Source organism: Leuciscus leuciscus (genome assembly GCF_965113295.1).
Source record: "Leuciscus leuciscus genome assembly, chromosome: 5".
Lineage (NCBI taxonomy): Eukaryota > Metazoa > Chordata > Actinopteri > Cypriniformes > Leuciscidae > Leuciscus > Leuciscus leuciscus.
In genome coordinates this window covers 34,385,494-34,449,319 of record NC_138729.1, presented here as the reverse complement: position 1 = coordinate 34,449,319, position 63,826 = coordinate 34,385,494, and the positions used below count along the sequence as shown (strand labels likewise).

The window sequence follows — 63,826 nt, the reverse complement described above, 5'->3', positions numbered from 1 at the left end:
CTGGACTGACTAAATGGAAAACAGTATTATCTGTCCTTTCAATACTGTTAAACAGCAATGTTACATTATCTTAACATCTATTAAGCTCACGACTAATTTTAAACCCTAGGAGTGAGCTTTGACTAATCAGGTCTATTTGTGTAAGTGATGACAAAATGTGCATTAACTGTAGCAAGTGTCTCAGTTTATCTTTGGAGGTCTGTGTTTGTGTATGTGCATTAAAAAAAAAAAAAAAAAAAAAAAATATATATATATATATATATATATATATATATATTATGGTTTCTGTGTCGGAGGGGTTGGGCTTGTTTGCATGTGTGTTCATGTGTAATATGCCATTAGAAGTGACGCTGAGGGAATGACACTGGTTTAGCTGGATGATTGACAAGCTCAAAATAGGCAGTGTCTTACAGGCATCAAATAGACAGATGCACACACTGAGACATAAATAGGATTGGTCTTATGGTTTGTTTCCTAACCCTAAACCATAAGGGACATAAGTGCTGAGGTTCATGTAGACTTGACGCTTCTTATTACACATCTGCACCAGGTTTTCAGTACCACTAAAGCAATAATCAATAAATGAACATTCCTGACTGTATCAAATTACATGATAAGCCTTGTACAGGTATAGCTCATGAAACTGCTTAACACACAATTAAGGACTTTGCTAATAACTGGTAATTTTTTTTTTTTACTTTGCTAATACCATGTTTCCCTTTCGTGGTCACTCCGAGTTACGTCGGATGACGACGATTGGGGTTCCAGTCTAATCACGCCACCTCGGCTGTCTTCCAGTGCCCTGCGTAAGTCTGAGCTCCCTGTTGTGAGACTAGCACGAACGAAGGAGTCCTACTTAACACAGGGATACCAAGGTACACTGGGAAGCATATCTCCAGAGAGAAATATGCAATTATGCCCAGCCATTGATGGGGGGGACTTAGAATACACATATGACCCAGAGGGCTGCATATGGAAAATCACTGGGGTGTCCAGCCGCAGGTGGAATTTTAAACCCCAGGGGTGGCAAGGTGGCTTGCCAAGGGAAAGACACACGCTCACAAGGAGACTTACAGTGGAATACACATGTGGGGGTCGCCCAGAGGGGGAACCATGCACATGGAGGCACTTAGTCAAGCGCAAAAGCTGCGTTATGGCAGATTGGCATAACTCAGGCGTTGACGTAACCAGTGCTGGAGGAAACTCAGAGCTTATCAGACTCACCTGAGAGAAATATCGCACGTATCCCGTCCGTGGAGAGGAATGGCGAGCAAGCGAAGACACCTGAGCAGAATCTAGCACCGGCTGGTTGAAGCGAGTACATGAGAAGAAACTGGCTCTACTCGGAGATTATAGAATCTCGCGAATGTGTTGGGTGTCGCCCAGCCTGCAGCTCTACAAATGTCTGTTAGCGAGGCGCCATGCGCTAGAGCCCAAGAGGAAGCCACACTACGTGTGGAGTGGGCTTTCACACCAAGGGGGCACGGACGACCTTGCTGCTGGTATGCCAAAGCAATGGTATCCACTATCCAGTGGGATAACCTTTGCTTTGAGAGAGCCTTTCCCTTCAGCTTCCCACCATGACAGACAAAGAGCTGGTCTGAGGTCCTGAAACACCGCGTTCTGTCTACGTAAGCACGGAGGGCGCGTACTGGACAGAGCAGTGCCAAGGCTGGGTCTGCCTCCTCCAAGGGCAGCGCTTGCAGGTTCACTACCTGGTCTCGAAAGGGTGTGGTAGGAACCTTGGGCACGTATCCAAGCCGGGGTCTCAGGATCACGTGAGAGTTAGCCGGCCCGAATTCCAGGCACGCTTCGTCAACCGAAAATGCCTGCAGGTCCCCTACCCTCTTGATGGAGGCCAATGCAACCAGGAGCGCTGTCTTCATAGACAGGAACTTAAGCTCCACTGATTGCAGAGGCTCAAAGGGAGCACTCTGCAGGGCAGTTAAAACCACTGAGAGGTCCCAAGAGGGAACGAGAGGAGGGCGAGGAGGATTCAGTCTCCTTGCTCCTCTCAGGAACCTGATGATCAGGTCGTGCTTTCCAACAGACTTACCTTCGACTGCGTCGTGATGTGCGGCAATGGCGGCAACATACACTTTCAGGGTGGAGGGAGACAGCCTTCGCTCCAACCCTTCTTGCAGGAAGGAAAGCACGACACTGATCGGGCATTTCGTGGGTTCTTGATGTTTAGAAGAACACCAGTTGACGAAGAGGTTCCACTTCAACGCATAGGCATGTCTCGTGGACGATGCTCTAGCGGAAGTGATGGTAGCCACCACCGCAGGTGGTAGGGTACTCAAACCTGCCTCGTCCCGTCCAGGAGCCACACATGGAGGTTCCAAAGATCGGGACGAGGGTGCCATAAGGTGCCCCGTCCCTGAGAAAGGAGGTCCTTCCTCAGAGGAATTGGCCAGGGAGGTGCTGTCGCGAGGAGTACTAGTTCGGAGAACCAGGTCCGGTTGGGCCAATACGGGGCAACCAAAATGACCTGCTCCTCGTCCTCCCTGATCTTGCGCAAGGTCTGCGCAAGAAGGCTCACTGGGGGAAACGCATACTTGCGTAGGCCCCGCGGCCAGCTGTGCGCCAGTGCATCCGTGCCGAGCGTGCCCTCGGTCAGGGAGTAAAACAGGTCGCAATGGGACGAGTCGTGGGAGGCAAACAGGTCTACCTGTGCGTCGCCGAACTGATCCCAAATCAGCTGGGCCGTCTGGGGATGGAGTCGCCATTCTCCAGCGAGAGGCCGAACTCGAGACAGCTCGTCGGCCGCCTGGTTCAGGTGTCCCGGGATATAAATGGCTCGAAGCGACCTCAGATGCTTCTGACTCCATATGAGGAGGTGGCGAGCGAGTTGCGACATACGGCGGGAGCGTAGACCACCCTGGTGGTTGATGTACGCTACTGTTGCGGTATTGTCTGATCGGACTAGTACGTGCTGGCCCCTGAGCAGCGCCTGGAAGCGGTGCAGGGCGAGACGTACAGCCAGCAACTCGAGGCAATTGACATGCCAAAGGCGCTGGGGTCCTGTCCAGGAGCCCGCGGCAGCATGACCATTGCACATGGCGCCCCAGCCCGTGTTGGAGGCATCTGTTGACACAACAACATGCCGGGAAACTCGTTCTAAGGGCACTCCGGCCCGTAGAAAATTGAGGTTCGCCCACGGGGTGAAGGTCTGACGGCAGGCTGGAGTCACTGGGACTCGGAGCGTGCCGTGTTGCCATGCCCACCTCGGGACTCGATCGCGAAGCCAAAGCTGAAGCGGTCTCATATGAAGCAATCCCAGCGGCGTTACTGCGGCTGCGGATGCCATATGCCCCAGGAGCCTCTGAAAAAGTTTCAGTGGAACCGCACTCTTGTCCTCGAACTGACGAAGACAAGTCAGCAGTGACTGCGCGCGCTCGCTCGTAAGCTGCGCGCACATGGCGACCGAGTCGATCTCCATACCGAGAAAAGAGATCCTCTGCACGGGGCAGAGTTTGCTCTTCTCCCAGTTGACCCGAAGGCCCAGACGGACTAGGTGCCGGAGCACAAGGTCCCTGTGTTCGCAAACCTGGTCTCGAGAGTGAGCTAGGATTAGCCAGTCGTCGAGATAGTTCAGGATGCGAACCCCGTGTTCCCGAAGGGGAACAAGGGCTGCCTCGACGACCTTCGTAAAGACGCGAGGAGACAGGGCTAGCCCGAAAGGGAGAACCGCGTACTGGTATGCCTGCCCCTCGAAAGCAAACCGTAGAAACGGTCTGTGTCGAGGTAAAATGGAGACATGGAAGTAGGCGTCCTTCAGGTCGATCGCTGCAAACCAATCCTGCGGCCGCACACACTGGAGGATGTGTTTGGCCGTTAGCATCTTGAACGGCAGCCTGTGAAGGGAGCGGTTCAAGACGCGCAGGTCGAGGATTGGCCGTAACCCACCGGACTTCTTGGGTACAATGAAGTAAGGGCTGTAGAAGCCGGACTTCATTTCGGCTGGAGGGACAACCTCGATCGCACCCTTCGCCAGCAGGGTAGCGACCTCCGCTCTCATGACAGGGGCATTGCCACCGACCATAGTGAAGCGGACTCCGCCGAAGCGGGGAGGAGATCGCGTGAACTGAATCGCGTAGCCGAGCCTGATGGTTCTCGCGACCCAGCGGGACAGTCTGGGAAGCTCTAGCCAGGCCTCCAGAAAGTGCACCAGCGGGGTCATACGAACCACAGACGTACCGTCGGTGGGGCAGCGAGGCGGAATGACCGGCACCGGCGAGGGTGGCATTGCGGCCCTGTGCGGGGGCACGGTCATTAACCGCGTCCTGCCAGAGGAGGCCAGGGGAGGGCGCGCGTCCCACGGGGGCGTGCTCTGGCAGGGGTCTGGCGACAGAGGGGGATGAGAGGAGCGTGGCTCGTGGGCGGCGCGTGCTGTCATCCCGCACCTCTGGGACAGAGGAGGGCGGCAGTGGCGGGACCCGAGGGTGGCGCGCACTGCGGCCCTCGGACTCTGTCGGCTCAGGATTGGGGAATTCAATTCTGTCTTCAACCACATCAGAGTACTGCTCGTCGTTGGACGAGCAGCGGGGAGTGGAGAACAAAAGATTCTCCCCCGGCCCTCCACCGGGGGAAGGAGTGGCCCTGCTACCAGCTCCTGGGACAGAATTGAAGCCAACCCTAAGCAGCCCGTCTCAGGAGCGCCGCTTAGCCTGGCGTTTAGCGGGCTGCGGGGCTGGAGAGGGCTGTGGCGCCTGCCTGCGGCTCCCTCCACAACGCGGCCCGGGTGAAGGTTGCTGCTGGGGCCGTGCGGGAGGGGCGGCCGCGGGAGGGCGCCCTCGGCGGCGAGCAGGCTGAGGATTCTGTGCCGACGGCTGAGCAGCGGAGCGTCGGGGCAGAATGTGCTTGATAGCCTCAGTCTGCTTCTGGGCGGTCGAGAACTGTTGGGCAAAATCCTCGACCGCACCGCCGAAAAGGCCGGCCTGGGATATGGGAGCGTCAAGCAGACGAGTCCGCTCGGGCTCACACATATCAACCAAGTTCAGCCAGAGATGTCTCTCCTGGACCACAGCTGTGGACATCACCAAACCCAGGGAGCGCGCGGTCACCTTCGTCGCTCGGAGAGCGAGGTCGGTGGCGGCGCGCAGCTCATCAACGAGCCCTGGGTCCGTCCTGCCCTCGTGCATGTCACGAAGCATCTGGGCCTGGTAGACCTGCAGGATGGCCATGGCATGCAAAGAGGCAGCTGCCTGTCCCGCCGCACTGTAAGACTTCGCCACGAGAGTGGACGAGAATCCACAGGCTTTGGACGGGTGCTTAGGATCACCACGTGATGAAGCGCCTGCCGGACACAGCTGCATCGCGACAGAACGTTCAACCGTGGGAATCCCAGTGTACCCACAAGCATCAGCTCTATCGAGGGGAGGAAAGGCGGAGAAAGCCGACGAACGATCGCGGGAAGACATGGGAGCCTTCCAGGACCGCGTGACTTCCTCATGCACTTCCGGGAAGAATGGTATTGGGGTTGGGCGGCGACGAATGTCAGCGGCCGCTCCCAAAAACCAATCATCCAGCCGCGAGCGCACTGGATCGGGCGGCGAGGACCACTCGAGCCCAATGGCCGCGGCTGCCCGGGAAAGCATGGCAGTCAGCTCGGGATCAGACTCGGGCAATGCTGGCACACCCGAGGGCGGCAACACAGCCGAATCCTCACTTCCCGAGGACTCATGCCCACCTTGTGATGCAGTGATCGACATTGCATCCTCCTGTGGAACGCCAAACGAAACGCGCGGGGCCTCCGTAGAGGGACCAGCGGTTTCGGTTTGCACGCTCGCGGGTACCAATGCTGAAGAGGGGTGTGTGGACCGTGGACGTGTCGGCGGTTTGTCCCACACAGATACCCTCAGGTCACCCTGGCCACCAGCCGAAGTACAGCCTCTCGGGGAGACCGTAGATCGGGGTGTGGATGAGGGGACTCTCGCTCTGATGAGCTCATTGAGTCTCGACCGCAGCATGGAGATGGTCATGTTCCCGCAATGAGAACATGAATCATCCACAAACGCTGCTTCAGCGTGATCAACGCCCAAACACGCTAAGCAGAGATTGTGCCCATCAGGAGAAAATACATCGCGACCACAACCAGAAGTGCACGGGCGAGACATCTTTAAAAAGACGTGCCACATGCAATGCTCTTTTTGTGAGAGGAAAACTCCGCGGATGTTGAAGCGAACAGGGAGAAATCACACTAACTGTCAGATCACTGACAAGATCAGCAGGGAAGTGTGCACTCGCTGAAATCGCCGTCACACCAACACCGGAGAGCTCGCTCGTCTCGAAGGAATGAGAAGAAATAACTCAGAATTTTGGCTTACAAGGAGTGGAGAAGTTCTCGGCTCCGAAGCGAAAACATATCTGCATTGTGCCAGCGTACTTCCTTATATACCCCCTGCGGCGGGCGGAGTTACGCTATGCAAATTCCGCAGACCCATGGCATTTCATTGCCATTGGCTCGTTTTATATACTCGAAGGTGATAGGCTTCTAAGCGAAACCCCAATCGTCATCATCCGACGTAACTCGGAGTGACCACGAAAGGGAACTGAAAATTGCTTAACTTATTTTGACGAGTTAAAGCAATGTAAAAACATATGTTGCCAAAACTTATTGATCATAAAATCATTCACAGTGCAAGTTAATAAGCACAAAAAAAACATTTAGCTGTAACCTACATTATTTTGTGTGCAAACCAGTTTACAAAATTACACGTTTTTTATTGTAAAAAAAATAAATAAAAAAAAATAAAATAATTGGCAACCCATTCTTTTAATATATTTTGCTCTTAAATTCTGATTTTTACTTAATATTTATTGGGTGTAAGTGGCTAAATCGAACAATTCAGGGTCTTAATTGGTACTTCGATATATCTTAAATTTTGATAACGGTTGAATAAAGGATTCATGGTTTGGCTTAGTAATACTCCATCTGTTCAGGTCATGAATGTTTTGCAGTCAGCAAGCGCTGGTGATTTAAACATGAGTATATTCTGCCACCTACTGTTACTTAAAGGTATGACAGAATTTATGGAAATTAAATTGCAGCCAAAACATAAAAATAAAAGCATATATATTTATTTAAAAGCTTTTTTTGTACAAAAAACAAAACAAAAAAAATTAAAAGTACAATAAAATAATGACATTTAAATAGCCTATTATTTTACTAAAAAATGTCCAGTCTCAGGACTATTTTGGCAAATACAGTATTTCAAGCTTTAAGTTTTAGTCCAGGAGGGGATGTTCTCTCCCCTTGTTCCCCTGAGGCTCTCATTAGTAGCACACAGCTGCTGAGAGAAGAAAGCAGGCCGAAAGCTTCTAATGACAAGTACATGGTATGCTGAGCTTTGTCTGTCAACATTATGTTTAGCATAAATGGGTGAAAACGGCATAAATCATAGCAGGCAGTTTAATTTCCCTTATGGAAAATATGTAAGCAAGACAATAAGTTACTCACACGTAGGTGTGAGTCATGACTAATTGAAAAATGTTTCAAATATAAAAAAAGCATCCTAATGTGTTTGTTTGTTTTTCTCAGTAAGATGCCAGTCCAGTGTTTTAGTGATGTAAACTTGTACATTACTCGTATCCTGTCACAACGCATGATCATTGTCATTTGAAAGTTTCTAAAATATGTCCATGTCTCATTTACAAGTGCTTGCTTGATGTAGCAAAGCTAATCCAAGGTCTTGGTCGGTGTGTAAAAGATCACAGTGACTCTGTGGATGTCTCTGGTGGTGCAGGAGCCTGTCCTGAATTGAAGACAGAAAGGAAAGAAAATTATTCACATACATGCATTTATGTACCGCTATGGAGTAACATCCAAAACCAGCTTCAAGATTGCATAAAATATGACAGCTTTTCTCATTTTAAAACAGGTTCTTTGGACTGTGATTTTATTAGAGTTCGGCCCTCAGTAAAACAGAAATATTGACAAGTACAGAAAGAGCTGCAGTAAACAGTATCTTCTGTTCTAAACAAAGATTGTGCCGATATGAACAGAGTGTTTAACAGATCTCTGGTTAATCTCACTTACATCCGTTTACTGCTAATAGTTTTACTTTCTTTATAGATACAAGAGAATACATGGTAATACTCAAAATCTTTAAATAAACAGAACATTTTATGATTTGTAAGCTTAAAACAAAGAATCAGTGCCATAAAATTATTAAGGAAAAGTTCAGATTATGCAAATGTATACCTTTTACACTACTGTTCAAAAGTTTGGGGTCCTTAAGATTCTTAAATGTTTTTTAAATAAGTTTGTCAAGATACTTTGAGAAAAAAAAAAAAAAGAAAAGAAAAGCCTTTGTCCTATACTCAACTTTGAGCCTTGTGTAAAAATCCAACACGTTTCGGCACAGATTTGGTCACGGTGTAATATTTTATACTTTATCTCTAGCTAGGATATCATATTATCTGTGCCAAGTGTTAGCTAATAGAGGCCATTAGGTGTGTTTAGAATAAACGTGCAATGGCAACAGCAAAGCTTGTGAACTAAAATTACAATTAAATTCACATTTACATAAACTTTTTATACATTTAATAGCTTGACATACCAGCTTTTGTTTTCAATTAATCAGTCGTTTTAATTGGGTATTTTAATGTCCCTTTTTTACTTAATATTGTTACTGTTGTTTTTTTATTATTATTATTTTTTTAATCTGCCAACTACTGGATGTGTCTTGCATTCATTAAACGCTTCAAATTTATTCATTTTTAAAATCGAATTGGCTGATCATGTCCACGAACATACAATCATTATCTGAAGGCACCAAGAAGACAGACAGTTTGGACAGTCTGTAATTACAATAGCCTGTTATTACCTGAGGTGAGCAGTTCTGCTGCTTTCCTGTCCTCTTTGATATACAGAGAGGTCATCAGGAAAAACAGGCCTCCCAAGACCCCAATGAAGGGGCACAGAAGAAAGCTATATTCCAGTCTATGGAATTTCCAGCTGAGAGAGTCTGGCTTATACTTAAGCAGAGCATCTGAGATCTGAACAAAACACACAAATAGATAAGTAATTTTGTCCTTTAAATAGTGCTGTTTGTTTATTATATATATATACACACACACACACACACACACACACACTATATGCTATGCAATTAATCGTGATTAATCGTTTCGATATAGCACTACTACACTGTAAAAAAGCCATTGTAATTATACCAAAATAATTATGGTTTCACAAGGTGCAATTTTGTATCCAGTAGTGCAATGTGTTCTATAGCACTTCTGGATAGTGACAGCATAGCCTTTGACCTACTGCTATTTAATGTGAAAGTATTGTGGATTAAAATATGCTTACCGCACCAATAAGGTATGGACTTCCCGCATCTCCAAAAAGATGACAGACCATAATCTGTAAGGCCTCAGCTGTAGCTCTTCTAGTAGGCACGACAACATACTAAAAATAATATGAATAACATTTAAAAGATGCCTTTTACACACAACATTTCAGCAATTTAATCGAATCACACACTGAAAACAATAATACAAATAATTCAACAATACATCCCTGTTCTCAACGTTTCTAAATTTAAGCGTAATGGCATTTTACTTTTATGCTATTAGCTTTATTGAATCACTTGGTTTTCACATGCTTGTCACCCTGTGCTAATTTAAAAGAGGGTTTTTTCCCCCACATTTCTGCACTTTTTTTTAATGTTGAATTGAGAAGTGTAAACCTCTCACCAGCAGAATGTCCGCCAGAAGAGCCCAGTTGAGGGAAAGCAACAACTCTCCAATTGCAATGAATGTCTGTAAAAATGGCACAAACATAAAAAACATACAGTATATTTAGAGAGCATATCGCAACCTGGTGGCCACACTGTGGCATAACAGCAAATAATCTGTGTTGTTCTGCCTGTACTCAATCTATGTCCAGGTTAGTTAATTTAAAAGATGCCCTTTTTACACACAACATTTTTCAGCAATTTAATCTAATAATCACACACTGGAAAAATATATAAAAAAAAGTGTTCACCCCAAAATTAGTTTTCTGTCATTTCCTAACCCACATGTTCCAAACCTGTATGACTTCTCACTCACACGCACGCACACACTTTTTTTATGTACAAGTCAGTGGGGTCCAGGATTATTTCTGGCCATACAACTTACATTTTAAGGATAAAACAGTTTAAACAATCTTTAAATGCTCTTCTGTTGTTTTCCCCACAAAAAAAGAAAGTCATACAGGTTTGAGACCTATTCCTTTAATATTGACACAAATACTGAATCACACAATAATCCAGCCAAACGCAGAAACGTGGCTGAGCTTTGCTTACATAAGAGGCTGGGATGCTGGTGCCTGCCAGGATGATGGCTATGAAAAAGCAGGGGGAGGAGCTGAGCATGCCAAAAGCACAGATGAGAGGGTCTGCATTCGGAAATCTGTCTCTCAGCTTCTTTGACATGTAGGTGCCCAGAAACACTCCCACGACCCCTGTCACCACTGTGATTGCTCCAAAAATGTAACTTTCACAAGAGAAGGGAGAAACCGTGTGATATTATAAAATTTTGGCCTCAGTTTCAGAACATTCTCTGTTTTATTCCTCATAGGACCTACCAGACCAGTCTGACTAGTCAAACTGACAAATACTCTCAACTCAGTTTGGAGGTACAAATGGCTGAGAAACATACTGAATCAGATACATTGACAGGATTGCGAGAGCAAAAACAGCTGCAGTAAACAGGATGTGCTATCTAAGCAAGGAACAAGCAGATATGAACACTATCACAGAGGAAGTCTCTGCCGTTTAATCAATCTTTGGCTAATCTCACTTTTACTAGTCTACTGCTAACCTCACCGTTTTCCTTTAAGATCTGTTCAATTATATCAAGTCAAAAAGCATCAAGAAACATGCTGTACCTGTCTAATGGATTACAGGGCTCTTCACTGCAAGGTGGTCTGAGACCCTGTGTAACCTGTGCACGAGACAGAAAGGTGGGGGTCCAGAAGGCCAGAGCCCCTGTGACAAAAGCCATGGCAGTCACGCCAAGAGAAGACCACACAAAACTCCGACTGTAAGGAAGGCACATAACCAAACACAATAAAAAATAAAGCCATGGCAGTCACGCCAAGAGAAGACCAGACAAAACTCCGACTGTAAGGAAGGCACATAACCAAACACAATAAAAAATAAAAAGTAATATTTGCAACAACCTTTACAGTTTTTTTCGATTGCTAAACGACAGTGGGCACAACTGGAGTCACATGTGCAAAACTCTAACTACAGTCTGCACAGCAGCAGTTCATGTGGACCAAACTCTAGTTCGTTTTTCATTGCTTGAACACAGTTTTCAAAACTCTACACACTTATCCCATGACTTTAACCACAACCTGCACAACACACTCCTGTCAAAACTGTGAACCACACATTCAAAACAGAATAGATTTCAGCCTTGTGCCTTTCAAACACTGCTGACTGCAGTTTCAGCTGAAAGGCTAAGCAGGGGTCTCTTTTTAGACTTGTTAGTGAACACACACACATATATATACAAATATATATATATATATATATGTAGAGCTCAGAAAGACTAATTTTGGAAATGGAACAAGGAAGACGGGTTGGTGGAGGGAGAAAGGGTGGCAGGGAGAGGGCGGATGCATGCCGGATGTGAGGACACGAGTCCAGAGGACGGCCAGGGATGGATAAGGCACTCCAGAAGGTTCTTCCCCAGGTGCATGGCAAGAGAGAACATTAGATGTGATGTTTATGAAAACCTGTGGCCTGATGCTAGAGAGAGGCAGGATTAGCCCCTCAATTATTTGTTCGAATTACAGTATGTACTTTTAGTTTCTACCTTTTTTTTCTCATTACTGTAATTCCGTAAATTACTACAGACTATTGAAGCAAACTGCTAATTTTCATTTACCTTAAATAATTGTTATGTTCTAAAAATGTAAATAAATCATGTGAAAGAATGTCACTCTTTTCTTTGAAGAAAATATTACTTTGTATGAAGTCACTGAAATTGTTCAAACTGTAAAGATGAAAAGTTAGTATTTTCTGTATTGGTGTTTGATGCTAGTGTTTTTCCTCTCAGTGTGTTCTGAGTGACAGTGTGTGTTATCTCACCAGTGAGGGTTGTGCATAGTGTTTGGCTGCACTGAGCCTGTTTTGAGCCATGTGTTAAGAGTTGTGTTGCTTGGAGTGAGTTTTGCCAGCCCGATCTCACGGGAAAACGTAAAAATTCTACGAGGTGGCTTATTCGTACGAATTCATACGACCTGACTCGTACGAATTAGTAAGATTTTTGCAAAATCGTACATATTTTACGAATTGGCCAATTCGTATGAATTCATACGAATGACCTACCCCTGACCCCGCCCCTAAACCTACCCATCACGTGGGTTTAGACAAATCGTACAAATTCGTACGAGTGAGGTCGTACGAATTAGTACGAATTAGCCAACTTTTTATCATTCGTACGAATTTGTACGAATTGGTCGTGAGATAGCGTTGGTTTTGCAGGTGATGTGAACTGTTTAGCTCAGGTGACTGTTGGTAGTGCAGACTGTAGTTAGAGTTTTGCACATGTAGCTCCAGTTGTGCTCACTGTCGTTTAGCAATCGAAAAAACTGTAATAAGCGAAAACCCTTAGAGCAGTGGTTCTCAACCTTTTTGACCTGAAAGGCCTCCATTGTTCAATACAATATTTGAAGCCGCTCCCCTTTTTTAAAATTAAAGTTAATTACTTTTTAAAAAATGTATACAATAAAAAAATAAAATAAAATAAAAAACCTTTGAAGATTGTTATGAGCACATGCCGATTTGAACAGCATGAAAATTTTATGTAACGTGGGTGTGATGTAATGTAATGTAATGTGACTTACTTCTTCCAGAGGTACTTGACATCCTCAACGTAAGAGGTACTTTCCAAAGTTGCTCCTCCCTGGGTGTCCGAGGCTCCACGAGGAGGATTGGGAATCAGAAACACAAGGAGCAGCAGACCCAGTCCTCCCAGAGCAGGACTGAACTATATCAGAAGAAACATTCAAACAATATGCTCAACTTTCTTTTATAAATGTGGAAGGTAATTGTCTTGATTATATTATAATCATATAATACATAGAAAAAGCCACTAAAATAATCATTACTGATGAACATAATCTTGTAAAAATTATATTTTTACTTAATGCATTTCAATGATGGAAAGACAACAAAACATCTTCAACTTTGGTTTAAGTTAACTTAATATTGCAATTTTGTTTAATACATTTAATTTTGTCCAGTTTGAGACCAAATAATTGCCAGACTCTCTGCAATACTGCTTTGGACCCCCTGTTTAAGACCCTTGTTTTACTGAGAACAGAGCATATAAACTGGTTAAAACTGTTCCACTTTAAAGTGGAAACTGGAAACTTTTTTAGCTTGAATATAGAACAGATATGCAATTTAGGAGTCCAAGGAAGAAAATCCAATTAGACCCTTAAAATATAATGCAATACAGAGCCTATTGTATAGCTGGCTACATTTCAGTTGACTGCATGATAACACGATTAACAGATTATTAAATCTAACAAGGTAAAATTAACATAGCTTCTGCGCTATATTTTCTCTCTCCATATATATTTACAAAATATATCTTACCCTCAGGGCCCAACGCCAATCCCCTGTTGCATTAGCTATAGTTGCTCCCATTATATATCCTAGACCACTAAATGACAATTCAAAAGAACACATTCCGTCAGAAAAAGTAAAAGGATTCAACAAAAGTCTTGTCAACATGTAGGAAACACACAAACATACAAGTTTACCCCCAAACATACAGGTGTTAGGGGTAAAGAATTACAAATATTGGAGTTATGTAATCAGAGTACTTTTCCAAGTAACGCGCAACACGTTTTTTTTCTTTTTTTTCTTGTTGTTGTTATTTATAAAAGAAAACACCAAGCAAGCCCGGTCCAGGTGACAAAAAGTAACTCAAAAGTTATTTAACACATTACTTAAAAGTAATTAAGTATTGCAATCAGTTCGTTTTTAAGGGAGTAACATAATATTGTAACGCATTACTTTTAAAAGTAACTTTCCACAATGCTGGCCATCTCTGCCGGAGTAGTGATTTTATACAACAGTTTGAGAAACAAGAGGCTTGTTCTAAACAAACCACAACAGAATTATCTCTGTGCCTCATGGCTGCGCCCTACAGAGTTCACATTTGTCTGCAACATACGTCAATGAGGATTGTCTTATTTCAGAAAAGTAACCATTATAAAATGTACTGTTTTTCCTTGTGAGGTGTAAATTACTGTAATTTCTTTCTTACTTTGCAGTGTAATGGTTATTTTTTCTTAAATGAGCCTCGACAGTTTCTGAATTAATCAGTACTTCAAACAAATTAGTTGACTGAACGACTCAATGAGACAGTTGTTTCGCTCCTGAATGAATCCGTTTTTGAATTAATCATTTGAATAAATGAGTCGATGTCACTCATAAAGACAGTCACTTGTCATCCCTACTGGCATAAATATGTAACCTGCAGAAAGAATCACTGCATCTCCACTACTAAAGGACAGACTGACGGTAAGTCTAGAACATGCAAACACAGACAAGCAAAGCATGATTATTTTTCCCAAAATAAATCCCATCCTGCACCCAATTTCTTTGGTGACAGTTAGGGTGTAGGGTAGGGTTAGGGGTTAGTATTTGTTTTAACAGTGTAGGCAAAAAGCACTGTGATTTACATGACCAATGATATCTTTAGAATCGGCTGAAGAGCAGAGTTTGCTCTGACCTGGGCTGTATCTTAAGCCTAAGTTTATCATAGGACCAATGCCATCAATGGTCTCTACGATCAACTTAGGCTGGCAATGCTTTTGGGAAACGCAGCCCTGGTCATACAAATGGTTAAAAGTCTGTATAGCAGGGGTGGGCAAACTTTTTGGCTCAAGGGCCACACTGGGTTTTAAAATTTGACAGAGGGCCGGCCCAGTAGCAGATTATGAAACACGATCTCATGAAAGCGCGTATCTATACCACAAATTTGATTTCTCGTGCCATTTACACACCAAGAATGTTTTTTTGCGTGCATATACGCACTGTAAACCCCTTGGTTAGGATTAGGGGTGCGGAGTGCATGCCTATTACACGACATAAAGTGCGTATCATATGCACGCGAAAACTGCGTATCATAAGCACTATACAATTCGTGGTATTCGCACTTTCATGAGATCGGGCTGAGCAAACACATTTACGTTGTGGGAACGTCTGCGCGAAAGTCAACAACTGAGAGACGACATTCTGACAACAATACATTTTTTATGCTAGATATCCCCCATTTAGGCATGTTATGTTTTGAGGTTAATTTTTAATTAGTTAGATGTTAGATAATTATAGCCTATACTTTTTAAATATTGTTTATCCTTATTATTATTTAATGGGCCTAACAGTAAATTAGAAACAAAACACCTGCAAGTGCACACTTAGAAGAGTAAAAATGACAGAAATTAATTCAACTTTATTAAAACTGCATATATGGCAATCAATTTGCACTTCCAAAAGTCATACATTTGTAGAAAAAAAACGAAATAAACGAATATACAAATTTATTTTTAAGTATAATAAAATAAAACAAAGAGCAAAGGCAGATTAGAACATTTCATGAACAAAACCGGGTTCTGTACATGGCAGACAGGGGAGCGCGGTCGAAAGCCGGGCAATAAAGGTCGGTAAATGGAATCAGTCAGGATACATCCACAAATCCAGAGGAGCAAAGAAACTAAATAGCAGAAAAATCAAAGGAAAAACTAAACAGGTGTGCAAGCGGTTACTAAAAAAAATTCTCTGTGAGTTTCCAAAAAAGGAAAAAACATTAACGTGCAACAAGTCTATGCGCTTAAGTCGCTGTCTGTTTGGTTTCCATGGTGACGCGTCATTGCTTGTTACGTGACACACCGCAGCCACAGCAGCGCTGAATGAATGATGATCTGCTTTTATGTCATTTTTCCTTTTTTACATTTGTTAGCTATGGCATGAAATATCTGATATTCCGATTGTCAAATATATGCAATGCAATATAGGCCTATATATATATATAACGCAAAGTATTGCAAGAAAAAGGCTAAATGAATGCGATCTTAATACAGTTTTTTAAATACTCGACGGGCTGGATTAAACAGCCTAACGGGCCGTAGTTTGCCCACCCCTGCTGTATAGGCTATATGCACTTTTAGACTGCCTCTCAGCCAATGAAATTCTAGGACCAAAACAACACCATTGTATAAATTGTGATATACATGATTATTATATAATTTCTCCAGATCAGAGTATATTTATCTTTCTTAAATATAGTTTAGTAAGACCTTCACCTTCCGACCGGTATGAAGATATAGAAGAAGGAGATCATGAGAGTTCTTTGGTTGCCAGTGAACAAGTCACCAATGATAGTAGGAGCTATGGTGGAGTAACTGGCCTCTCCTGTCCCAACCAAGGCCCTCGTCAGGACCAGAATCCAGAAGTGCTGTGGTGAGAATCAAGACAGATCTGTAACTTAAAATAAGATAAAATTCTGTTCTCTTCCATTTTAACTGTTAAAGCTGCAGTCCGTAGTTTTTCCTCTTTGTTGCCATCTCTTTTCGAAAACTAATTGCAGTTATTTGTGGAATTATCAACTTTACGTGGGTTGTGCCTCGGCACGGCACGGTGTGGATGAATCCAATGTTTTGAGGAGAATGTGCGGCTGTTCTGACCAACTAAGGGAAAAAAAGCATTGCAGTAAATCGCGCTGATTAAATCTAATGATCGATTATCATATCACGTCAAACCGTGCAAATTATACTTTGTTCTCAAATTGTTAATGTTAACAACATCAGCATAGCATGACAACATTTAATGTTGTTCCGATATTTATCCTTGTTTTCACATGGGCCCGGTTGCAGTCTCTTTTTTTCTGTAGCCACTCTGAAGTCTTTTGCATTTTACAACGGGTGAACCTCTTGTTGTCACTGGTGATTGTCGTTTGAACCTTTCTGGATCTGCCTTATCAAATTGATAAATTTAATTATATTAAGTGCTGTGAAAAAAAGGCATTTTTTGGGCTATAAATCTCCACCTCCAACATCCTCACACGCAATATAGCCTACTAGCCAAGACACCTTCTTTATGTGTACAGATGTGACGAAATGACGCAAAGACATGCTTGAATTTCCCGCAGAAATCCACCAGTACCACTGGAATTAAAAACATTATTACAAGCTTACCATTTTGAATCGAGCTAAGGCAAGCAGATAGTTTTGAACACGGCTAGTTATATATTTGCTCAATTTATTTTGGATAATTTTTAACCCAAAAAAAGTTACGGACTGCAGCTTTAAATATAGTAAAATAAAGACATTGGGCCCTATTTTAACGATCTGAAACGCAAGTGTCAAGCGCGAAGCGCAAGTAACTTTGTGGGCGGGTCTCGGTGCTGTTGCTATTTTCCCGGCGGGATAAATGACTCTTGCGCCAGGCGCAAATCTAAAATGGGTTGGTCTGAAGTAGCTTCATTATTCATAGGTGTGGTTTGGGCGTAACGTGAAATAAACCAATCAGAGCGTCATCTCACATTCCCATTAAGAGCAGACGCACTTTTTCCATAGCGGATTGCTATTGTAACGGCGGATTTGCCACGCACGCCAGGAGCGGTTCACAGCCAAGGAGAGCAACGCTCTCGTCACGGCCGTAAAAGAGAGAAGTTACATTGAAATGGAGAAACCCACCCAAATTAACTTCGGTTAAACAGGCGTATGATAATTTGGGTAAATGTGTAAGCTAGATGTATGCTTTTATAATAAATTGTCTATCTATCGTAATAATGTATGATTTGCAAAAATGAAAACTGCTGCTTCTGTGTAGATGAGAGAATCAAAGTGTATGCGCTTTGTGCACACGCTACATTGATTATGGCCAAGCATGCGCCCTTAAAATAGCATATGAATAACATGCGCAACGCACCACTGACTTTAAACAATTTTTTCCTGGTTAGTGGCACAATTGTTTTCTAAACCTGCAAAATAGCATGAAGGAACGTTTGCGCCGGAACACGCCTCCTTTTTTGCGCTGAACCGCCCAGGGAGCGCAGGTTCATTCCCTAGTTTAGCGACGTGCTTCTGTGGAGGGAAAAGCGCGCTTTGCGCGGGTGCAAAATAGGAATGATACATGTGTCGGTGTACAAAGTCAATTGCGCTGGGTGCAAGATAGGGCCCATTGTTCAAAAGTACACGTACACATTATTAGGGTTGTACGACTTCAAAGATTACACTGAAACCTTGGAATTCCCCAAAAAGACTTTGTACTGTACCGTATCTTTGACGAAAGAGCTGCCCAGTGTTGTGACAATCCACACAATCAACCCAGCAATCATGAGAAGCTTCCTGTCGTAGCGATCTCCAAGGTAACCAAAAACTGGCGCCAACAACATAAAGCTACAGATAAAAACTGTACATATGTTAACATAGGGTTGATGGCAAAGATACACTACCATTGAAAGTTTGGGATTTTCACAGTATGGCTGTAACAAGTAAAAAGCTGTAAAAAATGGCTGTAAAAAGCTGCTTTGAAACAATCTGTACTGTAAAAAGCACTAGGCCTACATAAATTAAGGTGACTTGACTAGTCAAAAGCAAAGACGCAGGAGAATAGGGTACAATGGGGCTAAAAGCATTTTGCATTTTGCTTTTGACTAGTCAAGTCACCTTAATTTATGTAGGCCTAGTGCTTTTTACAGTACAGATTGTTTCAAAGCAGCTTTACCGTGATATGAAAATAATGTAACAATGATTGTTTTGGCTGTACTGCAGCTCTAGAAGAAAGTCATTGTCCAGCTTAAGTAAGTTTTTAATTTATTAATTTCCATTGTAGAAATCATTAGTTTTTAACTTAAGGGCCGCTTACACAATATCGTTTTCAACTGAAAACAGAAAACTTAAAGGGATACTCCACTTTTTTTGGAAATAGGCTCATTTTACAACTCCCCCAGAGTTAAACAGTTGAGTTTTACCGTTTTCGAATCCATTCAGCCGATCTCCGGGTCTGGGGGTCCCACTTTTAGCATAGCTTAGCATAATGAATTGAACCGGACCCCCAGACCCGGAGACCGGAGATCATAATACATAATAAAAAAAGTGGAGTATCCCTTTAATGCGTTATGCCATTCATTTACACGACAACAGCGTTTGGTGACCTGAGAACGCAAACTTTGAAATAGGTTTCTATACCATAAAAAGTACTATAAAGTGCTAGTTTTTGAAAACTTTACCATTTTAACTATTTTCGTGAATCTGTGAAAACAGTGACGCATGCACATGCGTATTATGCGTTTAGTCTATATGCAGGCGCCTTTGAATGCGTATTTACGTGGGCGTGTAGTCTTTCTTTACAAAGTGGCATCGGCAATTACTTGTCTGGCACGCATAATACATAATAATAATTTTTAGTTGTTTCTGTGGGAATCATTTTGATAACGTTTTCATCTGTAAAAAAAAAAAAAAAAAACTGTTGTAGAGAAAAAAAAAATTTGTCCTGTCGATGAAGCCTTCGCAGGAGATAGTCTGGTTTGGTCTCTGATGACACTTCAGGGCTGCGTTGTGGTCGTGTCTAGGTGCAGGTCCTTCATCTGATCTTGATACGGCCCGGATCTGGCCGGATAATATTAGCGTAGATGCCATTCTTCTTATGATACAACACCTGATGTGCTTGTTACGGTAAGAGTTACCGGTTCCAGCTGTCATAATTTATGCAGCCTAACAATCATTTTACATGATTTGAATAATAGAAACTATACCTTTAAGGTCATAACAGACCACCAGAATCTGGAATAAAGGCTAAAAGTCTGAACCCTCACCAGGCCCATTGGGCATTATTCTTCACCCGATTTCAGTTTGTTACCTACTGTCCTGGCAAAAAGAATTTGAAAGCGGACACCCGCTCTCATATTCATGCACCTGATCAACCCAACAGTAATCCAGAGCTAATACTCCCTCCAGCCACCATCGTCGGTCCTATTCAGTGGGCCCTGGACGACCAGATCGCCGAAGCAAACCTGCTCTGAACCTGCTTTGCCAGAATGTCCTGAGAGATGGATTTAGATTTCATCTGCTTTATGATTGTCCCTCATGGACTCTGTGCACTCTTCCCAGGGGTCCGGTCAGCCAGGCAATCAACAAACACTTTAGCTCATCTGCAGCCATTATTAGTGGCCAGGCATGTCTCAGGAAGTCAACCTCTTTGTCCAAGGCTGTATCACGCCATCTCCAAGTTACCACGCAATCTTCCTGAAGGAAAGCTCCAACTACTGCCCATTCCTCTCAAACCCTGGTCACACATAGGAGTGGATTTCATCACTTCCTCTGAATCATTTACCTGTATCCTGGTGGTCGTGGATCGAATCTCCAAAGCCTGCTGCCTCATCCCCCTTACAGGATTACCATCGGCTATAGTAACTGTTGAGGCCCTGTTCACTTAAGTGTTTCACAATTACAGCTTACCTGCGGACATTGTCTTGATTTGGACCTCAGTTCATCTCCAGAGTAAGTAGGGCATTCTTCCATCTCCTAGGTGTGTCAGTGAGTTTAACATCCGGCTACCATCCACAATTGAATAGACAGACGGAGCGGAAAGAAACAGGAGATAGGATGCTCCCTGAGATCTTACTGCCATAGCCACCAACACAGCCAGAGCCGCCCAAAAATCTCCACAGCAATTGGACAACAGGTAAACGGAAAAATTCATTAAGGTAATAAACTGGCACATACTAGGAAAACTAGGTCACACAGACAAACAGGAACATAACTAAAATACAAATAAGCCAAAACAGAACATAACAGAATTTTTTTTTTTTTAAAGTCGTCTTTTATGCATAAAGATCAACAGTAATATTGTGGAATATTATTACAATTTCAAATAACCGATTTTATTTTAATATATTTTAAAATGTAATTTATTATTATGTGATGGCAAAGAAACATTTCGTATTATCAATGTTGAAAAACAGTTGTACTGCATAATATTTGTGGAAATCGTGATACTTTTATACTTACTCAAGATTCTTTGATGAACAAAGTAAAAAAAATAAAATAAAAATTATATATATATATATATATATATATATATATATATATATATATAACAGTATTTATTTGAAACAGAAATCTTTTTTTAACATTATACATTTCTTTACTGACACTTATGATTAATTTAATGCATTTTTGCTGAATAAAAGTATTAATTTCTTCCTAAAAATAAAATAAAAATAAATAAAGTCCAAACTTTTAAATAAAGTCCAATTCTTTTTTCACTGGATATTTCATTTTTTTCATCAGATTTTCAGAACTTTGTCAAGGCTACATCAACAGCTATAAAACATGATTCTATGTAACATGGTGTCGTGTATGGATTATGCAAATCCATTAAGTAAATTGTGTATTATTTTAATGACTGTCAGTACTCAGAATAATCAACCAACTAACAGTTTGGATATTAGAGCAGACAGAGATTGAGTAAGCATGAAACTGCAAACCAGATCAGCGTCAGATTAGATCATTAGAATTATTGGTGCTCTCAAGTAATGCAAACTCCATTGTTCTAGATTGAACGCATCTACTTGTGTTTTGCTTAATACTAGACTTGTCACTAGCTTGTTACTAACTTACAAAATGACATTAAAAGACCATAGTTCATCTCCAACAAGGATGTACTCTTGTAAAATCAAGTTCTGCAATGTTCTCTTCCTTTTTACGGTTTTGTCAGTGCAATGTGCTACAAATTCAAACTGATACCTGTCTGTAGGAGACCTGATGTGCTGTCAGAGATTCCGAAGTAATTCTGGATGCTAAGCAGCACACCTGGATCAGAATCAGAACAACATCTGTCGCTATTTCTAGTGACATTCTGCGAACCATCACACTTGCTGTGGCTTTGGTATAGTGTGCTCACCTGCTATAGTATAACGGTCCATATAGTTGAGGAGATTGATGTAGCAGAGCACTGCAACTGCAATGTAGGAGCGTCTCCGAGAAATGGAGGTTGTTTGAAAGGAGGATGCAGAAAGTTCCATGGTGACGGAAGGAGGGGGAAAAAAGAAAGAAAAAACCCCCCGCAAAAAAACGACTTTTCCGGTTCGGTGTTCTGTCACTTTGTGGCTGTAACAAGGAAGTGCACGACGCAGGAGAAAATAATACAAACTAACAAAATAATCCACAGGAACACTCAGGAGACAGATTTGACAACCACGTAACTTAGATGACACAGAACAAAGAACTGAATGAAGACAGGACTTAAATACAAAGAGGAACTAATGAGTTAAATTAACTGGACAACAGGTGAATGGAATAATTAATTAAGGGAACAAACTGGCACACACTAGGAAATTAGGTCACACAGACAAAGAGGAACATAACTAAAACACAAAGCCAAAACAGAACATAACAGATTATAGAAGTTATAGTACCACCAGTGGAGAAACAGGAGACTCAGGGCTGGGTGGAACCAGTGGTGAAGGGAGATTTAGGGGAATACAATCTACCAAATCCAATCCAATTTAAGTCAGAGGCCAGTCGAAGCTTACAGTCAGTAGCGGAAGTGTGGGCGGGACTCAATTCCATGCCCTCGAATTCCACAAGAACTCCCTTGGGGACTGATGTTGTTGGCAAAACTGACAGGACTTGGAGTTAAGGCTTTTTCTCTTTTATCTTTGTTTGGTCACAGTGATGAGCATAAACTGATCTCCAAGGCAGTTCTTCAGTTCTTGCATGATACAGGAGTGCATGTAAGAATTTAAGTCAAACTTTGACCGGTGGAGGGCAGTAATACGCTCAGCAGCATCTACACTGCCGGAATCCTATATAAGAAGAAGAAGAAGATGTTGTTGGCAGCTCATGCCCCTGGTCAGACGTGTCGTTGGACTAAGGCTCAGGGGTGGGGTATGGCTAAAATTGGTCTGGCTTGTTGTCTGTGGCAGGATCTGGCTCTGTGACTGTGGTGGGCACAGGCATCCGTCCTGTCCAGCACCCGGGTGCAAGTTGACTGGGCTCTGGGTCTTGAGTGGGGCTGACGTCGTCCTCCGCAGGGCAGATGGTGAGCGGTGAAAAGTTGTTCCCTAGCACCCACTCCACAAGTGTGGCGAAGTTGTCATAAGGACCGCTCCCTGGCAGGTGTGCCCTGGACCTGGCACACCAATTCCAAAAAAAATCCCTGGTGCGAGACTCCAAAGAGCAGTCCCTCTGCTCCAGGCATAACATGTGAACTGCTGCAGGAAGAACCATGGTGATCGAGGGAGGGGAAAAAAGAAAAAGGTTGGCAAAAAAAACACAAAAAAAAAAACACGGTGGGGCTATACCAAGGAAGCTCCTGACACAGGAGAATATAATACAAATAGCCTAGCCTTTAATTAAAAAATCCACAGGAACACTCAGGAAACTGATTTGACAACCACGTAACTTAGGTGACGCAGAACAAAGAGCCAAATGAAGACAGGACTTAAATACACAGAGGAACTAATGAGTTAATTAATTGGACAACAGGTGAATGGGATAATTAGTCAAGGGAACAAACTGGCACACGCTACTAGGGGGCTGTTTACATGACACGGTTTTCAATTAAAAACGTAAAACGTTTTATGCGTTTTGGCTGTTAATTTACACGAAAACAGCGGTGCCTGAAAACGCAAACTTTTGAAAACGGGTTTCAAAGTGGAAGTTTTTGAAAAAGGTCTCTGTGTAAACAACAAAAACGCAAATCTCTGAAAAAGATGACGTCATGCACATGCGTATTACGTGTTCAGTCTATAGTGTTTCAGTGCCATCTAATGGCCTGGCAGCAGAATACAGGTTTTTATTCGTTTTCATGGATCCGTGTGAATGGGGATCGTTTTGACAATGGTGTCATCTGTACGTGCCTACGCGGAAAACTCAAACAAAAAAGTTGTCGTGTAAACGTACCCTAAGTCACACAGAACTAGGCGTTTTCACATTGAGCACGGTTTGCTGCAGTCCGATTCCGAGCGCGATTGGTCGCGGCGCATGCGCAGGTTACTTTGCTATGTAGGTAAAAGAGTAGCAAAACTCGAGAGCATGTAGATGTGAATTTGAGAACTTGTACAATAAATATTCATACTTGTACGCGAACATTTACACTCACACAAGTTTGTTTTGCACCTAATACTGTATATCGCGAAAAGAGTAGCAAAAGTCAAGGTGCGAATTTTGAAATTGCAGTGACAGCCCTTGAGAAAAAGAAGTGTGCTTAATTGTATTGAAAGTGCACTTTTTGTGTGCTTAAAATAATCAAAGTATACTTTTTGAAAAGTGCACTTGTAGATAATATAATAAAATTAAAATTAAAGACCACTTAAGTGTACTTAAAGAGAATACACTTTAATGACAATATTTATTAACACACTTAAGTGTACTTTTTAAAAATGCACTTTGTAATAATGTCTAATTAAGTTTAATTTAAAGTAAGTACACTTTCATCACAATATTTCTTAACACACTTAAATACACTTTTTAAAAATGCACTTTGTAATAATGTCTAATTAAGTTTTACTTAAAGTACACTTTTATCATAATATTTATAAACACACTTAAGGGCACTTTTTACGAATGCACTTTGTAATAATATCTAATTAAGTTTAACTTAAAGTAAGTACTCTTTCATCACAATATTTATAAACACACTTAAGTGCATTTTTAAAAATGCACTTTGTAATGATGTCTAATTAAGCTTAATTTAAAGAAAGTACACTTTCATCATAATTTTTATAAACACACTTAAGTGCACTTTTTACAAATGCACTTTTTAATAATGTCTAATTAAATGTAACTTAAAGAAAGAACACTTACATGACAATATTTATAAACACTTAAGTGCATGTTTTAAAAAATGCACTTTGTTATGTCTACTAAGTTTTACTTAAACATACATTTTAAATAATTAGTATTGACTAATATATAAAATAACAGTTTTAATGGAAAACATGGAAAATAATTGATTTTAATTCCAACTCAAGTGTGTTGTCCAAAATGTATTTGTTAATGTATTTTAAATGTGTTTTGTCTATAATATATACTGTGTGCATTATGCAGTTGAAATGTATTTTTCCAATACATCTGCTAATACAGTATAATCCAGTACAACTTATTGTTCACATTTTTATCACCAGCCCTTGCTCTATGAACTCAACTTGTGTCAGCTTTCTACATAATATTTGAAAATAAAATGTAATATATGAGAGGAGCCTAATAGTAAAGTGAAAGTGAAAGTGAAAGTGACACGTGACGGCCAAGTTTGGTAACCCATACTTGGAATTTGACCTCTGCATTTAACCCATCCAAGTTAATGCACACACATTAGGAGCAGAGTAGTGAGTAGTTAACACACATCCACTGCAAACGTGGCTACACACACCCAGAGCAGCGGGCAGCCTTTGTGTGGCGCCCGGGGAGCGATTAGGGGTTAGGTGCCTTGCTCAAGGGCACCTCAGTCATTTCCCACCGGTTCTGGAATCGAACCAGCAACCTTTGGGTTACCAGTTCAACTCCCTAACGGCCATGACTGCATGACAGTAATGTGTTGTAGCTACTTTACATCTGTGAACATAATACTTTCAATATCATTATGTTGTTCTAAGTCAATTAAACACACATTTAATTGTATTAATTGAGAGCAAAAGTTAAACAAATGTAAACAAAATTAATTTGCATTTAAATTCAGTTAAAATAGGGTGATATCAGGTAAAATGGGCAATTTAAGGTTTGTGAGTCCCAGCCCCTCTGGAATTTAGAGCCAATGACTGCAAAGGATTTCAAACTGTTGTCATAACTGTGCTTAACAAGTAACAGGTGATTTGATTGGTTTATGGTTGCTATGGTGGGCTGGGCAATCATTCTAATCAAGACTGCACCAGAAAGTTGCATGGTAAGTAGGCTGGCATACCAAATGTGACTAAACTATTATAAGGATGATAAATCTATAAATAAAAAAAAACATGCACATAAAAAAATATGCATAATATCTGTCTTGATGGCATCAATCAGAAATAATGTTGTTAGTTTGGTATCTGAACATATTTTTTGATAAGGAGATGATTTTCTTGGTAGCCCAATTTACCTTAACCCACTAAGGTAAAATGGGCTACATGGTTTCAGCTAAAATGGGCCATTATCTCTGTCACTCACAAACACATGTGTGTGTGTGTGTGTGTGTGTGTGTGTGTGTGTGTGTGTGTGTAAATGTTTTATTACACACATTTTTTATATATTTAAATTGATAATAGGCTATATTATTTATAAAAATGTATAAATGTAGTGCATGTCACATTCACACACACACACACACACACACACACACACACACACACACACACACACACACACACACACACACACACACACACACACACACACACACACCAATTATCAATTTTGAATGAGATTTTTTTTTTTTGTACATTTTGTTCTAAATGTGTTCACACACACACACACACACACACACACACACACACACACACACACACACACACACACACACACACACACACACACACACACACACACACACACACACACACACACACACACACACACACACACACACACCAGTTCACTGATCTATGCTGTTCCAAAATGACTTTGTTTAATTGCAATTGCAATTTGAATATGGGTTTGACTTTGCACCCAAAATATATATTTTTTTTTAATAGCACAATATTAATATGTTTGTTTAATACAGTTTAAATGTTATGTGGCTGTATAAGCAATTGTGTTTTAAAATTAAATTTGATTGTAAATAAATATTTCCCTTTGTAGTTTGACTGGCCCATTTTACCTGAAACTGCTGCCCATTTTACCTGAAACTGCTCATGCAAAAAAAGTTGGCACAGCTAATGTTTCAAGAACTGTAGGGCATAAATAATTATATTTTATTACATAATTTTAGCACAAAATTATCAAAAACAGTCATTATTAATCATAAAAACACATGGAAAAGACATATATGGTATTGTATTATTGTCCCAAACGATTTACCAAAAAGTGGCCCAATTTAGCTGATATGATATCACCCTACATTTAATTTTAATCACACTACACTACATTAAAAAAAGATTGACTTTTAGTTAGGTTAATGAATAAAGTTTTGTGAACTTACAGAGTTTAACAACACAATGAGTTAGAACAACTTCAACTTAACCAGAAAAGCTGAAATAACATTTAACCATGCATGATATATGAATATGTTGTTTAATGCGCATGCGCGAGAAATACTATGTCATTATGACGCTCTACTTCACTAGAGTTTGAAAAATGCGCTGTTGTGTTTTGCGATCCGTTTGCGATGCGTGATGATACTGAAGCCAGCCAAACAAGAGAACAAAAGGAGCACCACGTTTGGATGTTTGTTTGCAGATGAGACGTTATGCTGCAAATAATCAGTCAAGTAAGTATATCTTGATGCTTTCTTTAGTTAATTTTTTTTCACCGTAACATGTCAGTTGCTGAGTACATTTTAATCGCAGATATTATAAACTCAGTCATTAACGTTAGACTCGGGAGGTGAATTAATCATGTTTTCAATAATTTATATATGATTGCATTCTAATAATGTCTTACATTGTAATGTAAGGAAGGCGTGTGTGGTCGTATTCGAGGAATTTGGTTGCTGATTTTTTTTTTTTTTTAACTAAACCGACTTTAAATTATTTTAAACAAGCTACTAAAACATTGCTGAATGCTGATCCAATATTGTAACACTCGAAGACGTTTATACATTTAATACAAATAATCAACCTTATAATCACCATACAAATTTTATATATTACCCACTCTCTAGAAAAAATGCTTGTAATATGTTCAATTTCATTTTGTATTTAAAGAGTTGTTCAATTACTATTTGTTTTGGAATATGTAATATTTTTGTGTTTATCTGGATTTAAACATTCATTTTGCAGGATCAGTTCATATTTGTTATTGGAGATACAGTGCAAGCGGTGTGGAATCACAGACCTGTATTGATGAGGTGATGTTACAAGATTTATCATGACAGGACAGCACATCCTGATCAAGCTAAAACACTACTTTCAAGTCACTTACTATCCCTATAGCTTTTAAATGCTTTGAATCTTTTGCATGTGCAAGTAATAAATTCCCACCTGTGCATTTACACATGCCCCTATAATCATCATATTTTTTATAGGTTACAAACCAAAAGAAGAAGGCTTGCAGCATTGCTGTGTCAACCCTGGTAAATACAGGAACAGGAACATCCTTCATGAAGATAGCTATGTGGGGCAAGCTTAAGAATTCCTTTCTTAATTTGCATTGGTCCTGGGTTTGCATGGGTCATATATCTATATTTGTGTAATTGATAAAGTTATGCTTAATTCCCTGTAAAGTAGCAATAAAAAGGTTCTCTATTTTTAATCACTTTAAGCCCAGTGTCAGTAAAGATGGCGTAGTCAGTGGAATCCTGGTGTTTGTGGGAAATAGAAGGAACCTTGCCCAGCTTTCTACTACGATGTGGCCCTGGTGACTGAGGTAATTAATCACATCACACAATTTATCAACAGTTAACAGTCAAAAGTTTACATACACCTTGCAGAATAAACTGCTTCATCAGGGTAGTACTAAATAAAAATAAAACGTATACATTTTTGTGATCCCTTTTATTGCTAAAATTGTTAACATTTTGCAGATACTGCAAGGTGTATATCAACTTTGAAGCGCAACTGTATATCTATCTCTTTCATTCAATTGAGCCAAATATAATAATGGACTGGATCTGTATTATAAACAAATTTTCTGTTTTTTTTTTGTTTTTTGTTTTTTCCTCAAGGCATTTTTCTGACTTTCCTGCATCTTTGAAACATTTCCATTCACATATACTCTGGAGAACATCTGGAACATTGACATAAACAGCACTTTCCAACAACTTAAAAAATTGGGTGACAAATCATTTTTGTTTTTGTGCTTTTTTTTTGTTTTTTGTTTTTGTTTTTGTTTTTTTTGACAAACTTAGATTCACTGTAATGCTGGAGTAAGCATTTGGTCCTGTTTAATGTTGGTGCTGGTAAAGGTTTAAAGAGATACTCCACTTTAAAATGAAAATTCTGTCACCATATACTCACCCTCATGTTGTTTCAAACCTGTATGAATTTCTTTCTTCTGCTGAACAAAAATAAATATATTTAGAAGAATGTTAGTAACCAGACAGATTTTGGTACCATTGACTTCCACAAAAAAAATCAATGGTACAAAAAACTGTCTGGGTTACTAACATTCTTCTAAATATCTTTCTTTCTGTACAGCAGAAGAAAGAAATTCATACAGGTTTGAAACAACACGAGGGTAAGTATATGATGACAGAATTTTCATTTTAAAGTGGAGTATCTCTTTAAGAGCTAAATAACAAGGTTCGGTAACACTTTTAATTAGGTCTCATTTGTTAATATTAGTTGATTTTTTAGCCAACATGATCAAACCAAGACTAATATTATCTTACTTAGACTAATAAATGTTTAAAGTATTATTCATTCTTAGTTCATGTTAACTGAAGTAGGTAACTATTATATTTTTGTACAGGATTACCCAAAGGTCTCTTTCCAAAACTGTTTGTGTTTATGCATAGTGTTTCTTTGGGTTTTCTTGTGCATCAACAGAAAGGTTTTTATGTATTTCTTTTAGATATTATTTTGTCAGTAAATTTAGAGGGTTTTACATTTAGTTTTGTTGATTGTAACATTGCATTTAATTCACACTTAAGTGTATTGTTAACTGACATTAAAGTATATTTTAAATCACATCAATTGTGTGTCATTATATTGTGTAGTGCACTTTAACTATATTTTGAAGATATTAGAATCAATTATGAAAGTAGATATAAAGTTGTAATAAAGTACCAATTAAGTTGTTCCAAAAAATCACTCTTAATGGCAACTTATTACATTTTATTTCAACTTAATATGTGATATATTTTAAATTAATTGCACTTAATGTGCATTCAGTGTGTCGAAAACATTGCATTTAATTCACACTTAAGTGTATTGTTAACTGACATTAAAGTATATTTTAAATCACATTAATTGCATGTCATTACATTTTGTAGTGCACTTTAAGTATATTTTAAAAACACTAGAAGCAATTATGAAAGTATATATAAAGTTGTAATAAAGTACCAATTAAGTTGTTCCAAAAAATCACTCTTAATGGCAACTTATTACATTTTATTTCAACTTAATATATGATATATTTTAAATTAATTACACTTAATGTGCATTAAGTGCGCCGAAAAGATGGCATTTAATTCACACTTAAGTGTATATATTTAAAGTATATTATTTATGTAATAAGTACACTTTATAAAAGTACACTTAAGTGCACTTTTTTTTCACAAGGGAGATTTGAGAAGTTGCAAGTGCCTAATTGAGGTTGTACTGCGAATGTGAATGTAAGATTAAATGCAAATATATATTACAAGTTTGTGTCTGTCATTGTATTTCTGTGTACTACTTGTCTGCAGCTTCAGATTCAGAATACAGGTTTGTGACTATTGTCTGCGAGTGCAAATGTCAACATTTAACTTCAGATTTTTATTTAACAGGTTTTCACATTGGAGCTGTGAGTGTAAATGTTCTCGTTCAAGTACGAATATTTATTGTACAAGTTCTCAAATTCTCATCTACGTGCTCTCGGGTTTTGCTACTCTTTTACCTTCATACTTCCTGGACAAGCGCACTCTCGAGTCAGTGTTGCTTTCACATTCATGTGAATCACAGCACAGTTGCTGCCTACTATTTTTGTAGAAACCGTTATACTTTTTTCCTGGATTCTTTGATGAATAGAGTTCAAAAGAACAGCATTTATTTGAAAAAGAATTGTTTTCAACATTATAAATGTCGTTACTTTAATTTTTTATTAATTTAATGCATTATTGCTGAATAAAGTATTCATTTCTATCAAATAAATAAATAAATAAAAATAAATAAAAAATGCTACTGGATATTTATAATATATAATATATAAAAATAAATAAAGTCCACTTTTTTTTCACTGGATATTTAGAAAACATTTAGAAAAAAAAAAATGTCTAGCTACATGTCATCAGATTTTCCACAACTTTGTCAAGGCTACAACAACAGCTATAAAACATGATTCTGTGTAACATTAGGTGTATTTTTTTTTTCAAGTATAGATTATGCAAATCCATGAAACAAATTGTGTATTATTTTAATGACTGTCAGTACTCAGAATAATCAACCAACTAACAGTTTGGATATTAGAGCAGACAGAGATTGAGTAAGCATGAAACTGCAAACTAGATCAGCGTCAGATTAGATCATTTAGAATGATTGGTGCTTTCAAGTAATGCAAACTCCAAAACAAAATTGAACATATCTGCTTGTGTTTTGCTTAATACCAGGCTTGTTACTAACTGACAAAATGACAGTAAAAGACCTATTAGTTCATCTCCAACAAGGACATACTCTTGTAAAATCATGTTCTGCAATGTTGTCTTCATTCTTACTGTTTTGTCAGTGCAATGTGCTACAAATTCAAACTGATACCTGTCTGTAGGAGACCTGATGTGCTGTCAGAGATTCTGAAGTAATTCTGGATGCTAAGCAGAACACCTGGAACAGAATCAGAACAACATCTGTCGCTATTTCTAGTGACATTCTGTGAACCATCACACTTGCTGTGGCTTTGGTATAGTGTGCTCACCTGCTATAGTATAACGGTCCATATAGTTGAGGAGATTGATGTAGCAGAGCACTGCAACTGCGATGTAAGAGCGTCTCCGAGAAATGGAGGTTATTTGAACGGAAGGTGCATCACCATCTGGTTGCTCAGAGCTCATGGAGCCATAAGGTACAGTCGTGTTTGAGCGGAGGCTCAAGCGGGCTTTTGGTCTGTGTTGGTTGGAGGCCATAGTGCTCTCTGACTCTATCGCTACCGAAATACTTTTTTGCCTCTGTAAGAAGAAAAATTACTTTTAAGCACTTCACAGATGGTAAAAGTGCCAAAACATTGTGGTTTTCAAGCCCTCTTATACTGATGAATGATTTGTGAACTGTGGCATAAAACTCACATGGCTTCCATGTGATTCCAGGACATTGGACAATGTTTTAAGATTGAAGTAACCATGGCAGCAAGGAAAAGCATGTAGTCGCAATCAATGAACAAGGCTGGTGACAAATGCCTCATATGGAAATAAACACCCAACAGTGTTTTATCAAAAAATTTGGTTTAGTTTTGCTGGATTAGGAAATCTTAACTTGTATTTTGTGCAAAAAAGCTAATTAAATGCCAAAAGCTTGTAGAATCAAGTGTTTGGAGGATGTTTAGGCCCACTGATGCTATTTATACTGTCGCTAACCTGTTAGCTTGCGACCATTGTGTGGTCAGTTAAATTTAGGCAAAGCAGAACTTGCTAATGACAAATAAGCACAGTGACATCACTTTAAGCAGGACTTCGATAATACATGGGCCAGGAACTCTCAAACCAAGCCCTTGATAAATGAATAATGGGTAATGGTAAAAATGTGCTTTTAGGTCATGATTTGACATGTAAAACCAAATGGGAAAATTTCAATTGACAATTAATTATTTACCTGTTTTCTAGTATTCGCTTATAATATGCTGTGAAAATACGATAAAAAGCATCTGTGTTAAAGGGCTGTCACAACATTTCTGTTGATATAGAATTACCTACTTGTCATTTCATTAATCTCACAAACAAATTTGTCCTTTTAATAATATACTGTTGTAATACATCTGACTTGGTTTTCTGTATTACAGAAGAGACATACATTTTGTGAGAATGGAATATGTAGACCGGAACTTATCTCAAAGTTGGTTGTGATCTTAGTTGCACACGGCAAGCTGTCTTGTCACCAACTCAACCCACAAGCTGATGTTATTTTAGATGCAGCAGTCCTAATTATAGCCTCACATTTGCCACAGGAAGGGCATCTTCTACCTAATAATCATAATATATGGCCAATATTATCTTTTTACCTAAAGAAATTATGTTTTATTGTGCTTGAAGGAAGATTTAACAGATTAAACCTCCCTTTTAGTGATAGTCTGAACAGATGATACTTACAAATGGGTATCATTAGATGAGTTCAGGTCAGAACTCAGTTCCTTAGCGGACTGGCAACAATGCCTTTGTTGTGGTGATTAGATGTGTATGACCACCACAGGACAATGCCATATGATTGTTCAGCTTACAACCAGTAATTTGGACATTGAGGCTATGCTAATTTCAGTTAAAAAGGTTCACATATTTTATTTATTATTTTGTTCATAAAATGCAAATCGAACATTTTATGAGAAGATCATTTGACAGTTTCAATAATTTAAGCAACTTAAGCAAATTCAATAATTTAAGTTACTTACACTTCAGTCTATGTGCTCCAATGTCCAGTGCTGCTCTAATCCATCTTTCTTTTTTGCTGGCCTTTTTTCTTTTCTCTTTCGTTGTTTGCTGTGTTCGTTGAGATGTCACTTGTAGAAACAGAAAGGCATTCTGCATATACAGCATACTACAGGGTTATCAAGTTAGAATCAAGCCCTACCCCCTTTTTTTAGGTCACAGGCAGCAGAACAGTTCCTCCTTGTGTTGCAGTATAGACCACAAACCAGTAGATTTTCATCTCCATGCTCCCTTCATGCTTTCCGCTTTACACTGATCTCCCAGATCTGCAGGGCTTTTGGCATTATGTTTCACATGAATGCTCTTGCTCTGAAGTCTGAACACCAGGACAAAGGTCTAATAAAAGAGCTGCCAGAAAATAAACACCATGGGAATTCTTTAAACGGAAACCTCATCTTGTATTGTCTACTCAACTGAGTGAAGTTTATGACCCTTGTTTTTATACAGTTAACATTTAATACTGTTGCATGGATAGATCATTCTAGATAAGCCATAATCATGTTTACTGGTGATAGCTTGTCAGTGAGAGTCTCTATTCAGTTACAGTAGGCCATAAACTAATCCCCCATCCCCCATCCCCCCCCACCCCCCCACCCCACCCCACAAGGTTTCTTCAAAGCAGAATTGTGAAACTTCAGTATTTTGCTGTCAGATGATGCACAAGTTTTTCGTTCTTGTGAAATCATCTGCCTATAACAACTTCTCCAAAATACAAAGCCCCTGTATATACCTTGTACCAGATTATGTAGCATGATATACTCTACATTTTCATCACATGTACATGTTTACAGTGGCAGAGTGACCTCTCACCACATCTTTTCTGTATTGCTGATTTCAGTGAATGATAAACTGATGTCTTGAAAAAGTAGGTTGTAGCCTGCATTATAATCAGGCCTATGATTAATAATGCATTATAATAACATGGGTTACCATTAAAAAGCAGGATGGGTTTCGTTAAATTATATATTAAATTATATGCCAATCAATATGGCTTACAAAAAGAAAAAACAGCCTAATTAATCCTTAAACATAAACTAAGTAGAGCATTAAGCTATAAGGAGAAAACAAATCTTTTAGGGGCTGTGAAACAATTAATCGCGATTAACCGCATCCAAAATAAAAGTTTGTGTTTACATAATATATGTGTGTGTACTGTGGATAATTATTTTGTATATAAATATACACACATGCATATATTTAAGAAATAGTTGCTTTACTGTATATATACTTTCATTTTGGATGCGATTAATCATTTCACAGCCCTAAAATCTTTATATATATTGTGACGAGCACTCCGAGGACTCATCAGCATCGCCCTGAGGAGCACCTGCATGCCCTTGTCACAGGCTGATCGGCCCCAGCTGCGGTTAGTGATGTTACGTCTGACACCGACGCTCCGAAGCTTGCTTCAAACTCGAACGGTCCTTGCAATGAACCACTGCTTCGGAGCTTGTATCATTACGTCACTAGTCACGTGAAAATGACTTCTGAAGCAAACACACTAGGTGTGTTCGACATCGGCTGCGGCTGGATGTAACCGATCGGCGAGAGTAGCCGCGTGCAGGCAGGGAAGAGCTGCAAACGGAGACGTGAAGTCATAGGGCTTGTTCGACTTCATGCAGCTCTGCGCAGACCGATCGGCGGCTGACTTGAAGCAGTACATGCCGGTTAGAAATTTTGTCCGACTTGATACAGCGCCGACGCCACATGACTGTGACGTATGCCATCAAAGTACCACGAGAGCGATTCGAGAGTAGCCGGAGAACTCAGCCAGCGCAGTTTCTCAAGAGCGGCTGCACTGGGCTGCAGGAGGGCTGATGACGACACAGCTGTTCCACGATTGGCCGGATTCACCGCATGACAACGATCACGTGTGTTTCGTGTTTATTCGAACACCTTTTGTTCATCTAAAGCTCACAAATCAGTTTTTTCATAACAGTAAACACTCTTTTCATGTCGTTGCGATGTTATATTGTGTCATGGTTATCAAATTAAAACTGATTAAAAAACGTATAGACTCCACTTCATTGATAGTAGCTTATGTTGAACTTTATTCTTGTTCAAACAGACGCTGCATGAAGCAGTACATAAAGTAGGCCTATTGAATGAAAATGTCTCTGAAACATCTGTGTATTATTTGGCAAATATTGCATTTATTTAACTTCAGCTGTGGTAAAGTACGCAAACACCACGTGAGCGGTCACTACGGGAACCAGAAAAGGCTTGTTCGACTTCATACAGCTCTGCGCAGACCGATCGGCGGATGACTTGAAGCAGTGCATGCCGGTTAGAAATGTTGTCCGACTTGATACAGCGCCGACGCCACGTGACTGTGACATATGCCATCAAAGTACCGCGAGAGCATTTCGAGAGTAGCCGGAGAACTCAGCCAGCGCAGCTTCTCAAGAGCGGCTGCACTGGGCTGCAGGAACCAGAAAGTGTCACTACGGGAACCAGAAAGTGTCCGACTTCACGTCTCCGTTTGCAGCTCCTGCACGCGGCTACTCTCGCCGATCGGTTACATCCAGCCGCAGCCGATGTCGAACACACCTACTGGTTCACTCCTGTAGTGAACCACCTGACTGCTTTGACAGCCCAATCCAGTGTTGACAGGTTTGAAACCTGGCGGCTGTATTTCTTATAAAAGTGAAGCCAAACCATGGCAACACTGTGGGTTGCAGTAGTCGGTGTCTCTAAAGCTGGTGAAATTGTTTAAAAAAAAAAAGATATCACCTTTCACCAAAGACAAAGAAAATAATATTTCTGAATAAAAACCATACCATTTAATGAACACTTTGTCTAAGCCTTCTGCATGTACCCAAAGCACACCCTCTGCCACTTTTTTTTATTATTAATTAGAGAACATATGAACATTGTTGCATAAAAATATGCATCAAAGACAGAAACTTCAAAAACCCTCTGCTACATACAAGTACAACCAGTTACACAAGCACATCCTTTTCAACATACAAAAATATCAGTCCCACCAGTTAACAAGTTAAGAGTTCTGCTTCCCACAGCTAAACAAGATAAAGCTTTCACATATGATACTGCCCTGCTAAAAAAAAAAAAAAAAACTATAGAAACCATTACCGAAATTCTATTGGATTTAATGGTTTTCATGAGAATTTTATTGGTTGTAATGGGAATTATAGTGGTCTCTGTGGGTCTCTACTGATATGTGTTGGGTTCTATTGGTGGGGGCATTAAATCCTAATGGAATATGTCCCAAACACACAACAAAAAATAATTCTGTAGTGGTTTAAATGGTAAAAGCCAATGGTTCCTATTGGTATTTTAATAGAAACCATTAGTATTTCTGTGATGGTTTCCAACTTTTTTTAAGCTGGTCTGATCTTCTGTCCTTGTCTAAAGAAATAATTACACACACACATCATGCTTAATGTTTTATTATCAAGGTGAACACATGAAATTCATCAGTATTTGTAAAATTCACCTACATAAATGAGTTTCACAGCACTAACACTGTTTCAGCTTTGATCGCCTCGGTAAACACATAATAAACGGGGCGTTAACATATAAGTCTACTTGCATTTTATGGTTGTCAGCTTTGTTGCATTACATTAACTTCACCAGGAGATGGTGCTGCAATTTTTCTATATGAATGAAGCTTCGAGTAATGAACCATTTTCGACCCAATTGTATCAGAAAGCAATAATGCTTCGAAACGCTTCATTTGGCCATCACTAGCTGCGGTCCATCAAGCAACAGCTACATAAGCCGCATGGGCTTTGCCAGAGGGTGAGACACATCTACATGAGACAGAACGCTAACGCCTGTTTGCTATCTTTCTTCAGAAAGCAGTGGTTGACCGATCAGCCTCTCAGGAGCACAGCCCAGACTCGCTGCTAGTGATGGCAAAATGAGGCTTCGCTACCCATTGCTTCACCCAAAGGTTCATTACTCGAAGCTTCATTCAGCATTGCTCACTAGTGACACCTAGCTACTGTGCAAAGAAATAGCAGACAAATTAATTAATTTTGAACCAATGACCTGAGCAGACATTTGTCCATTGCCTGGGTATAAAATAAAATGTATCTTTCTTTGTCTGAATTTACTTGTGCAGAGACAACTGTCACACACAATTAATTAATTATTCATAAATTGTTTGGATAGTGACAGTATGAACAGCAAAAGTGACACTGTGTTGAGTGCAGTGCTTATGGTGGAGGGAGTGTAATAAAGTAAACTACAAAGGAATAGTTTGGGGTGGGGAAAGTTAAGAATTGTTTCTGGGGGGGGGGGGGGGGGGGGGGGGGGGTTGTGCAGTGAACTGTTACTAGTTTTAGTGCAGTGTTGTGCTTATGGGACTGGGGAATTTTTTCAAGTGTGTTGGGGTTTAGACGATTCCTCTTCTTGGACAAAACCTCTCCAGCCACATGCAAGGGAACATAAAAATGCCAGTGCCAGCTGGTATAAATGAGGACACTGATGCTTCTGTTGAGCCCAGACAGGGGAGGATTTCCTCTTTCTTGCTGGCTCCATTACAAAAAGTAACAAAAGAGGTCACAAAAAGCAAACAAATCAAAAAGGGCAATCCAAATCAAAAAGCAGTCCAGTCCAGATCCAAAAATCCAAAGTAAGCTGGACTGGACTGCTTTTTGATTTGGATTGCCCTTTTTGATTTGTTTGCTTTTTGTGACCTCTTTTGTTACTTAATATAACAAGACTATAATATAGCTAGGCCTACTATAATTAATAATAACAATATACTATAACTATTCTAACCTGATATAATGTAATAATATACAGCCCTAACATATGACACAATAACGACAATGACAATGAGAGTTCTCTAACTCTCTGACACTACTACAACTATGGCGGGTGGATAGTGCCACGGATAACCTTCCGAAGGAGACAGTCGTGTACTTTTATGTGAGAGAAGGGGTACGTCGCACCACAGACGCATGACACCAACGTGTGACTCCAACGTCGCACCACAGACACGTGACACCAACGTGTGACTCCAACGTCGTTGAGAAGTACGTCGCACCACAGATGTGTGACTCCAACATGTGACTCCAATGTCACTGAGAAGTAGGCTACGTTGTACCACAGATGCAACTTCATTGAACTACGTTGCCACAACAATAAATTAATATCTCACCCTCTGTTTTTTCCCTAACTTTTCTTATCTTTCCTTTGATATCTTTCTTATCAATCATTGTTTCTTTTAATTTCTTGTGTTCTGATGACATTGAATATATCATTCAAATACAAATTGTGTATTGTATACAACAGTTTTGTATGTCATTTATGTCATCTCTGAATTGTTTACAAACATAATAAAAATATATATTTAAAAATAATTCACTCACTTTCTCCTGGAGATGAGGACTATGCAAATGATATACCATCAAAGTCGCAATTTTATGTCATTTACACAATTATTAACAACAACTTGTTGAACAGATACATTCATTAATTATAATCTATAAACATAATATTCTGGACTGTGTCATTTCTGAGTTTTTACTTTTGATGGTGGTAAGAATTTTAATTAACACAGCTGACCATATGGCTGAATACACAACATGAAACTATTCGCAATATTGTTTTCAGGAGAAGGTGACAAGAAAGTATTTTAATAGCCTATTATTTTCAAGAAATTAACAATGACAAAATATAAGACAGGGAAATAGTCTTTGTCACAAAATGCAAAACAATGTAGGTGCATTTTCAAATGTTTTAACTAGGGCTGTCAGTAACCAATTATTTTTATTTATTCATATATTTTTTTGGTAATAAAGACAGATCTAAGTGAACAATAGCCTTTAGTATGACTTAAATACATATAACAAATGAGGCAATAATAATTGGTTCAAAAAAAGTATCAAAAGTGATTAAACATATTGTTTTATTCAACAACACTATTCAAAATACATGAAAAAATGTATAAACAATGAACTTATGTATATTATGTATTATAATATGCCAGCAGAGGGCGCCAGAGGCCTGGCGATTGTTGTTACACTCATCAAGAGCAAACCATTGTTTATCTAATGTTTAATTGCACTTAAGCTGTAATGTTTGGCCACATCTTTAATAGAAATGCTATAGCCAACAGTTTGATTTTGAAACCTCAGACATCAATTTGCATATTTAGAATTATATTGGTTCATTCTCCTGTTGTTGGTGTATGTTTTTAAGTTGCTAAATCAGTTCAACAGCAAACGTTTCGTCCATATTCCCAAATGCACGTTATTGTGGGGAAAATATAAGCATATAATAAAATAATACAAGGACCGTACATTTTTGCTACAAACTCAACTCTGTTGAACAGAATAGTACCAGAGGATAGGATCTTTATGTTGTCCCACACCCTTAATTTCATTTTCTTTCTTCTTTGGAAAATAAAAATTGCATGGAGACTTGTCCATGTCACTCAAAAATATTATTTTTGGGATTTCCTTAGAAAAACACAATGGCTCATTTCAGAGAAATTATGAAAACTCTTGAAACCATTAACATTTACTGTACAGCTCATATATTTATCTTTCTTGTTTCTTTTCCAATTTTTTTTTCTTGTTTGCTCAGCATTTTGCTTTTTTTAATCATTACTTGAAGACACTGTTTGTACTCTGCTTGCTCACTTTTATTAAAACAGTGAATGGTAATGATATATTTACATTGCTTTATTGTATGTTGTGGGAAGCGGTCTATACCCAGCTAACAAAAAGACGTCCCTAGAACGTCACTGAACGTCCTCTGCGAACGTCCTCTGGACGTCTTCATGTAGGGTTCTTTAAAATGTTAGCAGGACGTTGCGGGGGACGTTCGCAGGACGTTTGCAGGACCGTCGTGCGACGTCCCGAGGGACCTTCATGGGACGTTTGGAAAACATTCGGGGACCTTTGCAGAACGTTCATTAGAAGTCCTTTTAACATCCTTTTATGCTAAGCAGTCTGATAACACAAAATTGAAACTACCCAACGAAAAAACACACAACAAGGAATATCAGGAAACAAAATACTTTTATTTAACAAAAAAGTGCGTGTATGTTGTGTATGTGTTTGCGTGTTGCCAGGTTTACAGCTGAAACGCGTTATTACTCCTCCACATCTGATTCCACTCGTATGCTTGGAACCTAAAACAAAGTAAAACAAAATTTAAAACTTTAGGTCTATACAGCAATTTTTTAAAGATAATTTAAATATTTTTTAAATAGGCTACGGGATCATTGCGCCCTATAGACTAGTGGTTTTATTCACAAACACATTGTGCGGTTATTACAGTGTCATTGTTACAGTGTAATTATATATTTAAGTAATATTAATTAAGTACATGTACTTACTAGAGTTAGGGTAGGATTAGGGTTTGGTTGAGGGTTAGTTGCATATAATTATGCATAATTAACTGTTACTATTGTAATGTAACAAGGACACTGTAAAATAAAGTGTTACCCATCGTGCTACTGTCTGTTTGCATACACAAGCACAGAATCATAGAGATTTATGAATTCGGGAAGTCTCCTGGTACTGCGTATGGCACGAGTTTATGCTTTCATTTTGCGTGCTCTTTATACACATAAATGACCCTTTACGTGCCGACGCACCTTTTTTAGTAGCCTATACATTTATAAATAACACACACAAAAAAAACCCCATTAAGCTCTCCCTGGGTATCGAACCCTTATGCTATATGATACGCACTTTTTGCGTGCATGTACGCACTTATTTAGCGTAGGCTACATAAGATATGATGGCCATATGGTATAATTCGTTTGCAAAAAAAAATCAATTTTTTTAAATATATATACTATTAACAATTGACAACAGTATATTGATCAAGTTGCCAGACATGCTTGAATATATACATTATATTTGATTAGACACAATTCACAAGAATCATCTTGATGCCAGAGGCGTCACCAGGCCCTTTTTAGGGGGACTAAACTTCTACCTAGCCCCCATAAAAACGTGTGATTAAGTGTAGGCTACACAAATTCGTGTTCACTTCAGTTTTGTTATAATCAGCAAATAAAAATAAAAATAATTCAAAATCAAAATATTAATAAAACTAAATTGAAAATGAAAATAACCAAACCGTTCTCACTCCCAAGGCGTCAAAAACTGAAGCATGGTCAAGAGCCCCCGGCGTCACATAGAGGGCTCCAAAGGCGCCCCTCGCGTCACTCTGTGACTAATTTGGAACTCCGTTGCTTTCAATTGGAAACCTGCGGCGTCAAAAACAGACGCGAATTTTATCAGTAGGAAATCGCGCTGAAGAAGTCTCATTCCGACACAACACATCGCGATATTTGGAATCAGTTCACGTGTGCCAGATGTTGGTAAGTAGTGTAAATACGCTTTCTTCCTAGTAATAATGTTTGATATAATGTATGTTCTGTTTGTCGATATTAATCAGATTAGCTCATGTTCAGTCACTGCATTATATCTGTCATCTCCACGGAGGTTTTGCGTTTCATTACTTTCTAATTCAAAACAGGGTGATTAAACATTGTCTGTCACGTGACGTGCTATAGGCCTAGGCCTCCAATCAGTTAATCATATTCATTTCAGGTTTAATGTAGTACAATTAGTTCCAAAGTGGTAGTAGAAGCACAGTAAAAACAACACTTACCATGCTTTTACCACAGTAACATTAGGTTTACTGTGATAAGTGTAGTAAAAAGACAGTAAATACTTACCATGCTTTTACCACACTATTGGAAGTTTTAATGTGATTTATTATAAATGCACAGTAACCACAACGCTTACCATGCTTTTACCACAGTAACATTAGTTTTACTGTGATAAGTGTAGTAAAAAGACAGTAATCACAATACTTACCATGCTTTTACCACACTATTGGAAGTTTTAATGTGATTTAATATATGCATATTAAAATCCAAAATGTGTAAGGTAAATCAGTACTTTTTCCTTTAAATAATACTATATATTATACATAATGATATTTTCTTTTCTCTTTTTTCAGCTGAAAAGACCAAAAGGGCCTTTCGGACTCAGTCAGCCCATTATTGTATGAGGAGAAGTAAACGGAGGAGACGGACAGCTGCAAAGGCAAATATTCGCAATGGTATGTATCTGTTGGTTTTAACCCTTAATCAAACATTTTATCAAGCATTTGTTGTTTCTTAAAACCTTTTCTTACAAAACCCATAGCCCAATCAGTACAAACATAGTCTCAGAGTCTTAATAATTCACAAGATTTAACAAGTTGTCAAATTCGTACAATACTCGTACATATTTGTATACTCGTACATAATCCTGCAGATTTTACTCCTACTGCTGTCATTGGCTACTGCCTCAATTCCTGTACATATGTATCGCAATATTTGTAAATCAGTTGCACCCCTTCTTGGAAAGTAGTCGGATGTCCCACACACTTTCAGAAAGTTTATATTAATTGCATTGTATTCTTTAAAATTATTACAAATTGGACCCTGTCTGTTCATGTTCCAATGATACATGATGTGTCTCCACACCTCATAACCTTCCTCTGTTTGCAAGAGTGGAAAAGCTAATCTTACTTGTCACATGACATCAGATACTCGATTATTTTGTCGTAATCAGACCAGTTACACTGCTGATACCTGTCCCGTTTGCATTTAAATCATTTTATTTTTAAACAATCAGTAACATATCCTCTTGTGGTCCCAGGGGAAGCTGTTGTCACTCAGGGCAGCTTACATTCCTGGGATCCAGAATATAGGAGCAGACACTCTGTCGAGACAGGGGCTGAGGCCCGGGGAATGGAGGCTCCACCCCGAGGTGGTGGAGCTGATATGGAGGGAGTTTGGCCAAGCACAAGTGGATCTGTTTGCGTCTCGAGAGACGTCTCACTGTCCACTTTGGTTCTCCCTCACGCATCCAGCTCCTCTGGGACTGGATGCTATGGTACAGACGTGGCCGAGGCTACGTCTGTACGCTTTTCCCCCAGAAGCTCTGCTCCCGGGAGTTCTGGAGAGAGTTCGCAGGGACCAGGTCCATCTACTTCTTATAGCCCCGCGCTGGCCGGGCAGAGTATGGTTTCCCGATCTTGTGTCTCTCCTCGACGGGCCTCCTTTGGAGCTACCCGTCAGGAGGGACCTTCTGTCCCAAGCGGAGGGCTCGATATTTCACCCCCGACCAGAACTGTGTAACCTGTGGGCTTGGCCTCTGAGGGGGCCCAGCTCATAGAGTCAGGTCTCTCAACTGAGGTTGTGGAGACCATTCTTCAATCCAGAGCTCCCTCCACGAGGAAACTTTATGCCCTGAAGTGGAGAGTATTCACTTCTTGGTGTAGTGACCGTCGGTTGGACCCAGTTAACTGCCCAATTGGTACAGTGCTGGAGTTCCTGCAGGACCGGTTCACTGCAGGTCTGACCCCGTCCACTTTAAAGGTTTATGTGGCGGCCATAGGTGCTTACCACATTCCTTTGGGTGGAATGTCTGTGGGGAAAGACCCCTTGGTATCTCGTTTCCTTCGTGGCACCTGGAGGCTGAGGCCTGCAGTTCGCTCTAGGGTGCCACCATGGGATTTGTCCGTTGCGCTGCAAGGCCTTTCCCTGGCCCCCTTTGAGCCTATTGAGGAGGTTCCTGAGAAGTTCCTGACTTTGAAAGCTCTGTTCCTTCTAGCTATTTCTTCTCTCAAGAGAATAGGGGATCTTCAAGCATTGTCGGTTGCCCCGTCATGCTTAGAGTTTGCACCGGGTATGGTTAAGGCTTTTCTGCATCCGAGACCGGGTTATATCCCCAAGGTCCCCACTAATGTGGCTAGACCTATTGTTCTGCAGGCCTTCTGTCCTCCTCCCTTTCAGAATGCGGACCAGGAGACGAATAATTTGCTTTGCCCAGTTCGGGCGTTAGACGCTTATGTCCACAGAGCTGCCCTGTGGCGTAAAAGTGATCAGCTGTTCGTGTGCTTTGGGTCCCCTAACAAGGGATCTCCAGTGTCTAAGCAAAGAATGAGCAAGTGGGTAGTTGAGGCTATTTCGCTTGCTTATGAAGCGGCCGGGCAGCCTTCTCCTATGGCTGTCCAGTCGCACTCTACTAGGAGTATGGCGGCCTCCAAGGCCCTTATTTCAGGAGTTTCTCTCCAGGACGTGTGTGATGCGGCAGGCTGGTCCTCACCGCACACCTTTGTCAGGTTTTAATCCTTGGACCTGGACTCTACACCAGGGTCTCAGGTCCTGTCATCCTAGTGCTGCTCTTTATGATTTCACACAGGACAGACATTGGTAGCTATGGTGGCGTTGGTATAGACGTTCCCATAGCGTCAATTTCGACGCAACGCGAGTTCCCTTGAAAGGGAACGCCTCGGTTACGACTGTAACCTCGGTTCCCTGAAGAGGGAACGAGCGTTGCGTCACCTTGCCATATCTCCTTCATGCCTGTCAGCTGCTACTTCAGACTTTACGAAGCTGCCGTTCTTTGTTTTCAAGCAGGCTTTATAGTTTCCTGGTACGTGACGTCACCCGCATCTGACGTTCCGCCACGCCATTGGACTGATTTTACATGTGCTTCAAGACATCATCACGCAAAGCGTTCCCATAGCGTCAATTTCGACACAACGCTCGTTCCCTCTTCAGGGAACCGAGGTTACAGTCGTAACCGAGGCGTTTACCTTACACATTTTGGATTTTAATATGCATATATTAAATCACATTAAAACTTCCAATAGTGTGGTAAAAGCATGGTAAGTATTGTGATTACTGTCTTTTTACAACACTTATCACAGTAAAACTAATGCTGTGGTACTGAGTCGCTATATATCACTGTTAATGCGTTGCTTCCTGTACCCCAGTTAATCGGTGGTTGTGATGATCGCGGTAAACAGTAGCCTGTGGGGATTATATGTGGGGTGATGTCGTCTTTTGGTAAGTGTCATGTAAGATGTCTGGAAGATTGTAGTGGAAAGAAAAGCACTAACATCTGTCACGGTTCATGAATTCACTGACTCTTTCTCGCGATGTGTTTGTGCATATGTGTGTGTGTGTGTGTGTGGGCGTGGTCGCTGATCAGCCGCTGATTGTCATCAGCGCCAGCTGATTCTGATCAGCGATCTCTATTTAAGCTCATGGTCTTTCGTCCTGTGTTTGTCAGATCGTTGTGGGATTTATCCCTGTGCAGTGTGGTCTTCGTTGGTGTTCCTGGTTCCCGTTTTGGAGTTCGTGTTGAGTTCTGTCTGCCTGTCTTCTTCCAAGGATCCTGTCTCGTCTCATCACATCACGGGTTCGTGTTTGTGTTCCTGTCAGCCTGCCTCATCAGAAGGACCTCATCTCATCTCATCACGCCAAGGGATTCGGGTTGCCCATCTGCCCCCTGCGCTACCAGGGATTATTGGACTGTGTGATTGATACTCCTTCTACGTGTTCATTCAGTAAACCTGAGTTCTTGCATTTGCATCTTCTGTCTTCATTGAAACGTTACAGAACGATCTGACCATCATGGATGCAGCGAGAACCCCAGACCTGGCCGAGTTCCTGTCCAGAAGCGCTACGAGGATGGACCAGCAGGAGGAAAATTTAGCCCTGACTGGACGCGCTGTACAAGCCTTGGTAGCGCAGGTGTCCGAGCTCACCCAGCGGATTCAAGAACTAGCGACTCCCACTGTGCCACCCACACCGCCAATTCCACCCACGCCCCCGCCGACCAACCATCCACCTGAGCCGAGATTACCTGCTCCAGAGAGGTACAACGGTGAGCCACAACTATGTAGAGCATTTCTAACCAAGTGTTCCATGTTTTTTGCTCTGCAACCCCAGACTTTTGCTTCAGAAAAAGCCAAGGTGGCTCTGGTTCTTACCCAACTGTCTGGACGTGCGGCTCAGTGGGGAACGGCGGTGTGGGAAAATCGAGATCCATGCTGTTCCTCGTTCCAGTCACTCGCTGCTGAGATGAAGAGGGTGTTCGATCGAGCGGTGGCCGGAAGAGAAGCTGCACGTCAACTAGCTGATCTTCGCCAGGGAAGTCAATCAGTCACCGACTATTCGATCGAGTTCCGCACCCTCGCCGCGGAGTGTCACTGGAACGAGGAGGCGCAGTGGGATATGTTCCTGCATGGGCTGGCTGACCGTATCCAGGGGGAGATTTACGCCTTGGATCTTCCGAAGGATCTTAATGGACTGATCGAGCTGGCCCTGCGGGTGGATGCCCGACTGCAGCGGGTGGAACAACATGCCCGCAGGACCCTGGTTCCAGAGACCTTCGCAGCCCCCCGGGCCAGTGGCGGGGATACGGTCAGCCCAACCTTCGATCACGAGCCCATGCAGGTGGGTAGAGCTCGGCTCTCCCGGGAGGAGAGAGAACGACGGAGATCCCGGGGGTTGTGCCTTTATTGTGGAGGAACTGGCCATTTCATCAACACCTGCCCCGTAAAAGAGCGAGCTCGGCAGTAAGCAGGAGGCTACTGTCGGGCGGGATCTCCACCAGCAAGACCTCCTCCACTCTCCTCCCGGTGAGACTGCAATGGGCAACCCGATTCTACAACTGTCATGCACTCCTGGATTCTGGGGCCGAGGGGAATTTTATGGACTTATCTTTGGCACGTAAGCTGCAAATTCCCATCATACCACTCACTATCCCGATTTCTGTCAACGCACTCAACGGACAAGAACTGCCAGTCATTTCATTCACTACTGATTATCTGACACTCATAACCTCCGGCAACCACACAGAAGAACTCTCATTCCTACTCCTTGACTCTCCTCACACTCCGGTGGTCCTCGGTCATCCCTGGCTCACCCAGCACAATCCCAGGGTTGACTGGGGTCACAATTCTGTGTCTGCTTGGAGCACTAAGTGTTATGCGTCTTGTTTAGTGTCTGCCTGTTCTTCGGTGTCCAGTTCTGTTTTGCAGGAGGAGTCGGTGAATTTGTCTAACGTGCCCGCGGAGTACCTCGACCTGAAGGAAGTGTTCAGTAAGTCTCGGGCTGCTTCTCTTCCTCCGCATCGTCCCTATGACTGTGCTATAGATCTTATGCCAGGTACGTCTCCGCCTAAAGGCAAGTTATACTCTCTTTCAGTTCCGTAGAGGGAGGCCATGGAGAAATACATTTCTGATTCTCTAGCTTCCGAGTTCATTCGTCCTTTCTCTTCTCCGGCGGGGGCGGGGGCGGGGTTCTTTTTTGTTGGTAAGAAGGACGGATCTCTGCGACCGTGTATTGATTACCGAGGGTTGAACAACATCACGATAAAGAATACTTACCCTTTGCCGTTGATTTCTTCAGCCTTCGAGCGGTTGCAGGGAGCCTCTGTATTCACAAAATTGGACTTATGCAATGCATATCATTTGGTTCGCATCAGGAAGGGGGATGAATGGAAAACCGCATTTAATACCCCCAGGGGCCATTTTGAATATTTGGTCATGCCCTTTGGGCTGTCCAACTCCCCAGCGGTTTTCCAGGCACTCGTCAATGACGTGCTGAGAGATTTACATTTACATTTACATTTATTCATTTAGCTGACGCTTTTATACAAAGCGACTTACAATTGCTATATATGTCAGAGGTCGCACGCCTCTGGAGCAACTAGGGGTTAAGTGTCTTGCTCAGGGACACATTGGTGTCTCACAGTGGATTCGAACCCGGGTCTCTCACACCAAAGGCATGTGTCTTATCCATTGCGCCACACCACCCCCTATCCCACACCACCCCCTATGCCACCCCCAAGAGATATGGTTAGCCAGTTCATATATGTTTACCTGGATGACATATTGATATTTTCTTCTTCTCTCCAGGAACACGTTCAGCACGTCAGACGAGTGCTTCAGAGGTTGCTAGAGAATGGGCTTTTTGTCAAGGCGGAGAAATGCGCTTTTCATGCACAGTCTGTTCCTTTCTTAGGTTACATCATCTCATCTGAGGGAGTGCGCATGGACCCTGACAAGGTTAAGGCTGTGATGGATTGGCCAAGTCCAGATTCCCGTAAGGCCCTACAGAGGTTTCTGGGGTTTGCCAATTTCTATCTGCGTTTTATTCGCAACTTCAGCCAACTAGCCGCACCTCTGACTGCCTTGACCTCCCCCAGAACGACGTTCAGGTGGTCCGATACAGCCGAGGCTGTATTCGCTAACCTCAAGAGCTGCTTCAGTTCAGCTCCCATTCTGATTGCCCCTGATCCATCACGTCAGTTCGTGGTGGAGGTCGGCGCGTCAGAGGTGGGGGTAGGTGCAGTTCTATCCCAGCGTTCTTCCACAGATGACAAGATGCACCCTTGCGTGTTTTTGTCCCATCGTTTATCGCCTGCCGAACGTAACTATGACATTGGTAACAGAGAGTTGTTGGCAGTCAAGTTAGCGCTGGAGGAGTGGCGTCATTGGTTAGAAGGGTCGGGGGTACCTTTTATCGTTTGGACCAATCATAAGAACCTGGAATATATTAGATCTGCCAAAAGACTCAACTCCAGGCAGGCTCGATGGGCACTTTTTTTCGGTCGCTTTGATTTTTCACTCTCGTACCGCCCGGGGTCCAAAAACATCAAACCCGATTCTTTATCTCGTATTTTTGATCCATCCGATAGTTTGAAGATAGTTATCTCCACACTCACATGGGAGGTCGAATCGAAGGTCAAGACGGCCTTAGAAGGGGTAACGCCTCCGCCCGGTTGCCCACCGAGTCGTTTGTTTGTGCCAGAGGGGGTTCGGTCCGACGTTATTCGATGGGGTCATTGTTCCAGCGTAGCATGTCATCCAGGGGTAAATCGCACCAGTTTTTTGGTCAAGCAACGATTCTGGTGGCCATTAATGGCTCGCGACATTCGGAGTTTTGTTTTGGCTTGCTCGGTTTGTGCCACTGGTAAGACTTCCAATCGACCCCCAGATGGGTTACTCCAACCGCTGTCTGTCCCTTCGAGACCCTGGTCCCATATAGCGCTAGATTTTATAACCGCCCTCCCACCCTCCCAGGGTAAGACGGTCGTTTTGACCGTAGTGGACCGGTTCTCGAAGGCGGCTCATTTTATTCCCTTGCCCAAATTACCTTCTGCCAAGGACACAGCGGTGGCTGTCATAGATCACGTCTTCCGGTTACATGGCCTCCCGACAGACGTGGTTTCTGACAGGGGTTCCCAATTTGTGTCCAAATTCTGGCAGGAGTTTTGTAGATTACTGGGAGCGACTGTCAGTCTATCTTCGGGTTACCATCCCCAAAGCAATGGGCAAACCGAGAGGGCCAACCAAGATCTTGAGAGAGTGTTACGATGTTTGGTTTCCAAGAATCCTTCCTCCTGGAATCAGCAACTTTCATTGGTGGAGTACGCCCATAACTCGTTACCAGTGTCATCTACGGGCCTATCTCCGTTTCAGTGTAGCTTAGGGTACCAGCCACCAGTTTTTTCTAGCCTGGAATCCGAAGTCGCGGTCCCCTCCGCTCACGCCTTCATCCAGAGGTGCTATCGCACATGGACCAGAGCCCGCGAGACTCTGCTCCAGGTGGGAGCACGCACCAAGGCTAAGGCCGATCGCCACCGGTCAAGGCCTCCCGTATACGTCGTGGGTCAAAAAGTGTGGCTTTCTACAAGAAACATTCCGCTCCGCTCCGTGTCTAATAAACTAGCTCCCAAATTCATTGGCCCATTCACTGTCACCAAGATCATTAGTCCGGTGACAGTCCGCCTCAAACTTCCTCCAGCGTACAGGAGAATTCATCCCGCCTTTCATGTCTCCAAATTAAAGCCCGTGTTTCGTTCTCATCTTAATCCGCCAGCCCCGGTTCCCCCACCGCCGCGACTCGTAGATGGGGAACCTACGTATTCGGTAAATCGTATTCTGGACTCGAGACGGAGGGGACGCGGATTTCAGTATCTGGTGGACAGGGAGGGTTACGGTCTGGAGGAGAGAAGTTGGGTTCCTGCAAGAGACATTCTGGATCACTCCCTTATTGATGATTACAATCAACAGGTAGGTCCTCCTGGGAGCGCCAGGGGGCGCTCCTAGGGGGAGGGGTAATGTCACGGTTCATGAATTCACTGACTCTTTCTCGCGATGTGTTTGTGCATATGTGTGTGTGGGCGTGGTCGCTGATCAGCCGCTAATTGTCATCAGCGCCAGCTGATTCTGTTCAGCGATCTCTATTTAAGCTCATGGTCTTTCGTCCTGTGTTTGTCAGATCGTTGTGGGATTTATCCCTGTGCAGTGTGGTCTTCGTTGGTGTTCCTGGTTCCCGTTTTGGAGTTCGTGTTGAGTTCTGTCTGCCTGTCTTCTTCCAAGGATCCTGTCTCGTCTCATCACATCACGGGTTCGTGTTTGTGTTCCTGTCAGCCTGCCTCATCAGAAGGACCTCATCTCATCTCATCACGCCAAGGGATTCGGGTTGCCCATCTGCCCCCTGCGCTACCAGGGATTATTGGACTGTGTGATTGATACTCCTTCTACGTGTTCATTCAATAAACCTGAGTTCTTGCATTTGCATCTTCTGTCTTCATTGAAACGTTACAACATCTCGCTGCTTCTCTTTAAGGCGTTCGTGAGGCGTGGGTCCTCCCTTTTGTCCTCGGGACCATTTTGCTGGTTCCCTGCACAATCTCCCTCTCGTTCTTCCGTGTTCCTATGAACTTGAGTCCACCCGGATAAACACGGTGCTTGCGCTGCCCTCCGTGTCGCGCTGATCGGGCCGGCGGGAATTCATAAGGGCACAGGATTTGTATCGTCTACTTCCTTTCCTGTTTTAGTGTGATAGAAAAGTTATGATCAATAATAATTGACTGTTATTTGTACGAGAACCAGTGTGTGCGCGGCTGCGCGCGCGAGTGTGTGTATGTGTGTGTGCTGCACCAGCTCTATCTGTTATTCTTTTCCGTGTCTTTAGTTCAGCTGTGTGTATTTTGTTTAGATTTTGTTTCTGTTATTTACTTGTGTGTCGTTGCTGACCTTGATTATTATTATATTTTCTTTTGGTTATTTATTTTTGGGTTTTTTCCAAACTCAGCTGTTTATCTTGTTTTCTCCCAGGAACTGAGGTGGCCAGGCGGGAGGACCTTCGAGTGCATTGTGGTGGTGGTAGTGTTGCAGTGGGTGACACTTTTGGAGTGTTTGTGTGTATGATCCAAGTGCACGGTGTGTGTGTGAGTAGAATTACGCTTTTGGAAAAGCCATTAAGTGGTCCTTCCGCCGGTAGACTCAGCCTGGTTGTTTTACTTTTTGTTTGACTGAAACTCCTCCTACCCTCGTGGGTAGAGGACTATGTTGGTGTGTGCCATTCATATTGCCCCCCTGTGAGCACCTGTTTTTGTGCTTTAACATTTGTGCATTGAGCGCTGAGCGCCTTTGTTTTAAGAAAATATACTGTTTTTAACTATTTTTGTATGTCAATAAAATACCTTTTTGTAATTTAGTTGTACTCTCGTCTCTAACCTCCCTGACACACACGAACCTGTGGGACCTAATGCTAATTGCTGGGTTATTTAGATATTCCCTGATTTATTCAGGGTGGCGTAGTCGACAATTATCACCATAAGCAAAGTAACTTATTGAAATCCTATACCGCTCCACGCCACAGTAGTCAATGGCGAGAGACAACTTATCTTTTTATTCCGTCTGAACTGTGCCCTGAATTACACATATGATGTTTGTCAATTTAAAAGAATTATGAAAGTCAAGAAAGTCGCAGTTTGTCATAAAACAGAAGAGTAACATTTAGTTTTATGTGAAAATCGCTCAATGAACTACATCTCTCGTCTCGCACTATGTACGTCACCATCCGTTGCTCGTATGTGTGCAGTCTGGTACAAAACACTCAGGCATGACGGCATAACGTTACGATTATAACGTAAGACTATAGAAAAAATGACAGACGTTAGCTTCAGTAAAGTTAGCTTCATTCATTGAGAGAAAAGGTATGACGTCACATGTGCGCCTTTTGAGTTTGTCAAAAACAGCATACGGGAGGGGGGGTGGGCATCGTGGAGTCCGTGACGGGAAGGTGGAACAGGTTCAGAAGTACGGACTCCAGGATGGTGGCAGGACAGACAGAGGAGGAGGTGATCAAGACGGTGCAGATGGTGAATGTGCACCATCCCTTCGGGTGGCCACGGCGGAGAAGACCCTTCGGGTGGCCACGGCGGAGAAGAGGCCACGGCGGAGAGGACCCTTCGGGTGGCCACGGCGGAGAGGACCCTTCGGGTGACCGTGGCCCCTCGAGTGGCCAGGACAGAGCCCTTTGGCCCCCCCCCCCAAAAAAAAATACTTGGGGAAAGTCCCGGGTACCAGAGAGGGATGATTAAAAACAGTCTCTGACCGGGCTGATGGGGACCGTGAAGAGGGCTCGGTGCTGGGCAGCGATGAGGGCTCGGTGCTGGGCAGCGATGAGGGCTCGGTGCTGGGCAGCGATGAGGGCTCGGTGCTGGGCGGGACCAGCGATGAGGGCTCGGTGCTGGGCGGGACCAGCGGCGAAGGCTTTGTGCTGGGCAGGACCAGCGGCGAAGAGGGCTCTGAGCTGGACGGGACCAGCGACGAAGAGGGCTCTGAGCTGGACGGGACCAGCGGCGAAGAGGGCTCTGAGCTGGACGGGACCAGCGGCGAAGAGGGCTCTGAGCTGGACGGGACCAGCGGCGAAGAGGGCTCTGAGCTGGACGGGACCAGCGGCGAAGAAGGCTCTGGGCTGGACGGGACCAGCGGCGAAGAAGGCTCTGTGCTGGACGGAACCAGCGGAGAAGAAGGCTCTGTGCTGGACGGGACCAGCGGTGAAGAAGGCTCTGTGCTGGACGGAACCAGCGGTGAAGAAAGCTCTGTGCTGGACGGAACCAGCAGTGAAGAAGGCTCTGTGCTGGACGGGACCAGCGGGGAAGAGGACTTTGCGGGCATGACGCTCACAGTCTCAGGGGCGGCGGGCACGACGCATACTGCCTTGGTCTCGGCAGCTCTGACGTGAAGTGCGGGCTTGGCTGGACTGGCGTGTTCAAAGGCTTTTCTGACCGACATAAAGGCTGGGTCGAACATCTTCAAACCCAGATCCGAACTGTTCGATACCAGCTTACGAGCTCTGGGGTAGGTTTCTGGGTGGATGAAGTAGGAGGCGAACACGAAGATGAAGAAACAGGTTTTAATTCTCAAATATATCAAATACAAGGAACAGGGAGCGCGTGCTCATAACATAGATTAAACCTAACGTAAACATTAACATTGACCGACAAGTGAGGAGTGAACAGAAAGAACTTAAATACACAGATGAACACAAGACAGGTGATGCTGATGATGATGATGACGAACAGGTGGGAAATGAAGGGAGTGAGTTCAGGTGTGGCAACAAGGAGGATTCTGGGAACTGTAGTGAAGACGAAGACAGGACGATGACAGATGGTGAATGTGACAGTAGGCTACTTTTTGCCGTTCGGAATTTACAGAAATAAAATGGTCTGTCCATTAGTTAATTAGCTCTGTGCATGTAGCCTAAAGATAGTTTTCCGAATGAAAAAAATAACACTCTATATTATCATTATATAACATTAACATGCTTATCAAACGTGAAAATAAGCAACAATTAAAATTGTTTAACGCAAAACGCAGAGTCGTCGTTTTGCGACATGGCACTAGATAATCAGGCTCAAGAAAAGCCATTAATTCGCGAAAACCTGCCCCCTCGACAAAGCTGACAGGCAGGACATCTTTAGCTACCATGCTAGTCATTAAACAAGTGATCTTCTCTGCGCGGCGACTGTCCAGCTTTCACACTCTGAAGGCATCCATGCTGCTCTGTGTCGCTGACGGCATCGGGTGTTTTCTGTCGAGGTGAGCCTGCATCCCTGACGTGGATGTGTGGAACGCATAATCTTTGCCGCACAATTTGCACCTCACTATCTTATCATTAATTTTGCTAAAACTCCCCCACACCTTGCTCCTGTTATTTGCCGCTGCCGCCATGTTGACTCTGTCGCCTGTCACACACACACACACACACACACACACACACACACACACACACACACACACACACACACACACACACACAGGGTCAAGTGGGGTCAACGGTCAAGTGGCGATCCCATTTAGAAAAAATTGATTGTTTTATCATAAAGTGCCACTTTTCCCATAATGAAATAAAACATTTTAAATGTGTATTTGAATAGGAAATGTAATAAATTAAAAGCCAAAAAAAAAAAAAAAAAATGCAATTTGGAAATCCCACAAGCCCCGCCCCCTCGACATGTCGACACTCTATTTTTTTTGTCGAGTGGAGCATGTGTCGAATGTCGGTCGTTTTGTCGAGAACAAGTCCCATCCCTATAGGGTATTATATTATAAATGCATGCATTATATTATAAATTAATTATATTATATTATATTATTTGAACTTTTATGGAACCTTTAAAAGTTCAAATTTGGATTCAGGACACTCTTGATACTCAGCACACTTGTGATGTGAATAATAAGGTTTACAGATACAGATCAGATATTAGTGTTGTAATAGTGTATCTTGTTGAAAAATCACACAAAGGCTAATTATTTGCTGAAATAAACAGGTTTATTAAGAAAGGTACTTTTACGTTAAACATTCATATTATATGACTTCAGTAAATGCTCCTTTCAAGTGTTAAAGATTCATTCTTCTTTGACCTGGGAAAGGAAGAGTTAAACATTAGTCTTATTAACAAAAATGTTCTTCACTTTACATACAGTAATGAAGAGAATACAGATGTGCAAATGTCATACAGGATATGTAACATCAGCAAAATGCAATTATTATAGTTCCACTACTTCTTCTAAGAGGTAGTTCATGTATTTGGATAAACAAGTTGAATAAATAATGCAAAAAAAAAAAAATCATCTACTTAGTCTAACCTTTCCAGAATCACGGCTCTTAACTCTGAGCTTGTTGACCTGAGACTCAGAAATGTCAGCACGCTCCTCAGCCTCCTCAAGCTCATGCTGCACCTTCCTCAACTTGGACAGGTGAGCATTGCCTTGCTCCTCCTAAAAGTTTTTTTTTTTATATATATGGTTCATGTATCACGTTTCATCAAATTAGCATTCCAATATAATTAATTACAGTGTCAAAATGTTCTATTAGATTTTACATACCGCCTCTTCAGACTGCCTCTTGTAGACTTTGACCTTCAGCTGCAGTTTGTCAACCAAATCCTGGAGTCTGGTGATGTTCTTCTTGTCCTCGTCAGTCTTCAAAAAATACACATTTACAAAATTAAGCATTGATCCTGTACTAAAAATAGGCATTGTCAGTATACACTATTATACAGACTCTTTTGTCTGAACAAACTTGTTAGGAATATGGTCATACCTGATAAGTAAGCTCTTTCACTCTTCTCTCATATTTGCGGACACCTTTAACAGCATCAACTCCATGTCTCTGCTCAGCTTCAACTTCAGCCTCAAGCTCACGGACCTAGAGAACATATTATTTTTATTCAAACGAATCATAATATAACATACTTCACCTTGCCCATATCATAACTATAAAGAGGCTTACTCTGGACTCCAACTTCTGGAGTTGTTTCTTTCCTCCTTTCATGGCCAGATTCTCAGCCTCATCCAGACGGTGCTGCAGGTCCTTCACTGTGACCTCCAGATTCTTCTTCATCCTCTCAAGGTGAGAACTGGTGTCCTGCTCCTTCTTCAGCTCTTCTGCCATCATTGCAGCCTTTTGCATGAATGCAGAAAGTCATTAGATCCACATTTTTTACGTAAAATGTATGTAAGCGTCTTATGAAACATTTGGCAGCTACTGTTTCTCACATCAGTGATGGCCTTCTTGGCCTTCTCCTCTGCATTTCTGGCTTCCTGTACAGTGTCATCAACTTCACTCTGGACATGAACAAGGTCAGCCTCAAGCTTCTTCTTGGTGTTCAGGAGACTTGTGTTCTACAAAATGGAAAGCAACAGTTTGAACATTTTGAATGATGCTCTCAATTTCCTTGATTTCAGGGAAACAATATGCCCTTACCTGAGAGTGCAGCAGCCCAACACGCTCACTGATATCCACCAGCTCTTGTTCAGCCACTTTGCGGCCTCTCTCTGTCTGCTCCAGAGCAGCTCTCAGCTCCTCAATCTCAGACTGCATCAGAGTGTTTCTGCGCTCCACCATGGCCACCTGCTCCTTCATGTCTTCCTGTCCTCTCTGGGCATCATCAAGGTGCAGTTGGGCATCCTGAACATAACAATAGCTGTACAATGAGCTTTCGATGTGATTTCTGCTAGGCTGTACTTACCATATGTTAGATTGTTAAAAGAAATATATGAATACATCCCAAATTCAAAAAGAAGAATTCCTATGCATACCTTGAGTTGTCCCTGAACATTCCTGAGCTGTTTCTGGGCCTCAGCAGCCTGGCGATTGGCGTGACTCAGCTGAATCTCCATCTCATTAAGGTCTCCCTCCATCTTCTTCTTGATTCTCAGGGCATCATTCCTGCTCCTGACTTCAGAGTCTAGAGTGCCCTGCATTGATTCAATGACTCTCTGGCTGTTCCTCTTGATCTGCTCCATCTCTTCATCCTTCTCTGCAAGCTTCCTGTCAATCTCTCCCTTGATCTGGTTTAGCTCAAGCTGGACTCGAAGAATCTTGGACTCCTCATGCTCCACTGTACCCTATGAAAAATAAAACAACATTTAAATATAAGAATGAAAATACACACAGTGTATTGATGAATACAACACTGTATGATGGTTCTAGCAAGAATTCCATATTGATCTCCAGATACTCACTTCAGCCTCTTCCAGGGCGGTCTGAATCTCTGACTTCTCAGTCTCCACTGTCTTCTTGGCCTTTTCCAGCTCATGGATGCTCTTACCAGTCTCACCTATCTGCTCTGTCAGATCTGAAATCTCCTCTATAAAGAGAAAAACATATAATATGTATCATAATGCACATTCATTAATCATATGTGCTTACTTTTTAATACTCACTGAGAATTAGAACATTTAAAGGGATAGATCACCCAAAAATGAAAATGTTATCATTAATTAATTACTCACCCTCATGTCATTACAAACCCGTAAGACTTTTGTTCATCTTTGGAACACAAATGAAGATCTTTTTGATGAAATTTGAAAGCTTTCTGTCCCTCCATAGACAGCTACACAATTGATTCTTTGACACTTCAAAAAGGTTATAAAGAGATCATAAAACTAATCCATATGAATTGAGCTCTCAGATTTCATAAAAAATATATTAATTTGTGTTCTGAATATGAACAAAATTCTCACGAGTTTGGAACGACATGAGGGTCAGTAATTAGTAAAATAATTTTCATTTTGGGTGAACAATCCCTTTAAGTTTTTTTTCTAATTTAACGGCTTCATTCTTACGCTGCAGATTCTTGTTCTCTCTCTTGAGGGTCTCCAGCTGATCCAGGCTCTCCTCATAGGAGTTCTTCATCTTGAACAGTTCAGTGCTGAGTGAACGAGCCTCTTTCTGGGCACCTTCCAGCTCTGCCTGACCTTCCTCATATTTCTGCTTCCATTCTGCCAGGACCTTTGGTGGAGATATTTTAGGATAAAGTTTGTTTAAAAAATGTTGAACAAAGCCCATTCCAGCAATACTTTACAAAGACAATATAATATGACTAAAACTGTTTACCTTGTCGAAGTTCTTCTGCTTCTTGTCAAGGTTGGCAGCCAAACCATTGGCTCTCTCCACATCGATCATGAGGTCCTCCACCTCACCCTGGAGTCTCTGTTTGGTCTTCTCCAGAGATGCACATTTGGAGTTCACGGCCTCAACTTGTTCCTCTGCCTCTTGCAGACGCTGAGCCAGCTTCTTCCTGTTAAGTAATACACATTATTTTGAATTTTAATTTATAAAAGAGCTGTGAGAGTTAGGAATATTATACAATAATATACATACTTGGACTCTTCAAGCTCCTCAGTGCGCTGGATGGCATCAGTTTCATATTTGGTTCTCCACTGAGCAACCTCACTGTTGGCCTTTGACATTCCCCGCTGCAGCTCAGCCTTTGCCTCCTGCTCTTCCTCAAACTGCTCACGGAGCAGGTCGCAGTCATGACGGGCTGATTGCACAGCATGGGCCAGTGCGTTCTTAGCCTAAGGGACAAAGTCACATAATATTATTGTATTATTGTCTCTACAGTAAAGTAATTCATGAATTGATTATGCTGTATTACCTTAACCTCCTCTTCAATATGCCTCTTAAGCTCCTCAATTTGCTGAGTGAAAGCTTGTTTGCCTCTGGTGAGCTGAGAAACCAGAGCCTCCTTCTCCTCCAGCTGACGGCCAAACTCACCTGTATAGATTTAGATTCACTGTGTCAGACTTTTCTATGTCTCTATCAGTTTATTTCAAAACAAATGGATGTAAGATTTTATCAGTGTTACAGTCAGAAATTTACAGCTGAATAATCTTAATACACTATTATTTTTAAATTAATGTTGATAATTATTATTGATTATTGTTGATAATTATTGTTAATTATTGACATTAATTACTTTTGATATAATATTAATTTGTTCATGAGTTACCATTTTCAGTTTGAAATCTTGCACTTTGAGTACTGAGATCATTTAACTGACGAACGTTCTCGTCATTCTTGGACTTAATTTCACTAAGTTGGTCCTCAAGTGTGCGGCACATCTTCTCAAGATTGCCCTGAAAATACAAAAGTCATTAGATATTTGAAAGAACTTCAAGACTTGTTGTATGTGACCCGTGCTGGCAAAATGAGTCACAATGAGCACATTTTCAAAAATGTTATTTACTTTTATTGTTATTAAAAAACATTCATGTATGATGATGTATGATTTGTTGGAATCAGACAAAAAAGGACTGTGCTACACCTATTTGAAGTCAATAGAGTCAGCAAAGTATATTTTGAGAAAAATCTAGTTAAAATTTTCTGTAGGATCCAAAACAAAATCACCTTGTAACCATACCTTAAAATCCCTGGTAATACCACCAAATTTGGCACACACCAAATCAAAACCAAATATCTATAGGAAAAATATATATAAATTTTTTTTTCCATGATACCACAATTGTTTGATTAACATTAATGAGACAGCAGCCTGTATATTGAGACCTACTGTAATGCACGTATCTAATATAATGTTACATATCAGATGTTTTTCCCCAACAGTTAACCAAACGTTCAGGCATAACAGATAAGGTTTGCGCTTTGTGCTTTGTGCTGATCTGTCAGTCAGTGCGAGTAAGATTTTGTTTACATCAGCATGAGTTTAAAAATCATATTCCATTGGTTCAGGCTTACGCCATCAATAATTCACTATGAATATTAAAACTTGTGCAGTCGTTGAGAAGCGAGTAAAGAAAAATGGCAATTTTTCATGGATTATTAAAACAAAGGAAAGATTTAGGAAGGTACACCTCTCAGAAAACGTAAAAATAAGATCATTTTAGATGTTTCATTACTATTTGGAGCATTGGGATCGCTAGAAGAGGGCTTAATGAAACAATTTTTGTGAATGAAAATTAAATTCAACCAAAATTTACATTTGCCTGTAGCTCATAATTAGCACATGCGTATTCTGACTAATTTTGCCAGCATGGGTCACATATATTCTTTAGAATATTTCCCAACCTTTGCTTTAGCAACAGCTTCCATGTTGCTGGAAAGATCATCAATCTCCATTTTGAATTCGCTCTTCTCTTTCTCCAGCTTCTGCTTGACACGCTGCAGGTTGTCGATTTGCTCTCCCAGCTCGGCCACACTGTCTGCCTGCTTCTTGCGGAGGGCACCAGCAGTAGCTTCATGCTGGAGGGTGGACTCTTCAAGATCCCGACGCAGTTTCTGGAATTCAGCTTCACGCTTCTTATTCATCTCGATCTGAGCAGAAGTGGCTCCTCCAGCCTCCTCAAGCCTCTCACTGATCTCCTCAAGTTCCCTGGAGAGATCAGCTCTCTGCTTCTCAACCTTGGCACGAGCAGCACGCTCAGCCTCGATCTCTTCCTCCAGTTCCTCAATGCGGGCCTATGGTGGTAAGTAGTTAATATGATTTTTGGTTATCTGTATTTGATCATAATGATGTAATGTTTGAAAAAAAATCTCAAAATACCTGAAGCTCCTTGATTTTCTTCTGGAGTTGAGCACCTAGAGATTGTTCATCTTCAATCTTGCTGAGCAGCTGACTTATTTCAAAGTCTTTCCTGTTCAACAATAAGGAGTTGTAAAAAAAAACATAACACAACAATAAACATTGTCAATGTTTTCAAAGATTTTCTGCTTTAATTACTTTTTTATTTTCTCATCAGATTGCTGCTTGTCATTCTCCAGGTCCATGACGGACTCTTGGGATAATTTCAGGTCTCCTTCAAGCTTTCTCTTGGTTCTCTCCAGGTCCATGCGGAGCTTCTTCTCTTGTTCAAGGGAACCCTCAAGCTACAGGACAATGATATATAAAAATGTTCACAGCAGAAAACAGTTGATTTGATGAATTAATATAATTAATTTACATAATCAACTCACATCATCAACTTGCTGCTCAAGCTTTGTCTTGGATTTGGTCAGGGTATTGACTTTGTCCTCCTCGGCCTGAAGATCATCCAGTGTCTGCTGATGTGCCTCTTGGAGGGCTTTCTTCTCCTTCGTAAGCTTGGCAATGCTCTCATCCTGAGCTGCCATTTCCTCAGTCAAGTTCTTGACCTGTAGGATTTTTTTGTTCCAAATAAGCTTTAATATTACAATTCATATTCTATATCAATATATAAAACAGAGTTTAAATCTAATCTTAAACCAACTCAATCTCTAACCTTATTCTCAGTGGCATGTTTCTCCTTCTCCACTTTAGCCAAGGTGAGCTCCAAGTCATCAATGTCTTTCTTCAGCTCAGAGCACTCATCCTCCAGTTTCCTCTTCTTGGCTGTCAGTTCAGCATTGATTTCTTCCTCATCCTCCAGTCTCTCAGTTGTCTCCTTGAGTTTAGCTTCAAGCTGGATTTTGCTTTTAATCAGACCCTCACACCTCTCCTCAGCATCTGAGAGACCCTCAGATTCCTGTTAGTAAAATAGATTGCTATATCATTGGAAACAACCTTGCTCATTTTTAATGTAGCCAAAATTCAGTTAAATATAAAATATACTCACAGATGCTACTTGCAGCTGCAGATCATTTTTCTCTTGCAACAGTGCTACCATCTTCTCTTCAAGCTCCTTCTTTTTGGCTTCAGCCTTAACCAAAGCCTCTTTGCATTTTGTATAGTCCTCTTTCATGTTTGCCAGCTCCTTCTCAGTCTCTGCACTCTGAAGCAGAGGCTTAATCTTGTAATAAACCTTCATCCATGGCCAGTGTTTGACATTCATGAATGAACGAATGTTGTATTGGATGGTGTAAATCGACTCCCTGTGAATAATTCATCATTAAATGGAATAATCATCATTAAGTTTGCACAGTTATCATTGATGTCATCTTTACTCGTGACAATAATCACCTCCTCTCCGTCATTTTCACATACTCCCTCCTCATCAGGTAACCACGACAGAGAGCCTGAGTCATTGTGACCAGAGCAGCCAGTTTCTCATCACGCATCTCCTCAAGAACACCCAAAAGACCAGCTTTGAAGAACACCTGAATTTATATAAAACAGTAAATCTAAATATATTGATTTAAACTGTATAAGCTAAATGACCATAATCACTGAATCTTTGAAATTTGTAAAGCTAAATAATGAACCTTTGTATGTCCAAATCTGTAGTCGTCATGATTAATGTCGATGGATCCCAGGAGTTTCTCACTGGCCTTCTTGTTATCCATAAACTGTCCCTCTGGGATAACACCGGCATTCAGCACCTTGTATCTGTGGAAAATGTATCAAAATTCTTCATATCTTTTAATTAGGAGCCTCCTTGGAAATGTTGTTTTCATGTGGTCCCATTTACCTCTGCTTAAAGTCACCATATTGGATTCTGCTGGGGAAGCCCTTTGTGCAGATTCTGATGCCCTCCAGAACACCGTTACACCTCAGCTGGTGGATAACCAGGAAGTTCTCCATGAGACCTTAAACGAACAGTTTACACCATGAACTTGGTAAATTAACTTCATCATATTGAGAACCAAAATATCTGTGCGTTTTTTAAAAATACTTTACCTGGAGTCTTGGACTCATTAGGAATCAGGCAGCGCACAAAGTGAGGGTGAGTGGCCCTCAAGTTGGTCATGAGTTTGCCCAAGTTCTCCTGTGGAGAATAGAAAAAGGTTGGCATGCTGTGTTTTTTTTTGTTTTCTTTTTTTCTTTTTTCTAAAATAAAGCAATATTACTGTGATGTCATCTCTATACATACCCTGAACTGGGAGGACACAGTCTGCATGGAGCCACCCTTCTTCTTGCCTCCCTTTTTAGTAGTATCTATAGAGATAAAAATACAAAGGAACATGTATAAATGCAAAAACTGCAAGAAAGTTCAAAACTGAATCAAAGTTTTGTTAAATAGATTTTTTCTTTACCCTCAACAACAGGTGGGTAGAGAGTAGCCAGCAGTTTGACAGAAGACTTCTGGTACAGCAGCAGAACCGAATCATTCAGTGGATCCTTGTTCTTGTCCAGCCAGCCAGTGACATTGTAGTCCACAGTTCCAGCGTAGTGAACCAGGGAGAAGTGGGCTTCAGCCTTGCCTTTGGCAGGCTTTGGTTTCTCGAAAGCTTTGTTCTTGCCAAGATGCTGATCATATAGCTTGTTCTTGAAGGAAGCATCTGAAGCCTTGGGGAACATGCACTCCTCTTCAAGGATGGAGAAGATACCCATGGGCTGTTTATAAAAGAATGTTGTTTATTATCAAAAATAGGAGATTTGAGAAAAGGATCAATGGAAATTAATAAATTCATAAACCATTGATAACCTTCTCAATGAGCTCAATGCAAGAAGCCAAGTCCATGCCGAAGTCAATGAACTCCCAAACAATGCCCTCCTTCTTGTACTCCTCTTGCTCCAGCACAAACATGGTGTGGTTGAAAAACTGTTGCAGTTTCTCATTGGTGAAGTTGATACACAGCTGCTCCATGCTGTTGTACTGGAGAACAAAAAATGACAGAAACATTTACTACCTTCTGAATATCATTCATTTTGACATAAAAAGAGATAAAATAATCATTCTTACATCAAAGATCTCAAAGCCAGCAATATCCAGTACGCCAATGTAGAAATTTCTTTGTTGTTTTGTGTCCAACATCTGGTTGATACGAATGACCATCCACAAGAACATCCTCTCATAGATAGATTTGGCCAAGGCGCTAACAGAGTTGTACACCTGTATGTAGAATAGAGTGGATATTTTATTCTGCTTCTGCAATAATTAGCCAGAATTTTAGGTTAAACACATGGCATGCTGGAAATGTTACTATACCTGTGGTACGGTCTGGCCTTTGGTCACATACTCATTTCCGACCTTGACTCTGGGGTAGCACAAACCCTTCAGCATTTCAGCAGAGTTCAAACCCAGAAGGTAGGCGATTTTGTCAGCCTCTGTTAAATACATTTTTTTTATTATTATCTTTGACCTATAGAGTCTTTTGTGTGAAA

The 63,826-nt window shown here is 41.5% G+C and overlaps 2 protein-coding genes and 1 long non-coding RNA gene across 4 annotated transcripts in view; 1 reads left to right on the top strand and 2 right to left on the bottom strand.

The window, feature by feature from the left end:
• Positions 1–7,067: 7,067 nt before the first annotated feature.
• Positions 7,068–33,630, bottom strand: spns3 (SPNS lysolipid transporter 3, sphingosine-1-phosphate (putative)). 2 transcript variants are annotated; one of them, XM_082170662.1, is made up of 13 exons: positions 33,389–33,630; positions 31,709–31,958; positions 31,552–31,617; positions 18,298–18,434; positions 16,325–16,476; positions 13,608–13,674; positions 12,851–12,993; positions 10,883–11,035; positions 10,299–10,488; positions 9,706–9,771; positions 9,320–9,418; positions 8,832–9,003; positions 7,068–7,757 (listed from the first exon to the last, which is right to left on the bottom strand). In XM_082170662.1, the coding sequence occupies exons 2-13, from the start codon at positions 31,914–31,916 to the stop codon at positions 7,714–7,716; spliced, it is 1,497 nt and encodes a 498-aa protein (XP_082026788.1). In that variant the 5' UTR covers positions 31,917–31,958; positions 33,389–33,630; the 3' UTR covers positions 7,068–7,713. The 2 variants fall into 2 exon arrangements, with proteins under 2 accessions (XP_082026788.1, XP_082026789.1); XM_082170663.1 differs by lacking the exons at positions 31,552–31,617; positions 31,709–31,958; positions 33,389–33,630 and adding exons at positions 21,773–21,838; positions 21,930–22,788.
• An 11,539-nt stretch (positions 33,631–45,169) lies between these two features.
• On the top strand, positions 45,170–51,871 carry LOC309498480. Its single transcript, XR_014205962.1, has 3 exons — positions 45,170–45,270; positions 50,851–51,233; positions 51,342–51,871. It is a non-coding gene; the product is annotated as an uncharacterized lncRNA (long non-coding RNA).
• A 2,953-nt stretch (positions 51,872–54,824) lies between these two features.
• The window catches only part of LOC309499404 (myosin heavy chain, fast skeletal muscle-like), an 11,310-nt gene continuing 2,308 nt past the window's right edge, over positions 54,825–63,826 (bottom strand). The window contains exons 11-39 of the mRNA XM_082170627.1: positions 63,651–63,769; positions 63,405–63,554; positions 63,147–63,317; positions 62,755–63,055; positions 62,592–62,656; positions 62,399–62,486; positions 62,190–62,307; positions 61,984–62,107; positions 61,742–61,878; positions 61,398–61,653; positions 61,065–61,307; positions 60,781–60,957; positions 60,548–60,693; positions 60,371–60,461; positions 59,896–60,285; positions 58,820–58,946; positions 58,466–58,584; positions 58,189–58,385; positions 57,922–58,105; positions 57,651–57,816; positions 57,048–57,172; positions 56,622–56,930; positions 56,287–56,490; positions 56,079–56,204; positions 55,813–55,983; positions 55,624–55,728; positions 55,407–55,502; positions 55,167–55,298; positions 54,825–54,941 (exon numbers count right to left, since the gene is read on the bottom strand). Of these exons, the coding sequence (XP_082026753.1) occupies positions 54,927–54,941; positions 55,167–55,298; positions 55,407–55,502; positions 55,624–55,728; positions 55,813–55,983; positions 56,079–56,204; positions 56,287–56,490; positions 56,622–56,930; positions 57,048–57,172; positions 57,651–57,816; positions 57,922–58,105; positions 58,189–58,385; positions 58,466–58,584; positions 58,820–58,946; positions 59,896–60,285; positions 60,371–60,461; positions 60,548–60,693; positions 60,781–60,957; positions 61,065–61,307; positions 61,398–61,653; positions 61,742–61,878; positions 61,984–62,107; positions 62,190–62,307; positions 62,399–62,486; positions 62,592–62,656; positions 62,755–63,055; positions 63,147–63,317; positions 63,405–63,554; positions 63,651–63,769 (4,652 nt within the window). The 3' untranslated portion in view covers positions 54,825–54,926. The remainder of the gene's footprint in view (positions 54,942–55,166; positions 55,299–55,406; positions 55,503–55,623; positions 55,729–55,812; positions 55,984–56,078; positions 56,205–56,286; positions 56,491–56,621; positions 56,931–57,047; positions 57,173–57,650; positions 57,817–57,921; positions 58,106–58,188; positions 58,386–58,465; positions 58,585–58,819; positions 58,947–59,895; positions 60,286–60,370; positions 60,462–60,547; positions 60,694–60,780; positions 60,958–61,064; positions 61,308–61,397; positions 61,654–61,741; positions 61,879–61,983; positions 62,108–62,189; positions 62,308–62,398; positions 62,487–62,591; positions 62,657–62,754; positions 63,056–63,146; positions 63,318–63,404; positions 63,555–63,650; positions 63,770–63,826) is intronic.

Coding starts and splice junctions, on each gene's coding strand:
- spns3 (XM_082170662.1), bottom strand. CDS start 31,916: ATGGCCTCCAACCAACACAGACCAAAAGCCCGCTTGAGCCTCCGCTCA. Junction 31,618..31,708: donor GGACCGTTATACTATAGCAG/GTGAGCACACTA, acceptor ATTCTGTTCCAG/GTGTTCTGCTTAGCATCCAG. Junction 10,489..10,882: donor CCCTGTAATCCATTAGACAG/GTACAGCATGTT, acceptor CTCTTGTGAAAG/TTACATTTTTGGAGCAATCA.